A 71,523-nucleotide genomic window follows, 5' to 3' on the forward strand; every position below is an offset into this window, starting at 1 on the left:
GGCGCTTGCATAAACGTGCTACAGTAGTAAAAATACTGATTCCTGAGATTTTTTTTTTTTCAGATTTCAGTAAATTCATGGTTAATTAAGAAGTTATATCCAGGTTTGGAAGATCTGATGGTATTTGAAAATGTTATTAATTATTGTCTAAGGGGATTCACCAGAAGTCCATTAGTCACCTTTCCAGGTCATGAAGATGTATTTTGATTAGTAATACGTGGAAAGGAAGAGGAGCTTTTCCAGTGCCCTTCTGTCCTACTGTTCCTTTCATATTTTTCTCCCGCTCCCAGCTTCACTTCTTTTTCCATGCTGCCTCTTATAGTTTGAATAACTTCACATCTGCCACATGCCAAATCTCCTTTAGATCCTTCCTTAAAACCACTTCCTTCTCATAGCCTACTTAAGCTGATATTTTCACCAAGACATCTCCATTCATTCCCCATCTGAACTATTGTGCCATAAATCATATTTGTCTTGCTCAGTTTGTCAGCACTAAACATAAAACATGTCCTGGACATTCTAGCAGTCATTCCCAGTCTGCTGCCACATGAATGATAGCGGGGTCTTCTATCAATTCCTGTACATTTCCCAGCAGGACAGAGGAGAAAAAATAATTCAAAGAACTTCCCCACAGCCCTCAAGGCTTGTCTGTATTACACAGCTGGGAACAAACATTTTTTGCTCCTGTGAACTACAACTCACAGCATTATTAGTTAACCAAAGGTTAAATGGAAGTAGCAAGTGTTTGTTTCTATTGCGTCCGACAGTTCCTTGCACATGCACAAGCATCTCAGCAGATGCTTAAAACATTTCTTCCTTCTTGGTTCTGGAAGCCAATTTCAAATGCCATGGCAACTGGAACTGAACAGAAAAAAATAGTAATAGAGTAATAGAATAAAATAATAGAAATAACAATAGGAAAAAAATTTCTAGTCTTATTATCACTACTAATAATAGCAAAAATACTAGAAATAGAAATAGAATTAATAATAGAAAAAAATATTAGTCCTTAAAAGTCAATAGCAAATAAGAACCACTTAAAATTTGATGAGAAAGATCTGTTAATGGTTTTCAAAATTAATTTTGTCCGGTCATATTTAGTCAACCAGCTCTCTATTTCAATGGTGAAGATTAATGTTTTTTCCATGAAACTAATGCCAAAACTTTGACTCACTGGAAATAAAACATTTGTTTAAAGAGCTACTCATTATCATTTGTTTTACAGTAAAAAAACTAAATTTCTTGCATTGAGATCTAAACCATTTTGTCACATAACAGTATGCTGGGGAAGACCTGGAAGGTGACCTGTGCACAAACCACTGGTGCCAAGTTCCCAACTACTGTAACACTTGCACAATTAAATGGAAAGTGAAGATTCTTTTGCTCAGACTGTTGAATTAGGTTGACTTCCCTGTGTAAAACAGAAATCATAATGCATAGCTTACAGGAGCCTGGGGATTAATGTCATTTTCCTAATCCACAGGATGCAGGATGCTCCCTTAATATCAGCAAATAAAATCCTGGCGCAGGGCAAAGAGTTTGAACAGGTTGTAACTACAAAGTAATGACTGGAAAATACCTTTACACCTTCAGTATGTATTGCTGCTCTGTGAAAGACACCAACAGCAGATCCTGAGATCACCTTCTGGCCTGCAAAGGTTTTATTCCCACAAAAAAAGCAGCAAAACTTGGGAAATGGTGAATGGAAACGGACGGTGTCCAGCACCTTGTGGGATAAATTCATGTTTGTTTCAATCAAAATAGAAATCTTACTTGAGCACTGAAAATCTATAGCTAATATCTAAATGAGACAAGAAAAAGGAAATATAGCAGTGATTACTTTTTTAATGTATAGTTATATTAACTGTCAGAGTTGGATTATGGTAAAATCATACCAGGAATTCCTGCAAATTGTGCAAAAATCCTTCAAATTCTCCCAAATTTCCCAGAAAGTACAGTGGGCAGCAGTTCTTATTCTGACATAAGTTTAGATGGATGTATTTCCTTTTATACTGTATTCTAAGTTTTATTCTTTTGTTGTTGTCGTTTAGTTGGGGTTTTTTTCTTCAGGGAACATATATTTGTCAATTTTGCTCTCAGACCAAATTATGTTTTCAGACATTTATCCTCTACAAAATATTTAGACTCATTCTTAACCTACCAAGATCTGAAACTAGTATTTTTGGCTTTAGGAATGCTCTAAAATGACAAAGCTGAGAAAGCATGGCAGATAATGCCTTTGCAAGTGGGGACAGATGTACTGCAAAGTCAGAGAAGCTGAGGGATCTGCAGAATTCCTTCATCCAAATGGGTTCAATACTCCTTGCTTTCTCTAAAATGTCAAAGCTTTGACATGTGCCACATTTCTTGGAATTACCATCACCGTGAATTTTGGGATTTTGCAGGCTGTTTAAGCTTTTGCTTGTGAATATGTGTACTAAATATTTGGAAACACTGAATTATCTGAAGAAACTAGTGGTGAAACCATTGTTAAAGTAAAGGCAGTTCAGAGCACATATAAGCAGTATGAACTGCATTGATGCTGATGCTGCCAAAGTTCCTAATGCTGGTCATGATTTTGCTTCCACAACATGAAATGAAGGTTGGGATTTTTCAGAGGACAGATGAGTAGTTTCTTTCATAGAAAAATAACTTTCTTTTAGAAAACAATATATCTTTGGTGTGTCTCCACTTGGCTGCTGAAAAATGGAAGCATTCAAGGCTTCTAGCTACCACTAATAAGTTGTGCATGTCCCAAACCACCGTGGATTCTTATGCTAACAGCTTCTTGTTCCACATCCAGAAGGGCTCAGTTTGGAAATGAGAACCTGATCTTTCTCTGCTGACAGCTTTCCGAGTTCATTTGGATCTTCATGTTTGAAGAAGAGACTTTTCCCCCTTTTCACATTATCACAGACAGGAATTGTTCAGGTACATTTGTGAGAGCTCATCACCTTCATTTCAGCCTCTCTGCTTCTAATTCAGGAATGCACTTCAGCAAATCCATCACTCTGAACCGTGGGTAGACTGCAGACTTATTCAGCAATTTTGTGAATGGGAATGTTTTCTTACAAACCATACAGCTGGAACTTACTAAATACTCACTGCCACGCAGCACAAGAAAGAATTACATCCCAGAATTACAAGGGTTAGCTGTTCTAGGAAGAGAACATGCACAAAAAACAAAAAAACAAAATTCTGGAGGAAAGATATTGTTTAGAAATAGAGTTGCTAGATACAACTGAAGGAAAGGGCTCCTTGAAGGAGAAATTTTACATCACCATTTTAAATTTTACATTGCCATTTTAAATCTTACATCGCCATTATAAAGTCAAGATGGAACTTGAGCAGTTGAGTGAGTGAAAAACAGTAGTTATCACTCATTCAGTTACCTGAAAGCAGACTTTACAGAACTGGGAACTAAGAAGGAAGCTTAAAGAGGCTGCTTCAAGGAGACAGAAAGTTTCTGCTGAATTACACTTGATGTTCTGATAGCCTGAGCAGCAGCAGGGAGTGGCACTGCTGTTAGGAAGCCAACCCTGCCGGACACAGGGCAGGGTTAAACCCTAAATCTCTGCTGTGTGTGGGGGAGAGATTCAGTGCCTGCCTCAGAGGGAGCATGGTTACAATCGAGGACAATATTATTTACACTTCAGAAGCCTGTATATTTTTACAAATATAACTATCATCACCATCATCTGATGCCAGCTCTGTGGTACATGAAGCGATTCACCCTGATTGCAGCAAAGTTTTTGAGGATCCATGCTGCCATCCCTCCAAAGAGCACCAGTACTCAGATCTCAGAGTTTTGTGTCCACAGGAGATTGCCCTGACCACGTTGTTCATTTCTTGATTCAAGCAAACCTCTTTGTTGCAGTCACTAACATTGCCACAGGATTTCCAGTCTGCTGGTGAAGCTCAGAGCTGTTTCCCCAGCAGCCTGCTCTGGCTCGCTGCGTGACACAGAAAATATTTCTGGTAACTGATTAGCAATAGATTGTTTTCATAGCGGTGTGTTTTTGTACACATGCCCTCCTCCAATATCCCTTCCCTATTCCCAGGACAGAGATACCAACTCAGTAGTCACAGACTGCTCTATTACATCAGAGAGCCTCATTAAATCACTGCAGACACAATTATCTTTTGTATCCATCAAAGCATGAAAGGTTACCTGAGTTACTAAAAAATTCCAGGCGTGTCTTCCTAATAAACAACAGTATAGTGATTAATTGCTGAAAGAATCTGGTGCTTTAAGAGTAGCTTTTATTTGGAAAGTTGAACATACTCATTCACCAGACAACTGAACTCTCCACTTCTCACTTTCTCAGGTCACCTGCAAGCACCAGAGATTTATGTGAGCAAGAAATATTGTTACTTTTTAACATGGTGATGTTTTTTTAAGCAACATATTTCAGATAGAGATTTAGCCCCATGATGCATACAAAGAAAGAGACTTTGCCTTGAGAGGATTTGGTATGAACTGGGTCACAAAGGCAATTAAAAGTCGTAAACCAGATGTATTATGTCTGTTCTATCCTTTTCCTTTGTGTCAACGGGTGAAATCGTAGCATGGTACGCCCTGGTTCATTTTGTCATTCTAAAGCTAGAAATGATGTAAATTAAAAAGCAGCTCTTTCTTTCTTTTTTTTTTTTTTCCTTTTGTATTGTGAAAGACAGTAATTTTATTCCACTTAAACTCAAAGCTGAAAATGCATGTGTATTTTTAAAGAATCTGATTTTATGAAGTGCATTCCACAGTCTGTATTCACTTTGTGATTAATTTGTTTTCTTCTGTATCTCCCAGTACAGGGGATATAGAAGAAAACAAATTAATCTCCATAAACATCCCCAACATAGGATGAAACATATGTAAATAAACCACACCATTACAACTGTGTTTTCATTCACCTGTGGAATCCTTCAGAGGAATTACTGGCTCATTTAAAGGACACATTTTAACTTCCAAGAGACTGAGCTGCACTTCCAGCGTGCTTTCTGCTTCCATGGAGGGTCAGTTAAACTCAGGGAAATAAGCAAATGATGTATGTTGCTGCTCAGCACGGAGTTACTCAAGTTAATTACCCTTCTGTTGGTTTTGGCTAAAAACTAATGCTACAATGTTTACTTTAATAATTTGAAGTAAGCGCTGAGCCTCTTTAAAATCACACTCTGCCGAGTGCAAAAACTGTAAACACTGCAGAACCTGGAGTCCGCTTGAAAACAGATTCATTGCTGATTTGCCAAGCCTCCTGCAGCTGGGGGAGGACTGCTGCTCCCAGCCAGGTATCTTTGTACATCACTGCTGGGAAAACTGCTCCAAAACCCTGGGGGCACTGTGCAGCTCTGCTGTGGCATCACTCCCAAAGAAATGCTATCGTTTGCCACCTAACACAGTAGGGATCAGTACCTAGCAAGCTCATAAACCTTACATGTCCCCTTCTCTGCTCTAGCCACAAAGAGCCACCGTGCCTGGCTGCCCAGGAGATCTCCAGAAGCTCAGCATGCTGTGGCAAATGCCTTCATTCCTTCAGTTGCCTTCATTCCTCCAGTTTTCCCATACTTTCTGTGACCCTGAGACGGGGATAACTGAAAGAGGTGGAGACTTCCATGGCTGAACCTCAAAAAGTTCACCTTCACCAGCCATCTGGTTCTTCCTTCAGCTCGCTCTGCTTGGGTCACAGTCGTGCTCTGATCTTCACCTGAGGGACTCCCAGACTCAGGCTGGACCCTGTTATCTGCATTTGGTGGTGGAAGGGGAGGAAATGCCATATGCTGTCCCTAAATAGCTGACTTTCCACAGCCAGACAGAAATGTGCCTGCAATTTGCTTTGTACTGCCAATACTTTTTGTAAGAGGAAATTGTTGGGGCACTGGAAGTTATTTATTTTCCACTATATTTTATTAGGTTATTTCCTGTTTTTCTTCCTGTTCCTTTGCTCTGTCTAATTTGGCAGATTGATTTTCTTCTTGCACTTTTCTTCCTTTTAGCTTGTTCTCTGAGTCCTACTGAGTCCGTCCAAATTTTCTGGTCTTCGGTTGAATCTTAGAAAGCAGAGCTGGCCAAGGATTTCAACATTCAAAATGTGGATAAAGACTTCCAGCTAGTTTAAACCTTCAGGCTTGCCATTAGACTGATGTGCAAATCTACAAAACAGTGACTTCCTCTGATAAGTTTTTTTATGTTTGTTTGGTTGGGGTTTTTTTGCATAATATTTTTTCCTTTTAATTTATTTCCCCCAAACTTATGTTAGCCTCTGTTTTATCTTGTTCCTATTCCCACTAAAGTAAGTTAGACTGAATTCTCCTAATTTCTATTTAAGGTATTATCATGTTCCCAAAGACTTGGGCACCTTGGTAGCTTTTTGACATTTAAACTGGGGCTGGTAGAGGACAAAAGAACTGGAAAATACAAAACATTGCCCACCTGATGGATATTGGGTCAAAAAGGACATTTTTGGGCTCAGGTAAGCAAGTTTACCTGGCCTAAGACTTTTGTTGCTGAACACATTCACCTTCCTTCTCTGTAAATACTCAAGTTTGGCCTCCAGCTCCATCTCTGTTCCATACTGCCTATTTTATTGCCATGTTAAGAAGTGAAAATTGCTCATTGCATGATGAAAATTAAGTATATTTCTGTGAAGGTGAGTTTTCCAATCTACCAGCTCACAAATTTCTAGTGTAATGCTCCAGGAAACGAGCCCTCTAAACTTATGTGTCCCTCTAGACTGAGATAAGTTGAACAATATTAGATGCATCTATACCTTGGGAATAGAGATCACTAAGTTCAACTCACAGAGAAATAGCCCCAAGGGACCCTGGGCTTATTCAGGCTAGCCAAAGGCCACAGCCAGCACTGCAAAAATTCCAAAAATTGACATATTCAAGCTATTAATTTGAATTGCCACATAGTCTTTAGGCATACTGTTACAGAGCCTTGAAGTGGAATTGCTCATTGGTTAATTTTACTCATCAGCTGCATCAACACATGGTCAAGGAAGGCAGGAATGTTATGCTATTCCTGCAGATAATTTTATTATTTCTTCCCTCAGGAAAAAAAAAAACAATTGGATTTGCATTTATTTTTAACAAGAGCACTACTTTTGTCATAAACTTTTGAAAATAAACAGAGCTATTACAGCACTATTGATTCACATGTCAATGGCACACAAAACAATCGAGGGGCTTACCAAAATGTTATCATTACAAAACCCAAATGAGGGAAACTCATTTATTTTAATTACATTTTTAAGTAGGAACTGTGCACAAGCCATCGAAAGCAGAGAGGGAAACTCCTAACTTTGCTTTCCTAATCCGTTTCTGAAATGTTATCTGAGTTTCAGCATTTGTTAACTAAGCACAAATTTGATAGTGAGGGTAAGCAATACACTCAAAAGAGATTACAGAGACAAGAGTATGCTGATACTAAAGGCAGTGAAAAAATATTTTTTATGCCAAGAAGGAAAAAACTTGGGGTATGACCTGGAAATTTGAACACTTGAAGAACAAGGGTTCAGCGTTTTTTGTTTCTCGTTTTTGGCACAATCCTTTCCCTCCAATTTACTGCTCGTGTGTTTGGACACAGATTCAACTGGCTCCTGCATCCAAGGATAATGACCTGGGACTGCAGTGATTTAGCAAACCTCAACTCTGTGCAGCCACTCAGTCAGTGATGGGCTAATCCCTTAATGGCCATTTGTGTCTTTCCAGTGCATCCTAAGGAGTTCTGCAACACTCTGATTCTGCTGCACAGAATTATGTGCACTTCTTCCACCCTCCTTATCTTATCAAGTAGCTAATTCCCACAAATGATCACGTAGCTTCAAGTTTAAGATGAAATTGCAATTGAATCATAAATTTGTCACTCTCCTGACAGCTGCTAAGTCAGTAAAATCTTGATCAAGTGGGGATTAGTCACTGGATTGAACAATTAAGACCTGTGAGTGCATCTGGCCCTCTGTCAGAGACATGTTTATTGATAAAAAAAATAGTTTATGTAGAGGTTTAAAATGTTATTAATTCTTAAGTGCGGTATAATCCTTTATCTAGTATATTATGACACACAGCTAACTATCCCACTAACATCTTGTTCTGCTCAATTGATTATTTAAACAGAATTAATCTTTAGAAATAATAATGACGGTGAGCCTTAAATTAACAAACAAAGCAGAGTGCAATGAGAGATGTCATTTACACAAACTGTTTGCTTCCATGACTTTTTTTTAAATTGAAATAGACTTTCAGATCATTCCCTAGTTGTTATCAAAATGTTGAGATACACTAAGATATTTCCAAAAGAAGAAAATTCTGTTTGCTGCAGAGAACTGCCGTAGAGCCTTATTTTGGGGAAAAAAAATCGAGGCACAATGGGATGCTGGAGTGCTATTTTGACTGTTCATTACATAATGGAAACAAATAAAGGAGATAAGCACTTCCCTCAAGTTAGTGACCCCTGGCCAAAGTTTTCTGTAGTAGATACTTCTCCCATTGTACCACACATCCCTGTTTTACCAGGACCTACTTTTGTCAGTTTATGCTAGGAAAGAGTATGTCTCTGAAACACGAAATGCGGCTGTTCCGTGGCTGTAAATTTTGCACCTCTTGAAGTTAAGAAACATTAAGGCAGTTTCTTAACTACAGGTATGTGTGGACTGAGGTTCTGGTGGCTTCTACAGCTCAGTTGTGGCGTTTTCATTGTGAGCTCAGCTCGCAGAACAGAGCACAGACTAAAAGCCTCATTTCAGGCATCCTGCAGAGAGCAGCAGCTTTTGTTCATCTTTGTGCTGACTGAGAGCTCAACTAGTAAATCAAAAGTAAAGTGATTTAAGCTATGATTCACTAATGATGCCCTGAGTGTCTGCAGTCTTGTTACCTGACAGATTCAGTGCCTGCTAGGTCTGTAGTAGGTGGCCACTGACCAAACTCTCCCAGCACCAGCAGGATCAGTTTTTCTGATTTATCTGGTGTAATGAAAAAAAGAAGAGAAAAAAAAAAGCCCCAGCATTCCTGTATCTGCAGATAAAAATGTGATTTGCTTGCCTGGTGGAAATCTCCATGCTGTACTTGTTTGTTAGGAAAATGATTCACTGGAATTGCACCAGAGAAAGGAGAAAATTGAACTTGCATTTTCTGCAGCCCAAATGCTCTCATTCCTTATTTCTGAATACAAGACTTCTTTGTTAAGCAGATCTGTACCCTTCAATCCCTTTGCTTTTTTTCTGAAGATACTGAAACAAAACATTTAGTTTCGGGTTTGAGAGAAACACATTGTTCAACTTGACATAACTGTTTCCAGTATTTTATTTCTAAAAAATAAAAAAGGCCCCAAAAGATTAAATGTAAATTTGGCCCAATTAATTTGAAATTTGGGATAGATACCAAGGATTGGATGCCCATCTGAAAAATTAATTCATGACCCTAATTAACTTAGAAATGTGCAATGTTTCAGAGTTCACAGCCGTATCAATACCACAACAATGCATTTATTCCACACCAGAAGCCAAGAGGGATTCATGTTATGGAGGAAATTAGTACCTCTTTATGGAAACAGAGTGGTGATACGTTTTCCTTGCATGTTCACACTGAGCAGCACCAAATGCAGGATCACATGCAAAACACAATCATCATAACCTTGAGCTACGTGAAGCAGTCACAGAGCCGGGAATAAAAGTTAAATAACAAAATACATGATTTTGTCAGTGCACAGTTACATTCTGTGACCTTAAAACACTCTTAATCCTCCACTTGTTACTTCATGGCTGGGGCAGACCCTAAGCAAGGTATGGAAATGAAACTAGATGTGGTTGGAAAAGCTCTCAAGGAGCAGCTCAGTCAGGCAGATTTACACCTGCAGGGTAAATATTGGCTGGATTTATCACTTGGTGGGAAACTTCATGTCTAGATCAACTCAAGGGTCCCAGCCATCTCACAGACAGCATTTTCACTCTAAAATCCCGCTCTCATGGGTCACGGCCGTTTCATTTTGCCCTTGTCTGTGGCTAATTAATGCAAATTAAATTTTATGCCAGTCAGCTCAAGTGATCTGTGCAGTAGGCAGAAGAGTCTCCAATAGAAGGCAAAATTGTTTTCACCAGTTATTTATATTTTCAGAGAAGGTCAGAATTCCAAATGCACCAATAGAAAACAGATATAAAAATTCAATCACAATAATTTTTTATTTAAATGTATAATTGAAAAATACTGTTGGGTTACTTAAGTTTCTGGGTTTTTTTTTAGTTTTGTATATGTTTTAATAAAAACATTTAAAGTCTAAACAAACAACCCTGCATCTAAAGATGATGCCAAAAAGAGCCAGGAACGCACTAAGTTATTTCCAGCAAATGGCCAAGTTAAACAATACAAACTGACAAAATATCCTCTGACTAAGAACAATGTTATATTTTTCATGATTATTCACTACATTTCTTCTAAAGTGACTTCATGGTTTGGGACAGTATGGGTCTGAAGATTAGCTCACCCCTATCTTCTAAAATTTAATAGTCCTTCCAGGCAGAGAGGGGAGGTTAAAAAAAAAAAATCACACTAAACCAACAAGAGCAACAAAAAACCTGCCCTAGGTTTCTCTTGTCACCTGAAATTTTGTTCTACTTATTTATCATTTACAAATGTTACCATGTTAAAGGCAGAAATACATACCAGAGGTACTGGAATGCAGCTGAACTATGAAATACAGAATATAATCCCAGTACATAGACCTTCCTCTAGTCTTGCTTTCCATGTTTCCTCTAACTGTCTACTCATGTGGAATAGCTAGGACACTAAATTTGGAATAAGCACTGAGTTTTGAATCTAAGCCAGCAATTTTTTCCTCAGGTAAAAGTCTTATGTGCATTAATTCATGAACATGGGGCATTTCTAAGTAGGAGTCCAAGGTTGCAATTTCAGCAGAGGCTCATACTATTAGAAGTGCATTACATTATATTACATTTAGTAACAAAGGAGATTAGTGTTTTAACTAGCTATCTCAAAATTCATGGTTAATTCAGGGTCTTTAGCATGTTTTTGTTCCCTAGAGGACCCAGTTTCAATAAATACTCCAATGCCATTAGTAATTACATTGCACAAGAGTCCACTAAGTAAAATGTTTCAAGATGTAAACCCTTAAAAAGAGCAGTATATGCTTTACTGAGGCTATCCCCCAAAAATTTATTTCAATCACACAATTTTTTATATGATTTTGGATATCTAGTCCATACAAAACTTTCTGTAATCTAATTAGATAGAAAAAATAGCACACCAAAGGAAGGAAGATGAAGTCTAGAGGCTCTCCACTATGAAAAATTCACTTTTTTTATTTCTTTGATATTATTTCACGCAGCGTTTTAGTTCTGCCTGAAATGTACAAGAGAATATTCGTTCCCTAGGCAAAATTCACCTGTGTATCTGTGAGGTTTGAGACGTTATGGCTCTAGAGCAATCATCACTGAACAGCTGAATAACATTGCCAAGGTATCAGCTGCTCCATGTTTGTCATTGTGGATCTGGAATCTTCTCCTTTTAGCTGACTGCCTTTAATTTAGACCCAGCTCCTGATAAAATATTTGGCTGGAGGAGCAGTGGTTGATGTGAAGGGAGCCTGGGACTGTGTTTCAGCTTCTAGTGGCTGTGCTCTCCATATGTGCAGCCACGAAGCACAAAAGCCAAAGGAAAATCTCCACAACTGGGAGGGCAGGGAAAGAAATCTGTTACCCCCAGCCACAGGGTGCAAGTCTGGGACTTTCCAACGTGGATCTGAAGTCCAGTGAAATACAGCAAATGCCTGAAATGAAAAATACCTGGCTATTGCCTGTTCTCTGTGTTGTGGAGCTAAAAGAAGGCTCTGCCACTTGGGGCAGGAATATTTCCCCATCAATGCACTCATTCATGTTTTGCCTTTAATAGTTAATGATTTGTTAAGGAGACAGTGGGAATTTTTCTTCAGTGTTTGATTCAGCTCTAGGAAAAACAGGAAAGTTCTGAAAGACTTGAGTATTATACCTGTGTGTGGTAGATGAGAACCAAAGGGTTAAAAAGCAGCCATCAAGCAGCAGAGAGTGGCAAACACTGGACACAAACAGGTGATAAAAGGTGATAAGAAAGATGAAAAAATTAAGAAAATAAAGAACACTGTTATAAAGATTTATAGATCAGCTAAAGCAGAGCAAAATAAACGATAACAAACACAGATAAAAAAATAAATGGGGCATCAGCCATATAAACACACAGGGAACTTCAATGCTTCTGTATAGTACTATGACACTGCTTTGTTTACAGCAGCATTGACCTTTTGCTCCCGAAGAAGTTTATTAACCATCTTGGTCTTTCTTTGTGTTGCTTTACTCATCAAGAGAAAGTTGTGCTGGGTTGATTCTGATGAATGACTTTTTCAGAAAGTCAAGTTATCCTTGACTAGATGCAGATGGCCTAGTAAAAAATGAATGCTGCCAGCAGACATTGTCTTTATCAGTAGTAAAAGTTCAGCAGGGACTAGACTTCCTCATCTCTGGCCAGAGAAACCCAGCCTTCTGTTTCAGCACCATATCACATATTGTCCTAATGAATTCTTGTAACACACTGCAGCCCAGATAAATATGCTTATATTAATGTTTTTTGGCAGTCTGGGGCATGGTACAGAATTGACACAAGTGTTTGGATTCTGCCTGCAGCAGACACCAGGAATTTATGCAGCTCAGAAATATTGGACTGTTGTTAGGCTGTTTGTGCCATGACCTTCAGCGCTGCACTCTGCAGCTCGCCCTTCCCGGAGCGGCGGCACAGGAGGGGAGCCTGGAGCAGGGCAGGGCTGGGGAGGGAGCTGCTCACTCAGGGCTTCATCCACCCCACAGCCACACCAGTGCCTGAGACCTTTCCTTTCCTCCACTCTCGTTTTTCCTTCTAAGAACAGCAGCAGCCATCCCCACAGCTCTGAGGTACAAGCAGTGAGAGGCTCGGAGCACGCACCCTTCAGAGCTTGAAGCACCAGCCCAGGCAGCCTCAAGGACAGCAGAGGATTTGGCCTCTGAAAAACACCCTAGGCAACCAGATTTGAACTTTTTTAGTTGTCAGTCTGTGACTGGAACAGCAGCACAGCAGCACACGTGGGCTCTGAGCTGCATTTGGAGTCCCACCACACGAGAGCCTCCAGCTCTGCCTGCTGCTTTGTCAGGGCTGTAACTTTCTGCTGCCAGTTTGGAAACTCCTCCAGCTGCAGCAGGGGCTTGGAGGCCCCAAATTCCCGGGAAGGCAGCTGTCCCAAGGGCCAGCAATCCCACTGGGCCAGGACATCTTGTAGCTGGGAGCAAAAGTCACCATCCCTGGGTGTGTTTAACAGAGCCTGGATGTGGCACTGGGGGCCAGGGTTCAGCTGAGCTGTTGGGGCTGGGTTGGACTCCATGATCTTGAAGGTCTCTTCCAACCCAGAGATTCTGTGAATTCTGTGAAAAGCATCCTCCTGCTCTGAGCAGGGCTCTGCTGGTGGCCACAGAGCTGATAAAAACCCTTTATTTGCCTTTACAGTGCACCTTTGCTGTGCAGCCACACCATAACTTAACCTCAAGGCTTCAGTGATAGAGTTAAAAATGTCAGAGACCTTCCTGGGAGGAAACATTAGGCAGATGTGATTCTTGAACCAAGAGAGCACGTGAAGGAGGACACGCCACCATTTCCCAAGAAATTCTGGGGCAGGGTTTTTCCGGGCAGTGAGATTCTTTTTTTTTTATTATTATTATTTTTTTATTTTGGGTTTTTTTTATTTTGTGGTTATGTTTTTCATCGTTTCATTTAAATGAATGGGAGTACTGGGGCATGACTCAGATGAGAGTGAGACATAAAAACATCCTGAGAACAAATACAGTTGTATTTCTCCCCTGCACCTCCATACTAAGGTGTCTCAGTGCCCTGTGTTTTCTTACAATTCCTTTGCATTAAATAGGCATTTTTTGATGCTGGGGAAGAACAGTTAGTTTTATTTATCTAGCCATTCAAGTCAGGATGGTCAGCCAGGTCTTTCTGTTGCTGCTCAGCCTATTTTTGCAGATTAGGATCTCAGTTCTGACAGAGTTCATCAGAACATAACAAGTATATTCATCATTGAAAAAAACAGTGATGCAATTAAATTATATTTATACCTATGGGATAGTTATTTAATTATCAGGAACAGGAAAGTCCTGCCTGCAACAAGATTTTCTCATTCATGATTTTCCATGCCTTTAAACATTTGCCTTTTAAAGCCTTATCTGTGGCCTGCAGCCTCTTTGGGGCAGACTCTTCCTGCTGCTCCATTCCTACAGCATCCAGCAAAGCTCTGTCCATGTTACCTGTGTCTTCTGGGAGAATACCATCTTTAGACCACCCTCACTGCTCAAAGCCCTTTGGGCTATCAGAGCTAACTTATTTTAGCCCCAGAAGCTGGCATTTGTGTTTGGGCTGCAGTCTTTATAGAAAACTGCACTTTGTTCATTTGATTCTCTGCCTTACTTCCACTGGCTGTGCTGCTCTTGGTTTTCCCCCACCCTCATTTAACCACCTTGCTGTGCTGGTGGAACCAAAACCTGCTTGTCAGTGCAGAGGTGGCCAAGCCAAGCACCTCAAACCAGGCTTCATCATGCTGCTCTGCGAAGCCACAGAAGTTCTGCCAGCTTTTTTTTGTGGGATCGACCCAAGCTCTGCTGACAACATTGAATTATGCAAAGCCCTGTACAAGCAGAGAACATAACCTCTGTATATTTTGGGTTTGCCTCATTTGAATCATATTCCAGTCAACCCTTTTTTTTCTTATTTTGTAAGTATACTTTCATGAAAAATTAAAAGGAAAAAAGAGGGGAGTTTTCTTCCCGGGATATATATATATATATATATATATATCCCGGGAAGAAAACTCCCCTCGAGCCCTGGTAAGTCTCACTTGAACACCAAGAGCTGCTCCACATCTCTGCTGAGCAGCTGGGGCTCCAAGCACTCTCTGAGGCTGTTGGCCCACCACTGTCCTCTGGGTTTATCTCAACTCTACCCCCAGTTTTGTCACTGTATCCTTCAATCCCCTCTCTCCCCATAAAAGTGTCTAGCTGTCTCTTAAACTCACTTTACCATTTGCTTCTTTGACCTCGCTTGGCAACTTATCCTTGTGTTTATTATTTGAGGTGGAATAGTTCTGGCTACATTCCTGGTTTTACTCTTAATTGTCTAATTTTTAGAATGGTGTCAGTGGGGTTGGGGTTTGGGTTTGGGCTTTTTTTTAACTCATCACTCTTGTGAAGACCAGGTCTTCTGTTTCATTAGGCTCCCTTGTGTCATCAGGACTTCCAATAACTCAAAGGATCCTAATGAACCTTTTATTGGATCTTCCCAAATATTGCAGCTGGACTTTCTTGTCCATTAGTGCCACTCTGAACTGCATGCACTGCCTTTAATTACTTTTTTGTTAATTGGAGGGCAGGGAGGGGAATGAGGGTCATCCCCAAGAAAGGAAAAGCTCAGTGATTTTCCCTACAGCAGGAAGTTACAAGCAGAGCTCAAGCAGGACTGAGCAGCAGAACCTTCCCAGGTCCCCTGGCAGCTGGTGTCACCTGTGCCAGCTGGTGGCCTTTGGGTGGCACCTCATGCCAGGAGGACCTGGGCACCTAAGGACCTGCTCCAGAGTTTTTTTCTTGGGCAAAAGTGCAGGGAGCAGCTCACTTACCATGCTGGATTTGCTGTCAGGTCCTATGGGTGACAAAACCAGGCTGCACACAGCAGGCTTTTCTCAGAAAACTCCCTTTTCTGGGGAGCAGAGAGGAGGAAAAAGCACTGGGTGAAGGCACCTACCTGCACCTCCAGGAACTGTTCCCAGCTGCTGCAAGGTGGGTTGTTGGAGCAGTGAAATGAATCCTACTGACATCCTGAAGATAGGCCTGGTTGGAGTGGCTTCTGAAATGGGCAACTTGCTTAACCCACCACAGAAAGAGAAGGAAAGAGGAGGAAAGAGGAGGAAAGAGAAGGAAAGAGAAGGAAAGAGAAGGAAAGAGAAGGAAGGAGAAGGAAAGAGGAGAAAGGAGGAGGAAAGAGAAGGAAGGAGAAGGAAGGAGAAGGAAAGAGAAGGAAAGAGAAGGAAGGAGAAGGAAAGAGAAGGAAGGAGAAGGAAAGAGAAGACCCTTCCCTTACAGGAACCAAAGGAAAGAGAAGGAAAGAGAAGGAAGGAGAAGGAAGGAGAAGGAAGGAGAAGGAAAGAGAAGGAAAGAGAAGGAAGGAGAAGGAAAGAGAAGGAAGGAGAAGGAAAGAGAAGAGCTACTTCTTTACAGGTCCCCCCTTCCCTTACAGGAACCATCATCACCTGTCTGAAGGATGGGTTCGCTCCAGGTAGGTTCCCTAACTGAAGCAACCTCCTGCTTGGCCAGCACAGTCCATAGCCATGAAGACATGCACCAGAAGCACATCCTGTGGCTACAACCCAGGCAGGTTCACTCTAGTGCTTTCCTAAAACAGACACTTTGCTAGATTCACCTTCCTCAAAAATATTCAGCCAAGTCAGCTCTTGAATTCAAGTTGACACCATCAGAGAGGGAGGAGATGACATTCCCTTTCCTACTCAACATATTGTATCTCAGGAAGTGCCAAGAAAAAGGAGAAGTGTTATCTATATAATGAACATTCTCCATTTGGGGAGGCTACAGAAGCCATGGGACAGGAAGAGGGTGCCAATCCCACTGAGACATTAACCATCAGCCAAAACACCATCAGTCACCATTTTCAGTTTAACAACACAGGGCAGAGGCATAAAAGATTCGCTCAATTAATTGTGGGATTGAAATTTTTCCAGAGAGCTGAGGATACTTGTAAGATACAATAGAGTGCAGCCCCCTCATCTCTCATGTGGAGGTCAAGCTCACAGAAACTCAGCCTGCTGATCAATCTTTGTGTGTCCCAAAAAGAGGAATTGCAGGCTGCAAGAGCCAGCATCAGGGGGCAGCTTCAGAGAAATTCATGCAGTAAAGCACTTCCATAAAGGTGGCTTACATTGCTGACAGAATCCCAAAACCAGGGAAATGAAAGGCAGAGACATGAAATGCCTCTCTTAACAAACAGCCTAAAATAACTGGGAATAAAAATTTTAAAAATCTTGTAAACATTTACCATTGTGCTCTCCGTGCTTGGCAGGTTGGGGGGGCGTAATGACCATCAAAGAGCAGAGCAGCAGTAAGTCTTTCACTGAGAAAGTGGTGACAGCACAAGCAAAAGGACATGCTCTGTCACTCATCAACCCACGCTTCATTTTTTGTAGCCATCTACTATTATTATTCGGCATGTGATTCCCCAAGCAGCAAACCAGGGCTGTAGCTATTTACAGGTCACTGGAAGTCTGGCCTGTGCTCCAGTGGAGTTTTGGTTGTATTTCACAGAAGATAGTTTTATTTATGTTTGACTGATGCAGGCAAAACTGGAGGCTGATTTTTCTTTTTTTGGCTTTTAGTATAAACACTCAAGACAGCTCTCTATTTTGGGTGCAGACTGAAAAACAGATTGTTTTGTAGCTGCCGAGAACTGCTGGGTAAATCAGAGGACATTGTTATTGCAGCCGAGCTTTTCTTTCAAGCGAGCAGGAGGAGTTGCTTTATTTTTTAATTCTGTGCAGTTTTATGTACACCGTTCGCTCCAAATATTTGATGTTTGCCACACTTGTTATGAGTTTCTCCAGAGAGATGCTGTCTTTTGGCAGCAAAAGATAAAGTTGACTGATACAAATGAGTCACAGTACCCCAACAGTAATTAACAGTGATGCAATACCCAGGCGAAAAAGAGGACTTGAAGAATTAACTGTTGAGTTTTCTTGACGATGCAGCTGCACTTTAAGAGAGAAAGCTCAACCCATCATAGAACTCCATTGTGTACATTAGAGAAAAAAGCTTGGCAAGATACATTAAAGATTTTTGCTAAAGAGATACAAATATTTTGCAAGGGCAAAGGGCGCTGAGGCAGGCTGTACTTACTTCCAAAGAAAAGTAGGCAGTATGACAAAGAAACAGTAATATTTCTTTATCTTGGTTTTCACACTTCATCATCTATGAAAGACTGTCTTTTTCAACCTGCTGAACTGATTTAAGCCATCCCAGCTCTAAATTAACTTTTACTTAAAAGTCAGTCTATGACATCCTAATCTAAGAAGTTATCTGTGCTTGTGGTTTCAGCCCAGTTCTACAGAAGGCCAGTTCTGCTATTTATAAATGGGATTTTGCTTGTTCTATAAAGTTCTTACACAAATCTCACGGCTCAAAAGAGAAGGAATGGTTGGGTAAGAAGACGAAGGATTGAAGCAACTGCTTTATAGCACAATATGAAACTTGACACTGTTTTCTGCTGCCAGTATGATTCCCAAGTGAGATGGATAAATTGTGGTCAAGACCTGGACAGGTTAACTAGTGGTCATCAGTGCTGGTGGTACCTTTATATACAAAAAAAAAAAAAAAAAAAAAAAAAAAAAAAAAAAAAAAAAAAAAAAAAGGATACTATTGGACAGGGCATTTGAAATTTAATACCAGACATGAAACAAGACATCTGTTGGACTCTCATTTGTTTCTCTTTGAATGGGCTTTAATTGAAAGCTCAGTGAAAAATGCAGGTTACATTCTTAGTGTTATCAATAGTTTGGAACAGCAACAACATCAGAACAGTGATGCTTCTAATATTTATACATTTTCTAGTTGGAGATGTCTAATAGCAATACATTATCAGATATATATATATATACACACAATTTCAAGCAATTAAAAGTAAATAATAAACCCCTCCTCCCAAAACCCTGAAATAATATATTTCCTTACACTAATAATGTCTTTTTCACATATACTTGACAAAGAGTCTTTTTTAAGTTACTTATCTTAAGAGTAATCTGTTAATGGAGATCCTGGACCAGCCCCATTAGAAGTTCAGTTTTAAGTTTATACAGCTTGCAAGCCACATAACCAGTGTGGCTTCACATTGTAAACAAATCCCAAATGTCTACAATGATGGAAATTAGTTTTGTGTAAAGGAGATCTATGCATCTCATGATAGAATAAATTTAAACCAATACATTAAAAAGAGAGAGAGAGAAGGAGAGAGCTAATTGACAAACAAAACAGTTTTGAGGGTTCAGTTATGCAATTCTTTAAAAACCAAGTTAACTTAATGGTAAGATTCTTTTTTTTTTTTTTTTTTTTTTTTTTTTTTTGTACAGAGAGGCTCTGGGTCATCTGGCTTTAGCTGCTCTAGAAAAACAACCTTTAAAAAAAGGTTTGACTTGTGAAATTTCAAAAGCAGAGCTTCCAACTCTAAAAGGCTGCCCTTTGGCAGTACAAAGGTTACCAGAAGTATCTCAGGTGACTGTTCCTTCATCTTGTGAGGAAAGCTGCACTAGCATTCAGGAGCCTCAGCATATGCAGGGATGATGTAAGTGCAGAGCTGACCTTCAACAGGGAGGAATCATCCTACCCACTGCAGGAATTAAAAAGGTACAGCAATTTGTACCTGGAAAAGTTCAAGTGAAAATAACACAAAAAAGCTGGAGACAGACATGAAAGCTGAGCACAGTTTACAGTAATCTTGAAACTGTGGTGGTCTTGCCTACTTTTGTACAAAACCACAAGTAAAAACCTCTTGAACTTATTGCCTGGGAACTTGTGCAGCTCCAAAGGGAAGGGCAGGCTGAGCAGAATCCTACGTTTGAGTTAACTTGTGTCAGATAGGATGCGAAGGCAGCTGCAGCTCTCTGACAGAGGTGATCGAGGATGGCTGAGAAACTTTGCAGTAGCTTATAGTGTCCCATCTGGTTTTTTCACTTGTTTGAACTGTCTAAAGGGCCAACTGCAGTTTAGTCATGTTCCTCTGGTGCATGTTGTGATGACGAACTAATTCATCAGACCTGGCAAATTTTTTTTGACAGCTGGGCCACCGGCAACTGAAAGGCTTTTCACCTGTTAACAAAACACCCTGTTATTAGCTGAGCACACAGCTCATCTGAGACACTGCTATTTGTTTTCTTTCTGGGGGGGCTGCGAGGAGCCCCTGTCAGGAGGAAAGGCACCCTGGGCTGTCCTGAGAGGGCGTGGGAGCTCCCCCAGCTCCTGCTCCCATCAGCGCTCGGAGCCTCCCTACCTCTGCCTCAGCTGATGTTTACCAACAGCCTTTCCAGGTGATGCAGAACACTTTGCAGTGGTTCATTCCTGAGGACAGGCCCTTGCTGAGCACCGTGCTGCCACGATTGTGCTGCTCTTAGCTCTCAAATGACCAAGTCTCAAAGTCACCCTGGCATCCGCACAAGCTTCAGTCACACCTCGGGCGGCGGTGCAGACACTCTGTTAGTCACCGTGGAAACTGTCAGGGACTTTCTAGAGCTTGACCTCCAGTCAAGGGGAGTTTTTTCCAGCTAATTCAACGAGTTTTGGCTGAAGTTCTTTGAAACTGGTGAGTGTAAGTGAATATGGTAGAAGCAAGAGGGTTCAGCGTGGAGTCTGCTGAGCCACACTCAAAGTTTTCCACAGCTATCTAAATAAAGTGGATTCACATCTATGGGAGATGTCAAATGCTCAAAATAGCATTTTTCTAACATTTTCATGAGCATAATATTCACTACAAATAACTCCAAGCAAAGCACGTTCAAATTTAACAAGAAATGCCACCGCTTTTTAACCGTTTTAACCTGGTCTCTTGATTTCCTGCAGTGTGTAAGTGGAATTTCAGGCTGTGTTTGTGGTGCCACAGGAATGCTGATGGAATGCTTTCATTAGCTCAGAGCAGTGCCCGGTGACTCATGCTCCTTCTTTTCTTTCTTTTTTTTTTTTTTTCCTCAAAATAAATGCAATATTTTAAAGTATGTTCAGCTCTGGGGCTGGGCTCTTCAGTGCTGTCCACACACCTCATCCTCTCTAACACACTCCAGACACGCTGGGGTGGTACAACCTCACCCAGGCATCTTCTCTTCTTATTTACCTCACACTCCGGGCATTTCACGAACCTGTTCCAAATTCAGACAAAAGGAGATTTGCATAAATGTGTATTTCTGTTTGCAAACTCCCATGTCAGGTATTTAAGTTGAAAGGGAATTCCTAAAATCTACTTTATCTACTTAGCATAGATGCTGGCAAAAGCATCAACTATCTCCCATGAGTGCATAAAACAGTGGGGGGAAATGGTGCAGATATCAGGGATCACATTTCCATTGCCAAATGTGTCTATGGATGGATAAAACTTCCTTTGATTTTTTTTTTTTTTTTTTGTCACAGTGAAATTGCTTGTGAAGGAAAACATCCCTGAATCCTAACAAACAGTTTGGTAGTTGACTAAAATTAGGATAGAATTGCATGGATTTGCTTTGATTCCTGAAGATTTAACGCGCAGCACGTTAACTTGATCTAGGTGCTTTGCCACTTAATCCAAGGGCTATGAAAAAGAAAGAGGAGTGAAGCTGCAGGGCAAGGTGGGGATGAAAAATCCCCACCCACCACTCGTGCTCACCCCCCTCAGGAGCTGACACATCCAAAATCGTGGTCAGGGGTGGCTCCATAACACAGCCCAGCTGCTGTGCCAGCAGCAGGCAGCAAACCCACGGCAAGGATTGTGGGGCTCAGCTCCCAGGGAGCCACTGGGACAGGGAGAGGAGCTTCACTAGCACAAAAGAGAGCAAGTCCTTCACTGTAGCTAATCTGGGCTATAAAAGATGGCTGGAGTCATGCAAGTCCTGAATTACAGATCGGTTAGCAGTGGAATGTGATGGGAATGTAGTTCATCCCAGCTTGCCAGCGTGTTACCACCACTTGCCATTTTGTCTCTCCCAGAACATTACCTCTTGCTGGTTAAGAAAACATCTTTCTTCATGGAAATGCACAGACCCCCAGGCCCTGCAGCTCAGCAGGACCATGGGGACAACCCAGGAGCACAGCCTTTGCCATTTGCAGATTGCAAGTGTAGACATGGCCATTGGGTGAAGCATTTATTTGGCCAGAGCCACAGAAAATGCCACTGTTCTCAGGTGAATCATTTCCTTTATTAAAATTTCTCTTTTATTTTTGGAAGTCTGAAATGTGTGTTTTTATGGTCCAGAAGAGAAAAAAGAATTCTTAGCAGGGAGAAAAAGATTTTCAGGCTCCTTGTCCATCTGTACAGAGACTGAATTTAAAAGGTTAACACCAGTATGGAAAACGCTGTGACATCCAACAACATGCCAAAGTGCTTGGTAAACAATTACTCGGTAAAAACACTGCATACACAGCAGAAGGAACAGCAGATGTCAGTACACAGGACTAATTCTAAAACCTAAAACTAAAATACAGAGCTTGCTGCAGTTGCTCCTTAATGGTGTTTACATTTATGTGAGAGCAGAGCAGGCTAAAATGGCCTCCTTTTTCCCCCCTGTATTTAGATTAAAAACTACAGTTTCTACCAAAAAAAAAAAAAATAAAAGGTCCTTGAATATTTGAGTAAGCTTTTACTTTAGTGTCTGTCAGTGTGAGTTTGCAAAAGGCACTGCTTTTATCTGCTGGAGAGATTACAGCACAAGCAGCAGCAGCAGGAGCTTTGCTGTGCTATCCTGCATCAGGCTCAGCTGACACTTGGGAGAAGCATGAGTAGGCACGAATACTTTAGATTACAGACCTTTGGCCAAAGCTAGAATTAAATTTTCTATCTTGTAGGGCTCTTTCAGTAAAGGCAGTAGATCAACTTGACATTTGTGGGCTGAGACCACGATGCTCGTTTCATAATAGCTGACAAAATTTATTTTGCCAAGCTGAAATTTTTTTAAACATGAAGGAAGAAAGCATAGTTTCTAAAATCACCTAAATCGCTTTGTGAAAAGTGACTATCACACTTGGGGAAAGCAGCCACAATGAAAAACCAGCACACTGAAATTCTTTCTGCTGTTTTGAATATTTAAATCCTGGTTGAGACACTTTCTATCCATGTAATTCACAACAACATTGATTTAAAATTAAAAAAAAAAAATAAAGAAATATAAATGTGAAGAAAAGTTTACGCACTTGTTTTACCTGTATGAGTCCTGGTATGAGTCTTCAGATGATCAGATCTGGAGAACTTTCTCTGACAGGTTTTACACTGAAAGGGCTTCACACCTAAGAGACAAAAAAAAAAAATAAAAATCTATTCTTATGTCGCAGCATTTTTGGAAGGTTGAAAATAGCAGATATTTCTGAAGTTTCAAAAGCCTGGATTTTTTTGGGGTTTTTTGTTACTGTAACTGCTCCTCCCAGCCCTGTGCCTACACATTACAGAAAGTTAGTCATTAATGAGGCCACCACCCTTTGTAACCTCCTCTGCCAGTGCCTGGGTCTGAACAGCTCCACCATAAACAAACACCCACTGAAATCATCTGCAAATTATATTAAATTAAAATATAGCATTAAAATTGCACATTATTAAATAAAAAATGTAGCATTAGCGTTGTAAATCCTGACCCTGAGGTTTGGCCCTGAGGGTATCCTGCAGGAGCAAATGGGACATAAGAAAAATCAAGGTGCAGAAATCTATTTTCATGGGCTCCCAATAGGTTTAACTTACTTCACACTACTAATTTACACATGATGCAGAGGTCTTGAGCAAATTTTACACATTGGCAATTTTTTCTTGCAGAACTGTTTAGTTTTAAGCACAATATATTCTTAATATTGGACATAGAGTATAGAGCAAACAGTTTTATTACGAAAGTTCTTTCAAAAGATGGTGTCAGGATGTAAAAGTCATGAGAAGACAACCCCAGAAAAATAGAAATTTGAGGAGTATAACTTCAGAATCACAATTCCTGTATACTGATCAACTCCAATTACAGGCAGGTCTTGTCCACAAACCTGTGTGTCGTCTTTGGTGCCTTTTGAGTTGGTCTGAACGAGAAAATCTTCGTTCACAGTCTTTAAAATCACACTGATAAGGTTTCTCACCTGGAGAGGAAAAACAATTTGTTAGAAAATGTGAGAAAATGAGGGAGCACCTCAGGCTGGACCAGAAGATGAAATGTGCTGCTCTGAAAGATTTCCCTGCAGTCTGAAGCAGTCTAGTGGCACACCAGAACTGATTTCTCACAAAGCCACACAGCTCTGCTGGAAAGGCTGGCAAAACTCTGCTGCATTGACACTGATACTGAATCTGCTCACTCTAAGAAAATTAGCAGGTTAAAGAAGCAAAATATTTCTGGTTGAGTGAATTTTTGGGTTTTTTTCTGCTGGAAAAGAGCAGGAATGTCTTGGTTTATATTTCTCTAAAAATCCCATTAAACCCTTTCAGTAGCACCTGTTTCTGTAGCATTTAATTCATACAGGGGAACAGCTCACAGTTTGAACTAAATTGGGTTTAAAGCAAAAACTAAACAAGTTCCATCTACATAGGTGACAGTTTTAACCACATTAATTAGAACAAAACTGAGCAAAAAATTCAACCTCAGAAAAAGACATATTCTTCTCCAAAACATGAATTAGATTTCTTCCATAAAGTGCCATTAAATAGAATTTCTCATGTAGCTGCACAGCTCCCACAGGCAAAGCCATGAATTATTGCAAAGCCTCATGTAAATATAAACTCTTCTCCTCCTCCCATGCAGTTCAGCAGAGATCCTCAGGCTGGGATTTCTCTTGGATGAAAAGTAAGATCCTGAGTTTTTTACAAAAAGAAATCCCCACAAGCCAGTGTCTCAAATGAACACGGATTTCAGTGCAAAGGACTGCACATAAACATGCAAAAAGAAATGCAGCAACTGAGGAATCTGAGGAAAGAGGGAAATACTGCCAGCAGAGCACAGGGGTGGTGAAATTTGGGCAAGTTCAGCCAAAACAATCCTTATGCTGTTACAGGAGGAGATCCATGATCTTCCAGATCTGACTTACTCCTAACCTAAGGTCCCTTTGCACAGCCCTGGAATCCTGCTGAAGCCTCAGGCATTTACTACATTTAATAAACGTCTTAATAAATCTCAACTCCATTAAATGACATTTATGCCCACAGACTGGTTCCAGTGGCACAGCACAGAGCCTCGGCAGGAGCAGGAGTGGAACTGCAGAGCTGGGAGCATGCTGGGCTTTGTCTGGGAGTTCTGCAAGAGTAGAAGAGTAAAAAGGAGTACAAGCCTGTTGCTGACAAGAACAGATGACAAAAGGAGGCTGATTCTGCAGCCTGCAAGTGGGAATGAGAATCTGAAGGCTGGTCCTTCACCAATTTAAACCCCTCCTCTCAAATAAGAGGCAGCAGCTCTGCCTGCTGTGGGAAGCTGAGATGCAAACCAAAGATCCTGTGGGACCTTTTCCTACAGGAAAACACCAGCTGGAGTGGGCAGAGGGGTTGGTTTCTCTCTGTTTCATTTTACCCTCCATTGCAGGTGCCTCCATGTCTGATTCTGTGGTGAGGAAATTTATTCTGCTTGCACTGGTATTCTGAGACACCAAAGCAAGCCAGTTTAGTTTAAAGCAGATGCCTTTTGACCCAGGCGACAGAGAACAAGCAGCATATTAAGGAGAGAGTTCCAAAATTCATCCTGGTGCAGTTAAAATAAAAATTTCACAAAAGCAACTAAATCTGCAAGAACAAGCTGACTTCCTGTGACAGTCACCCCAAGGACTTCACTGATTCTCAAACCTGGGTGTGGACAATTTCTATGTCTGCTGGGCTTAATTTATTAGCATAGGAGATTAAAGTTGCCACAGGTGTTTGAAATAGTTCCATACACTTTGACCACAAGGACTCCCTGGGGGGTGCCTGTTTTTCAGAAACCACTTACTTCCAAGGAATTCAGCCCTTTGGCAGATTTAAGAGGGGGAATGTCAGCAGAGCAGAATGCAGTGACAGGATGATTGTCTGCTAATTGCAATATAAACTTAGAAGATGGCTAAGGAGGCATTGGAATAAAACAGCATAGAGGGTCTGATGGTATGTACGTGAAAGTATTTCTTTAAATACTTTGTAAAATAATCTTGGTTAAATTAAAGTCAGATTTAACCCATGCAGATATTAAAGGAAGCAACCTAAAATGTTTACATAGGGATACAATGACACAGGGAAGAAAACAAAAAGCAAATAAACAAAAAGAGGCACAACATTAGACAGAAAACCTAATTTCCCTTTCCTTCTACATCTTCTGTGTCAGCTGCCAAAGCTGACTGTCACATAAATTTCCTCAGAACAGGACGACAGAAACATCCCAGATGAGAAAAGGTCTGTTCCATGAAATTCCCACAGTGAGAGCGCCTCATTTCCCCAGCCCTACCAAAGCCTCTCCACTAAAAGGCTGAAGTCTCCTTGTCTATGAAAATATCCAGTAATGCTGTCACCTCCTTGTGTGAACACACACAGGGCCAAAATAAAACAGGAGATGCAGGTGGAGCTTCACCAGCCCTCCTGCCTGAGACATGATCACGTACACTACTGAAAGAGGCATGCAAAAGAAAGGGCACCATGAAATAATAAAGATGAGAGAGGGCAGAGGGAATGGCATGCCTTGAATATTTAGGAAATAATTTTTAAAAGAAAAGGTCAAGAATTGTAAAAGAAGCATGAATCTGCCTTTGCACATATTGCAATAAATGTTTCTAAGAAAACAGATTTTTGTCAAAAGCAGTTATCTTAAACTAAGGGAAGTGTGCATGTTTTCTCTGGAGCAAATTCATTTGCTCAAGTGGATGGGAAAACAGAAAATGCTACTGCTGAAGCAGTTGCAAAAATATTCACAGTAATTGCTTTAATTAAGGAGTTCTGCAAGAGTACAAGCCTGTTGCTGACAAGAACAGATGACAAAAGGAGGCTGATTCTGAAACCAGAGCCTGCAAGTGGGAAGGAGAATCTGAAGGCTGCTCTCTACATCCTTCACCAATTTAAACCCCTCTTCTTAAATAAGTGTACCCATTTAATCAAACAAGTCCCATTATCACAACTTTGCCTTGCTAATCCTATATTTTTATTTAATATAATTTGCTTTAGCAAATTCACACAAAATACAAGTTTATTTATTTACTAGGGAACTTTTACAGTTAACATTTTCTGTAATCTTCACACCATAGCTCAGCTGTGACATGCCATTACTATTCTGAAATTAATTTTGTATTTTAGATCCCTAAGCATTTTATTATTTTATGCTGTAGAAGTATCAGCCTGCAAGGATACAGCTTGACACCCTAACATACAGGACAACCTTCCTGATCTACAGATTCTCACAGTCCATTGCAGACCATACCTGCAGCTGAGCCTATCTGGGCTAAAGAACATCCCTGGCAAACAGGATTTTTATCCTAAAAAAATAAAGGATTTATCCAGTTAGGATAAATCCAGTTTTCCCAATGAGTGACACTGAACCCAAAGGCTCTCTGGCAAGAATGCTGATGCTTCCACCAGAAGTGAAATTTATGGAGGTCTAGACATCAATTTGTTTCTGCAAGGAAGTGCCTGAAGCCTGCCACGGAATGACAACTCACATTATTTGCTGCAAAGTTGAAAAGTTAGATGTATTTCTGCATTTCCTTTCAGAGGCCTATCTGCTGCAGCAAAATACACCAAGATAAGAAAAAAGCTTTTTTGGCTGTACATGTTTCAATGAAGGCATTGTTAGAACAGATAAGCAGCCTCGGAGGGTACAAAGTGTTAACATATTTTCAGCTGAGGCTATTTGAAACATTGGTAAAAACTGATTACAGAATCCAGCTTTGTGTTTCAGGGCCTTGCTTGGTTTTGCAATACAGCAACTGGGAAAGAAGGATGGAAGATCTGATGAGCCAGTCCTTTGTATGTATCTATTACAGAAATAAAAAGTATAATCTAGAGCCAACAATATCCTGCAGAGATACAATCTGTTGGTTTAATATCATATATATGAAACAGCTTGTTTTCAGATCATGTGTTCATCATTTAAAAAATGACCAAAACCTTTGACCTACCACTAATACAGCATAAGGTGGAAACCCCAAACCCATAAGTGAGTCCAGAAGTACCTTACAGGAAGATTAATAAGTTTTTGTTTGTTTGATTCATTAGGAGAGGTGTGACAAACACAACCACATTATTTTTTGAGAAAACTGGTTCCAAATTTTCCTTTTGACATGCAGGAGAAACAAGTCAGGGTTAGACACACTCAACAAGTTGCAAAGGAAATGGATCTGCATCACAACAGTGGGTTTGGCTGCCCAGGACTCCTGAAGAGCATGGCAGTGCAAAACCTCCATGGCCACCAAGTCCAGACCATCCCCACATCCAGCAGCCAGGAAAATATGGCAACATGGAAGTTATCCCCTCCAGATGCTCCCACACTTCACCAAACCCTCCCAAAATCAGGACTGGCAGACCACAGGAGGAGACAGGAAATGAAGAGCATCATACTCAAAGCCCCTACAGCAGCTGGGAATTTGGTGAGTAGAATTCCCAGAGCATAATAATAGGAAATGTCCAGTAGCCATTCAACAGGCTGAGGACAGAACTCCTTTCTGATCCTAAACGTGAACTCCTCAGCCCCAGCAATTTTCATTCCAGCAGTGCAGCATCCCTTGCTTCCCCTCTTCAGCTGCAACCAGCCTGGAAACCTTACAGAGCAATGCTGGCAGCAGCAACACAAGCTCTGGGAAACAAGCTGGCCTCTTATGCACAGAAACTTGCAAAGGTTTGAGAAAGAAATAATTTTTGCTGTCAGCATGTCAAAATGTGTGTGCAGAAGGGTCTGTGCCCACCTGTACAGAAAAGGTGTGGCAGGGGAGAAAAGTGATTTTCCTCTACCCAGCCCCACTACAGCATGAGGCAGAGGAGAGGCCCCAAGGACAACGGGACCCCTCTCTGGGGATTCAGACAGACACAGGCCTATCCCCTCTGTGTTTTGGGGTCTTCTGACTTTACAAGCCTAAATTATATATGATATAATATTAAAAATCATCTCCAGCTAAGGGAAAAACATAATATATGTAAGCTGAAGTCCTTGTGATTGATCCAGAAATAACACTGGGTAAGCCAGGCAATTAAATGGCATAAAATACAGGTCCAGAGCAAACAAATAATGACTGATAAAACACAGAGTAAATTAATTTAGGAATGAAGGAAATAGTGATTATGAGAAAAAAAAAATGCAGAGCTGTTTAGGTATAATGGAGAAAAATACTAAATTTAGTGGCCTTCAAAAGATTTCCAAACGTTCTTGGTTCCAATTTATTTACAGAAAATAGAATAGCATTTCTGTAGACCTTCCCTTCTAAAGATGAGCTTGCACTTACAGTCTAAAGTATCTTAAATTTTTAATTTCAGCAGCTCTGAAGACAGCTGTCTCAATATTTTCTGACTTGCCCATTCATTAATTAAAAGTGCTTTGTGTGCATTTCTCACAGTTTACACAATTAACTGAGTGAATGGTCTCCAAAAGGAGAAGATTGCAACTATCTTTCATGAGATGTTAGATAATCTTCTAGGTCACCCAGCATGGGCTGCCTTCCTGCCCTCATTCATCCCTTTTGTCTTCCATCACATCAGTGGTTGACTGAACATCCATATTTACAGATTACATGCACAGACTTCTAGGTAAGCACAGAAAGAACTTTCTAAATAAAAATATGACAGCCAATTAAAAAAAATTAAAAACCCATAAGGAAGGAACATATCTAAAAATATATGATAATTTTACACATCCAACACCATCAATCTCCCAGTAGGGGAAATAACTCTGTCTACTCTTTGGCAAGGTGCAGCAGAGTACTTGATTTCCACATTTTGAGGTCTTATTTTCTGAACTCAGAGAGAATCCAGACATTATCCTACAACTGACTGGCTTCAGGCTCAATCCTTCATGGCAAGATCCCATGGCAGAGAACCTATTTGCCAATCCCTGCCTACACCCCCAACCAGAAAAGGTTTACACAGGAGAGCCAGAGGATGCTGAATGTCTAGGTTCCTCTTGCAGAGGAAACTCCTTCATAGTTAACATGAGATGAGATTTGGGGTGAGATTCAATGGTCCCAAAAGAGGGGGGAAATAAGAAAATAAATAAATAAATAAAAGAAGAAAATAACTCATAGCCCTGCAACAGTAAGAGAGGGAGGGAGGTGATCTGCTTGCTGTGTGTTTGTCTTAGCCAGATCCAGAGAGCCTTCAGCTCCAAGAGAGGGATTGCCAGGTGACAAAAAGGGGTTGCCAGGTGACAAAGAGGGGTTGCCCAGGTGACAAAGAAAGGAGTTGCCCAGGTGACAAAGAGGGGTTGCCCAGGTGACAAGAGATGTTGCCCAGCTGACAGTGCTCACTCATCTGACGGATTCTCGCGCTCCCTGACCTGGCGGCGCATTTCTTGCCCCTTGTGCCACCTCAAACCCGCCCTGGCCTCCCTGCTGTGCCGTGATTTATACCCACCAGTGTGCTTTCTGCTGTGCATCTGCAAGTGGGACAGCTTGAAGTATCTCTTGTTGCAGCCAGGGTAGGCGCACATGAAGGGACGCTTCTCGTTCGTCTCGCTCGCCGAGCGCACGATGGTGGGAGCCACGCCGGGCACGCGCCGGACGTCCTGCGGGACACAGACCTGCTGAGGCCACCTGCGTGTCCTCAGCTCTGACTTCACACACCCAGGTCACTCAGCACCTCCCCAGGACAAAGAGGTGCTTGGATAGATCATGCTGGAAACGGGCAATTTTGCTTCGTTCTACGTCAGCGACCTTAGTGTGCCTTGACTGGCTCTTTGCAGAGTGTTAAAATTATCTGAAGGTGAAGCACAGTGAGCTCTGCCCAGTGAATTCTCTCACCAGAGTTGGTATGAGAGATTGGATGGCACACTCTGACCTCATGTATAACCACACAATCCTGGCACAACTTCTATTGCCACAGAAAATAGTTTTAAGTTTATACCAGGGTGAAAGAGCATGAGCCAGAGGAGTATTGTCCTTTTAATTTTAGATACTCATTTAAAGCTAAAGGACAAGGAAATGGATGTCTTGGATTAACACAAACTGATTAACAACAAAACAAAAACAACTGTCTAGGTGGAGCTGGTGAATAGTTCAGCCTTAATGCATTTTGGCCACTGTCACAATGTTCCATCAAAGATGATCTCCTCCTTCTGGGATAATTAACTTCCTTAAACAATGTCAACCATTTACTTTTATTCACCCAAAAAAAGCTAGCTCAGGAGCCTGTTTCTGAGAGCTTGCCACTGAATAATGACTTGCTAAACTAAACAGAAGAGGAAAATGAGAAAAGATGCTATCTAAAAACACAGATGTAGGTTGACAACACAGAGCAACACAGAAGAGACAGATACTCTGTAATGACTTTGCCACCAGTTTTAACAAGGCATATCTTTTACAGGGGTATTTAATAATGATATGACTGTCTCAGAAAGGGAGGAAATGAACTCCCATGAATGGTAAGTTCCTCCCAAATATTCACTAATTGCTTAGTTATTAGGAAACAATCACATATTTCGTTTTAAGGAAATACATTTGAATTAGTAAAGTTTCAGAAACACGCAAAAGCAAAATGTAATCTGACACTTTCATATATGTAGTTATTAGATATAGTGCTATAGATATAGATTAGATATGTGGTTATATTAGATATAACCACAGAGGTTCTACATGGCCAGGGTGACTGGGGCTGGAAGCTGGATCACTCATTTTGGACCATCCTGAGAAACTGGTAAGGTAAGTAAGCACAGAATGGAATACTGCCTTGCAGACGTATTTCAGAAGAAGAGATGAGCAATTTTAAATGACTGTGTCAGAAAGAAATCTTATGTTAGAGAGCAATGGCTTCAGTGAGGTCAGGACACTTACATAAAGCATCTCCTGACAACGTGGGGAAGCCACAAATCAAGGATGGGTTTACAAACACCAGTGAAGTAACGAGTGAACACTATAAACAGGCAGCAGTTTTGCTTCCCTGTGAAGAATGCCCCACCATACTCACTTGTATGCCTCTGAAGACCCCGTGGGTGTGTATTCTGTACTGGGCCCCACAGCTGTACAACATGGGAGTGCTGTGGTTCTCATTTTCATATCCCGCTGTGTGTCTGTAAGTAAAGAGGGGAATAACCAAAAAATTACAGATTTTTCAGTACTCAGCTCCACGTGAGAAGTTTCTTTCCTTAAGTCAGTGGTAACATATGCAGAGTTTGCTTTTACAGCCGTGATATCCAAGCTCAAGTGAAATTCACCATAGGAAACCTGCTCTGCCTTCATTCACATGGATCTGCTCCCCCTGGCACAGTGCACTGACTCCATACATACATCTAATAGCATCCATTAAGGTGTCCAGGGGAAAAAGAAAAAAACAACAAAAAAAAAGAAATTATCATGATTTGAACTCTAATGTATTTCCACAAAGATTCTAGGTAAGAGGGAAAAATTCACATAGCAGCACAACGGTGTCATGTGCACATGTTCACATTATTTATCAGTCAAACGTGGGCCTGGCTATTGCTAATATCTTTTGGAATGAGCAAAATGCCTCAAGTTTCACATTAAGTGCAGTGGATTTTTGTCAGCACCTCATGACTCAGATATTACCCGATACTACCAAGCAAGTGATGACATTTATAAGAATAGCAGTCATGTACTCATAAACAGAGATTACAAATCAGTGTCTAAACTATTTATCCCATGTATCAGCTTGCAGGATACACTACAGATTAACCCTTTATAAAAATAAAATTGGAAAAAATTAAAAAAAAAACCCAGCCTATCCCTACTAGGTATAAATTTTCATAGTAAGTTTAAGAATTTGCAAATTTTGGTGTGTTTTGGGGTGGCCACAGCCATTTGTTTTGTCTGATTATGTTCTTCAAAATTCTACGTTCTACTGTCCTGAATGCTGGAACACTGCTGTGTCTCCTGTTTGCAGCCTTCCTAATGTCAGAACCACATAAATACATTTTAGGTTTAATTTTTGAACAAGTATGTTACATTATCACTTGTAGAAGTACACATTGGCAATGGCAAGTGTACATGTTTTGCACAGCACCAGGAATTAGAAAGCCCAGAACAAAACCCCAGGGCACACGGCTAGGGACAAAGATGGATATGTAGGATGTTATCCCAGCCTTTGCCAAATGCTTGCAATAGCAATTTGAAAGGGTCCCTGAGGTCCAGACTCTCATTTCACTGGTCCTTCCTTTCCCTTCACTCAAAGTTCACGTGCAGAGTAGAATTACAAGGAAGTTTTAGACCTCTTAAGTGATTTGCAGAGCAGGCAGCGGAGCTGGAATGCAGGACGTGTCCAGGGGGTTTGTGAGCCTGGCTGCAGAGGAGGGGAGCAGTGCCTGGGAGCAGCTCTGCCTGCCCAGGGTGGGCTGCACTCCTCACCACTGGCACGACTGGCAGGCTGCTCCCTGGCAGAGCTGGTCTCTGAGCCCAGCTCTTCCACTGCTCTGCTCTGCTAATTTCAAATCCTGGCTCCACCTGCCTGTTCAAATCAAAGGCCACGTCTTTTGGGAAGGCATGCTCTGCTTATTGCAAATTTAATTCAGTTTTAAGGTGATCATAATGAAATAAGTTATGGGGGGTGACAAGAAAGGATCTCTATTCTGTAGTAACACAGTATTATTACAGTAATACAGTAATAGTAGCAGTAAAATAGTATAGTAGTAACAGTATAGTAACAGTATAGTAGTAATACAGTATTATTACATGTAGTACATGTAGTAATAGATAAAGAAGATACCATTAGCTGATTTAAATGGATTAAACTTTGCCATAGATATGCACCATGTCCAAATAAATGGGGTCTCCTCTCTGCCCAGAGCCCACAAGTGACCTTTTGCAGCCTAATTCAAGTAACAAATTACCATTTGCTATCACCATTTGATCAGCACAGATTCCCCACCAACATCAAATTTTCCTCTCTAAAGGTAGCAAATCTGTACACATCAAAAATTTTTTTTTCATTAAAAAAAAAAAAATAAAAAGAAAAAAGAGCTGGGGAGAGGGGTGTTGGGTGGTTGTTGGGTAGTGATACCCAAGTTGATCACAAATTCCACAGAGCATTTTGAAGCTGGAATGGAATGGAATGGAATGGAATGGAATGGAATGGAATGGAATGGAATGGAATGGAATGGAATGGAATGGAATGGGTATTATTACATGTAGTACATGTAGTAATAGATAAAGAAGATACCATTAGCTGATTTAAATGGATTAAACTTTGCCATAGATATGCACCATGTCCAAATAAATGGGGTCTCCTCTCTGCCCAGAGCCCACAAGTGGCCTTTTGCAGCCTAATTCAAGTAACAAATTACCATTTGCTATCACCATTTGATCAGCACAGATTCCCCACCAACATCAAATTTTCCTCTCTAAAGGTAGCAAATCTGTACACATCAAAAATTTTTTTTTCATTAAAAAAAAAAAAAATAAAAAGAAAAAAAAGCTGGGGAGAGGGGTGTTGGGTAGTTGTTGGGTGGTGATACCCAAGTTGATCACAAATTCCACAGAGCATTTTGAAGCTGGAATGGAATGGAATGGAATGGAATGGAATGGAATGGGATGGAATGGGATGGAATGGGAACCACCATTGATAAGGAGGAAGTTCTGCAGCAGAAGCTGTTGCTGACCTGCAGCACAGCAGTAAATCAAGGGTAAATGTGAACTTCAGCACTGGTCACCCTGAGTGTAACCTCCCCTTCACGCCTGTCCTAACAACCTTAAACACCAAATAAACAACAGACACAAAGGCTGATAAGAATTCCCAGGACAGAAACTTTGTAAGAAGAAGCAGGAATATGTAATAAAATCTTATACCATAAAACACAGCCCCACTTTCCCTCCAAATTCTCATGGTTTTCATTTTTCTGTGATAACCTCTTTTGTAAGGACCAGCCAGTTCTGAAATAATTCCTCCCAGGAATAAGAGGCAAAACAAAGACCCTGTCTGTGCCCTAGAGAATGGCTCCATGAATGAGAGCCATCCTCCAGGTGATCTCCATCTCAGTTTTTATTGCACAGTTGGGAAGCCTTCCTCAAAAACCAGCCTTTTACACATTTCCTCCCCTTATTTCTAGTTATACCTCACGAAAACTGCACATACAATAATCCATGAAGATTAAAACCTGCTTTCTGAGCCCCCTGACCCATAATACACTAAGTCCTTAACCAGCTCCCTAGGAGAGATGCTTCAATAACCAGGAGCCCTATTTCCCATTTTACATTGGGCACATTTCCATCAGCATTGGCTGGCACTCAGCATGGCCATATGGCTGCTGACAGCAAAATGCATCATGAGAGATTTCTTGGTTAAAACACTGTTTATTCATTATGGAGCGCTGTGGAATAACCTGACCTTTGGGGGGGTAGAAATCAACAGGTGGATATTCCTTCCAGTCAGTGGGAAACTGGAGCACTGAAGGAGGAGCTTTCACAAACTGTCCCTGCACTGCTGCTCTCTTGAAGCTCAGCCTTCACTCTGCATCCTCATGGGGAAATAGAGTTCTTTCCCTTCCAGCCTCTGCAGTCCATGCTTTAGCCATGATTTATGTGTACATCACAGCGGGCACAGTTGGCTTGTTTCGTATGGCTGCGGTTTATATACTACAACAAAGGCAGGGACAGAAGAACAGATACAAATCTAGATCCATTATTAAACTCAAACACCTGCTTCATTGCATGCAAGAGATAATGCAATGCCACATACATGAGGAATACAAGTGGCTGGTGAATTTACACCTGCACTACATTAACTAAATGGAAATCTCCAGAGGGTAGCACAGTCCTTAACTTTCATCTTTTCTAGTCAGGCACTCTGTGTTAAAGTAAGCAAAGAGACAATGCCTTATAAGCTCAGCTGAATTAACCAAAGGAAAAAAAAAAAAAAACCCAGAAAAATCCCCAGTAAGGTCCAGAGTCACACCAAGGAGAGACACTGGACTGATCCCTCCACAGGTCCTAAAAGGACTCAAAACTAAGCAGGACCAGATGCAGCCGAACTGCCCTGCCAGGATCCAACACAAATCTTTCTTTGAGCAAGGACTGAAAGATTTGGCCTCACAGTCCAGCTCTGCCATTATTTGTAAATATACAACTCCCTTTAACTTCAATCAGAACTGCTCAAAGCCAGAAATGGACTGTAAATATTTAGAGTTTGGGTTAGTTGGTGAAAAAAGGACTCAGTGTATTTTGTTCTTTGGATCTAGACAGCCAGAGCTGGAAACACAGCCATAAAATGTAATTCTAGATAACTGGGAAACAAAGGCTGATACTTACAAAGGAAGAGCTCTGTGCCGTGGAGTATTTAGAAGCACTTGCATTTACCATTAGCCCAGCAAATCCTTAACACTCGCAGAGTAGCTCTTTTAAAATGATTAATCTCGGAGTTGTACAGATTGTACAGAGATTAATAAAAATGAAGGGTTTACAGATGAGAATGTGTGATGAAAAACAGAGCAGCTTTAGAGAGTTCTATCAATCTAAGTGGTTATAAAAAAAAACCTCATAAAAGATGGCATTCTAATCTGAATATTTCAAAAAAATAATCAAGCTGCAATTTCTCTCTCACACCATTTTTACTTTGTAAAACTAAAATTGCCTGTCTAATGTATAAAGCAGCTACAACTTAATCTGAAGAGTTAAGCTTTTTATTATTATTTCATAAACCAAAAAAGGGAAGCTTTAGGACACACTGAGGAGAGCTAGAAAATTTCAGATGAAACTTGAATACACATTGATTCATGAGATTCAGACTTGGAAGAATAAAAAAAGCCAGAAAGCAAGATTACATAAAACAGGCACCACATTAAGCTTCAATTTAATTGTGTTTCACTGCAGGAACAGGAATTTTAGGGTTTAGAAACAGAGCCAAAAATGAGGCAAAGTGAGGGTGTGGGCTAGTCCCGTTGATAACAGAACATAAAGGAAGAGAAGTAGAGTTAATTCCCTCTGCTAAAATATTTACCATCCTAGCACCCTGGGAAAAATATGTATGGAGACAGAAAAAGATCCTGATTAGTTATATAGAAGATCCTGTTTCTGCCTGGCTTTTGTCTCATATTATTATGGAGGGTGGAGTATGAAGCTGCATTTTTATCTGCCCTTTCCAAGGCAAAGGAATATTAAAAAATGCAGTTTCACAGATTTGAGCCCTTCTGCCATCCTCAATGGGAGAATCAGCTGCCTAATGAAAGGAAGGCTCTAAATTTTCAGGGGATCTTTGTGTTTCTGACTTCAACAGTCTTTCTTTGGTTTGGGATTTTTTACCATAGACCTGAGTGGAATCAGGATTTCACCAAACCCTTCCCTTCAGAACAAGACCTATGGGAAAGGGTAAATTCCATATTAGAGACTGGAGGTTATTGCCCCATTTCCAGCTCATCTTGATTGCAGAATTAAACCCAAGTCTCACACCTCCAAATTTTACTAATTAATACCACCAAAGCTAAACAGAAAAGCCTTTACAAACCACTCCTAAACAAGAAAGGTTTTCCCTGCCTTGCTTAAGATGTGGTTTTAATAGTGTTCTATAGAGATTATACCTAATATTCCTTACAGTGAGCCTGAGAAATCAGCAATCAATACCAATTTCCATGGAACATGCTGGGCGATTAACATCCAAGCAAAACCAAAAGAGGAAAACCAAAATGTTGTCTGGTTCTATGCCTGACTTCAGATTACTGTTAGAAATATGGATCAAAGCTTTTCACTCAAGCAGCTGAAGAGAAAATTACATTGAGTCTTGCTGTTGGGAATGTAGCTACAATTCTTGCCTTCCATGTTGTATCACTTCCTGCTTGGTATCAGTTATTTCTATGTCACTTTTACACTAACTCATCAAAATATAAAGGAGGGATTTATAGCCCTGAGATCTTCCTCTAGAACTGTTATGGAAGGAAGCAGTGCTTTTCATATTGGACAAATTAAAAAGCAACAAAAAATATGAAGGAGAAACCAATGGCAAAAGTGTCCACTAATGCGGAACATTAATTTTGAGATGTCTGGGATCCACTGACTTTCCTGCAGCAGAATAAATCTGATCCCAGCAGCTCCAAACAAAATACCACAAACGAGGAACAAATCATCAGCAAACAGCCTGAGGAGATAAAATCCAGTCCCACAGTGAGGTTCACAGCCTTAACAATGCAGCTTTCCTTTCAGATTCTAGAAGCTGCCAGTTTGTGAGACAGCTTGCAGACAAGCCAGCCCTCCCTCTGGTCCACCCAGAGTTCAGAAGGTGACAGAGGGATGCCTGGACAAACAAGAAACACAATTAACACACACAAGCTCACAAAGCACTCCTCTTCCCTCACGTGAGTTGTAAGAACTTGAGCTCAATCAGAGCACAATCAATTTGGAATTCAGGACCCAAGTGAAAATCTGAAATGCAGATTCAGGTCACTTGGACTGTATGGTAGCAGTAGTGGGTTGTCTTCTTCTCGAGGGGCAGCTCTTGGCAGAGGGAAGGTCATCTTGGGCTGTCAGGCATCTACTTTTCTAGTAGAAACCCCCAGAACTCATGGCTGCAGCCTTTTCTATCTGCTTCCCTTTTGGCACCACTCTCCCCTTCCCCTGCCAGTCCGTCACAGTGCTGTACTCTGGCAGAAGACAACATCTCAGCTCACTTCTGATATGTCTCTTCACCATCCAGCAATGGCTGGCCAGGATCTCTGTCCCACAGCTTTTACTGCCCACCTCTGCCCTGCTCTCAGGCTGTGCCTTCCATGAACTCGTGTTGCTTACCCCTACTGAAAGCACTCAGGCCAAACTCCACTGGTACATAGAAACTTCTTGCTCTCAGTCCCAACATGCAATATTAAAATATCCACAAATGAAAAAGCATTCAGGAAAAATAGTCTTCCATGGCCTTAAAGCCACAGGCTGAAGCAGGCTCTGAGCAGATAAAATCATTCAGGAGTTCAGACGCCAGCATAAGCTTTATATAACAGTAGAGTTCTCTAACTATTTGCAGAACTTACTGGCAACATTTTCTTCCTTCTTAGAATGTGCAAAATCTCACTGAAGCCAGAAAGAAGTGCTGGGGAGAACTGAAGGCAAGGAGCTAAACAGGACTGTCATCGTTGGACAGAATCTAGAAGCTCCATATTTCAACAGGAAGATTGACTCCAAAATTCTTAAATTACAACTACGAGATTGAGAAAAGCATCTGAAACACTAAACGCCTGGGAATCACTTATGAACAGTTCATATATTTTAAAGATGTAAATCTTGGGAAGAATACCTTATGTTCATGGCAACTGAGATTGGAGGTACTGTGTATTGTAACTCTCAGCCAGAAAAGACAGATAACTATTTTGGCTCATATTACCAGTGATGAGGCTATGTCTAGCACTGATTTTCCACAGATTCTACAATCTTGGCCTATACCAAAACTTTCAGCTTTGTTTTACCATAGATCATTCATCTTGATTCTTTCCCCCTTTTCATGCATCCTAGGTCACATACTTTACACTGCTAACAGTCTGACTCCTGGACAAGTAAGAAGCCATTTATTTTGTTCAGTACTCCTTTAATATTTCTATTGTGACTTTTTTTTTTTTCCACTGAGTTCCCAAAGAATAACCTCTTCCTTGCTTTAATAACTTGGACCTCAGTCAAGGTTGATGTGTTTCTCCATTTTGCAGGATATTTTCTTGAGAAGAGACAAAACAGTGTCTAATATTGCAATGACTGATCTTTAAGGGGTACAGTTTCAAGAGGAAATCAAAAAGACTTATGAAAGAAAAGTAGGAAATAGCCTTTAAAAAGAGGGGGTGGGCAGCAAAGACAGTGAACTGCACACAACTGTAGGATTTTGGGATCTTCTCTGACCAAAAAAAAACCTCTTTGATGGATTTCTTCAGGCTCAGCTCCCTTGTTCACTTCAATACAGATAGTGTACTACACTACTCCCTCTAACCTTCAAACACCATTGGTTTATGAGCTACAAGGAAACCCATAATATTTTTTTCCTTTATCGCAGTACAGCAGTGTACACAAAGTCCATCTTGAACAAGATTTTCACATCTATGGACAACTGCATGAAAGCACAGATCTGTGCAGGCTTTTATCAGCCTCTCCTGCTGTTCCCTTGAGACTGCACACGCTTGGACACTGAGAACATCCCAAGGCTGGCAATACCTGCCTTCAGTGGGAGAGTTCTCAGAGCCAGTAATCTCCCCAGAGCAGTGAATTATCTACTCTGAGCAGAGTGGCTTTCCCTTGGCTAAGATCAAAAAGTGGCTCTGCCGCTCACAGCAGCCACCGCGCTTGCACCGGGGTGAGGATGCGGCAGCGCTCCAGCCCCGGCAGACCCCGCTCCTGCCCCGGGTGCAGCGGGCATCCCCAGCCCCGGCAGACCCCGCTCCTGCCCCGGGTGCAGCGGGCATCCCCAGCCCCGGCAGACCCCGCTCCTGCCCCGGGTGCAGCGGGCATCCCCAGCCCCGGCAGACCCGGGGAGGCAGCGGGCACGGTGGGTGCGGAGGTGCAGGCGGCGGCCCCGGAGCGCTGCCCGCCCTGCCTCGGCCGCCACGCCGGCGGGGCCCCGCGGCGCCTCGGAGCCTTCCTGCCCGGGCGGCCGCAGGAAGCCCGCGGGGGAGGCGGGCCGGAGCCTCTTCCCGGCAGGTGGGAGGGCGACAATGGCCGGGAGGAAGGAAGCCGGGAGGCGGCCGGGCCGGGACACAGGACGTAGGGCCTGGCGAAGGCAGGGAAAGGGAAGAGGGATGGTAGGAAGGGGCGACAGCTCAAAGAGCAGAGCGAGAAGTGGCCGCGGCTGCCCCTGCGGGAGGGGCCCGGGCACCGGGAGTGGGCGCAGCCCAGCCCTGCCCTGCCCCGCCCGGTGCCACCGGGGCCCCGACACACCCAGCGCTGGCACGGCGGGCACGGCCAGCTGGGGCAAGGATCACCAGAAACAAGGCGAGCTACAGCCAGGTGATGAGCCACCCTCAGGACAAGACAGCATTTTTTTTTTTTGTGCAAGTGACCGGATTCAAAAATCCAAGATAAAGTTAGCTCAGTAATGCAGCTTCACTAGAGCAGCAGGTTAGAAGAGAACAAAGCTCCTTACCCTTTCAGTGTGGATCCCAAGTTCATCTGATTCCATGTCATGCATTCAAGCTGTGAGGTCATCTGGTATAAATTGTCACTGTTGTGAAAAGATGCAGGGTTAGGACTAAAATTGCAGCTATCAAATAAAAACCAAAAAATCAGAATGTCAACGATTTCTTTGTTATTTGTTTTAAATATATAACAGAAAGTGAATTTATTTTATATAATCCCTTTTTTCGATGCATTACGAATTTTTAAAAATAAAAGGAAATAAAAGGAAATCTGTGGGTCGAAAAGACACTGAATCTGCAAACCTGACGAGTTGTAAAGAGCTGGAAATAGAAACATAAAGCTTTTTCCTTCCCGAAAAATAATACCCGATATTGATACGTTGAAATGAATGAAACGAATATAAGCAGCGCGGCGGGGTAACGCAAAGGATTATTTGTTTTAAAAAGTCAAATCTGTTAACTGTTTTAACCAGGAGTGTGAGAGACCACGTGGGTAATGGAGTGAAACAGCTATCGTGACTCGTGATGGATGTTGCTACACAGAGGGGCTTGACAAGCAGGAGAAAAATGGAGTGGCTGGGCGATAAGCGGAGCTCACGGCTGGAGCAGGCTCTCTCCCCGCCGCTACACACCGCGGGCAACCCGGCTGCAGCCGCGGCTTCCCCCGCTCCGCTCGGGGCAGCGGGCAGCGCCGGGGGGCGGCAGGCGGCCACGGAGCCCCGGCAGCGCTCTCCCGGCAGGACAGGTCCCCGCGGGGCCGAGGAGGTGCCGCGGCCCGGGCAGGCTCCCCCGGGCCGGGCTCTCCCCGCAGCGCAGCTCCCGGCGAGCGGGGGGCGCGGGGCGAGCCCCCGGCCCCTCCGGCGGGCGGTGTGATGGATGCCGGGCACCGCAGCTCACAATGAACGCAAGTCTCCTCGCTGATTAATTACACCTAAATTCGCTGGATTTACCCGGTGAATTTATATCATTTTGTTATTAGGAGACGGCATTTTTTCCTTTTTTTTTTTTTTTTTCGTTTTTTGTGGATTTTTTTTTTTTTTCCACTTCGTGACAGGTAGAAGCGACCTTAAAAAGCCAGAATCCAGTGGGAAGCTTTTGCATATAAAAACATATTAAGTGACTTCAATCTCAAAGTATGCGTAATATCATTTGTCAGTATCACTGGACGCTATTATTCATTAGTGTGTCTGAAGTGCTATTATGCTACTACAATGTCCTGCATATCAGCTCAGGAATTGTTAAACTCTCCTGCAGTTTCCCCATTTGCAATAGCAGTCCGTGCTGGTCTGTGCCAACTACGTTTTGCAATTCCATGAATTCTTCCTGTAATGCTGCTGTAATTAATTCCTCCAGGACTCTGATTTTTATTAGAAGTGCCCGCCCGATGCATTTACAGCAGGAGATTTCCCTTTAACTTTCTTTCGCTTGACAGTTCATTTATAAGAGCCTCCCCCACAATATCCACTTTTTTTCCCCCCCTCCTTTGCTTTTTCATAAAGCAATACACTTATTCATCTTGTCACAGCTCGCAGCCACTGTATTCCGTGCCGCCCTTGGGTGACGGGGTCCGAGACGAGGCGCCCCGGGAGCCGCGCGGTGCCCGCGCCCCGCCGCCGCCGCTCTCCCGGTGCCCGCCCGGCCCAACGCGCTCCCCGCGCCCCGCTCCCGGCTCTGCAGCGCCGGCCGCGGCTCCCCGGAGGAGCCCGGGCTGGCTTCAGCCTCCGAAGGGAGCCCGGAGCGGCTGCGGGCAGGCTGGGCGTCGTGGGATGCGCCGGGAGAAGAGCTCCGCTATCTGCGCTAAACCCCGCTCTGTCTGCCCCGTTCGGTGTCTCCTGAGCGGGGAGAGACCCTCAGCCCTCGTCCCCCCTGGTCCTCCCACTGCGGCGGGCTGAGTGCGGGGGGAGCAGGTGCCCGGCTCGGCCCGGAGCCCACGCCAGCCCGGGCGGCGCCGGAGCCGCGCTCCGGACTCTCGGCACGGCCCGGGTGAGGCGCACCCGGGCACCGCGGTGTCCACGGAGCGGCACCCGCACCCCCGCCCACGGGCTGCGGGGGGGTCTGAGCCACCTCTGCTGCCGGCAGCGGCCAAGGGGAGGCATTTCTATGCTGAGCCACGGAGCTGCGAGGTTCTCATCCCGAATAAACTGGAATTGCCGGAGCTTTGGCTAAATCGGCCCTGGGCGGGAGGCAGGTGGGCACCGCCGGGCTTCGTGCCCCTAAGCCCGGAGAGAAGAACGGCCCGTCCGGTCGCTGCTTGCCCGGGGGCCGTCGGGCAGTGGCTCGGATTAAACATCTCAGATCTGACATGTGACAGCCCTAACGCCATTTACGCCTCGCCATAGTTTATTATTGACGGTACCGTGAGATGATCTCATGGAACCAAGAGAGCTCCGCTCAAAATCTCAGCTTTGGATGGGGTTTGAATGAGGAGGAGGAAAGCGAGGTCTCCAGGGATTTGCCTGCGCTGATTCCAATCTGAATCCTTGGCCCTTCGAGCGGCCACAAAGAAGACACTAAAAATAACTTATTTTCATTACAAAGATGCTTTTAAAGAGAAACGAGAGGAAGGGGGGGAAACATTTCTACAACGGGGATTAATGTAAGTTGGAGTGGAATAAAAGGAAGTCAACGCTGAGCAAAAAGGGAACTTAAAAGGAAACCAGTAGTAGATCATATAGAGTTTGTTTTGGCCTGCACTGCAGTATTACCGAGTTCTTGACCTCTGCACAGAAAGAGCTATAATCTGAACCGAGACTCCTCCACTTTTAAAGTCTTTGCAAGTGTGACTCACAGTAAATTTTCAACATCGAGCATGTTTACTACACTAAACAGCGCGAGGTAGAAAAGTTCACATCACCATTTTAATGGACCCACAAACCCACGCTTGCGATCTGCGCGGGTTTGTCACCCGTGTCCGGCTACCAGCCACAGCCCCTCGCGGGGCTCCTTGGCAGCGCAGCGGGCCGGGCCATAAACAGAGAGCAAGTAGTGGCCGGGGCGAGAGATTCTAGAGACCGTTTTGCTTCCAGCCTAAGAATTACGATCGTTCAACCATTTCTTTCTTCCCGACTTTGCCGCGGTACGGGAGAGAGGGCGAGGCGCTTGCGCCCCGAGTGTCTCCGCACCGCAGACGGGCTGGACCCTCCTGCCCACGCCCGCCTGCGACCCTGCCCTGCTTCCCGCGGGTCGGGCTGGGGCCGCGCTCCGCGGAGAGCGGGGAGCCGGAAGGGTCGCTCGCACCCAGCTGGAGGGATGGCGATGAGGGGGAAGCGACAGAATCAGGTGGAGGTGACTCCCTCTGCATCCTCCCCCTCTGCTCTCTCCCTTCACCTCCGCCCGCCGAAGCATCACCACTCGGGTCCTTCTGGACGCGGCGGATCCAAAATTGGGATGGCCGTCCGTGCGAGGCGCTGCAAGGAGGAGCGGACCCGCAGCCCTGGCTGGGGTGAGTGGTCGAGTGACCGCAAACCAGCGCTGCTCGGGTGTACCGGGAGACGCAGAGAGGAGGCGGTGCAGGGAAACACCGGCCGCCGCATCCCGCCGGGGGCAGAGGCAACACACCCTCCCGTTCCCCACCTCGTCTTCTCCGCTACATCCCCCCTCTCAGCTGCTGAAGGCGAACGGGAGCGCCTGTTGTCCCCAGGCAGTGTGGGGACCGACGAACCCCCCATTCCGGGGCTGAGCACCATCCCCCGGGCGCTCTCGGGCGTGGGCATGGGCGCCAGCCCCGGAGCTCGGATGCGGCGACCGAGCAATCGCTTGATAAAAGCAGAGCTGTCGAACTTGACCTGAACTGCGAAAAGCGAAAGAAATCTTCAAGAAGGAGGTGCGGAATAAATACGGTCTTGAAAAAAACTAAAAATATCACGATTCTGCCAAATCAAGATAAAAGGTTAAGGGCAGTGCGGTCGTTTTCAGGGCGTTGGCGAGGTGGGAAAGGAGTCCCGCCCGTTTCTGTACCGCAACGGCTCGTCCGCTTTCCTGGCCACATTTTCCAGGCGGTTTTGAACGTGTTCAATAAGGGACAAGGAGAGGCCGCGCCGAGCTCAGCCACCTGTGCGGGCCTCGCTGCGGGAGCAGGATTGTACAGCTGGGGCTGCCCTCGACGTGGAGCAAGCGCTGCTGCCTCGCTTACACCCCCACACATCAGTATTGGCTCCTGAGAGGTTTAAAGGCTTAAATCCTTATCTTACTGGAGTAAGCAGTAAACCTCCCAGCGAGCAGGGCAGGATCAAGGCTGAGGTCGGGAGGAAATGTGTCCCCGCGGCGCAGCGCTGCCCACCCGCGCCGGGCGCGGGTCCCCAAGCGCAGGGCGGGAGGTGGCCGCGTTGGGGAGGAGACCTCTGTGCTCTGCCCTGCCGCCGCGGAGGCACATGGAACAGAGAGCTCTCGACGCTATCAGCGTTCTCCTATCGGATTCACACCTGCAGGCGCTGCCGCTTCCAGGAGCGGGGCGAGGCGAGCCCCGGGGCCCGCGGGGACTGGGGAAGGCGGCGGCTGCCCGCGGCCGCTCGGAGCTGCCCTCCCCAAGCCTCCTCCAAACCATATTTATAGATTTCCCTGCGCGGCGAGCAATCTCTGTCACTTCAGCGCAGGAGTTCGCCCCGCCAATTATTCTGCAAGCTAATCTCTCTGGATAGGCTTCTTTCCTTCCTTCATTACCTCATTCCCTCCTTCCCTTGACGTCAACTCACGTTCATTAGAGAAGTGACTTCTGGAAGTGACAGAATTTTGTTGTCTCACGTCCAGTGTCGATTAATCTGAGATGATATAACTGGCCTACAAGAGGAGCCGCTCGCGGCTTCCTTCGCAGAGGCGCATTGTTTTGTGTGCGAGAGTTACTTAGCAACTCCAAGATACGGGACTGGCTCCAAGTTCACAAAAAGTTGAGGAATAAATTTTGGGGAACTTCTTTCACTCACTAAACACGTTGTAAAACTCCAAGGCCCAGCCCCCATGTCGAGCCGAAAAAATAAAAACCAACCGGGAAGCCGCGCTTGCCACGGGCCCGTCTGTTGGCAGAGAGATCCCGTTGCTTGCAGCACAGTTCCAGACGCACCTTTCTCGCAGCAAGGAAATCCGATAGGTTTATTGCCCCGATTTCAATAAATAACCTCCCTGCGGGCCAGCTCCCATCACTCCTGGGAGCCATCGGAATGGCCCTTGGCCTGCAAGACGGAGCCCTCGGACGGAGCTGAGTTTTAATTGCCTGCACCACGCTCTGCCCGTGGCTGCTGCTCACCAGCCAGCATTCCCACACCTTCCCAACCTCGGGCAAGAGCTCCAGGGCTGCGGGGACTCCTAGAGCCAGGGCCGGAGAGGAGGCGTGGGGCTCAGCCGGGCTGCCCCAAGCGCTTCCCCCGCTGCGGTTAAGGGCAAACCCCAAATTCATTGCACCGGCGGGCTACGGGACAGGCCCAAGGAGTGCGGGGAGCCCGGCTCCCGTTTCCCAGAGGCGGCCGGCACCTGCTGCGGGAGCGCGGCCCCGCCGGGATGCTCTGCCGGAGCCGAGCGGCGCCGCCGCCCCCGGCTCGGGCGGGCGAGCCGGCCGGGAAACCTCCGAGACACAGCGGGGCCCGCGACGGAAGGCGCGGCAGCTTTTTTTCGTTTTGTGGGGGTTTAGGGATGTAGTTTTGTTTGGGGGCTTTTGTTGGTTTCTCTTTTTTTTGTTGGCTTTTTGCTTGTTTATTTGTTTGAGGGTTTGGGGCTGTTTTGCCTTGGTACGGTTTGTTTTTACGTGTGAATCTTCATTTTTTGGGTTTGGTTTTTGGTGGGTTTCTTTGTTCGGTTAGTTGGGTTTGGGTTTGTTTTTTGTTTTTTGTTTTTTGTTGTTTTTTTTGTTGATGTTTTCTTTGGGGTTTTTGGGGTTCTTTTTGAGAAGGGAAAGAATAAATCTGTTTCCTTGCATAAAGGAAAAGCTGTTCGAACGGCATGCGGGGGAGAGAGCAACCCAGACACAACCCGCGCACACGGAGGGCAGGCAAAGCTCCCTGCCGGCCGAGGTACCTGTTGTAGGGCGTCCGGAGGAGCAGCGCCTGGCTGCCCGTGCAGCTGTCGGTCGGCGTGTGACAGCCGTACACCGGGGGAGGCACCGAGTACTGCTGGTCCCCTGCGGAGAGAGCAGCACAGAGTTAACCCTTGGGGCGAGCGGCCACCCCTCCGCTTGCCCTGCGCTGAACGGGGGGTCTCCAGGGCCCCGTCCTCCAGCATTAGGCAGCTCCAGGTTTTTTTTTCCAGGCCTGCGGGGGCTTGGGCGGGTCCCTGCGGGTCGCCAGCCACCCGACAGAGCCCTCCGGAGCGGCCCCCGAGCTCGGAGGCAGAAATTACCTAGGGAGGGCTGCTGGCTGATGGGGTCCTCATGTTTGAAGGAGTGGTTGGTGAACTGAGCGGCGGGGTGGGACGGCGTGTGGCCGTAGCTGGGGGTCCCGTCAAAGGCCACGGTGCTGTAACCTGGCGGAGAGAGCACAGCGGGGTTAGCGGGAGCCTCCGCCGGCGAGCCCACAGGGACCCACGGCGGGCTCCGAACGCCTGGGGCAGCTCGCCGATCCTCCCGGGGGGCAGCTGCCCACGCTGGGGACAAGGACAGGGCCAGGCTCCCTGAGCCCCTCCGTCCCCTCTGCCGCCGCCCCTGGGCACTCGCACGTCTCTCTCCGCGGGGAGAGCGGTGCCGAGCCCGCGCCCAGGCGCGGAAAGTCGGAAATCTCGTTCGTGTTTAAAGAGAACAGATCGGCTTCGGTAATAAAAAGGATGTTTTCATTAATTGTTGCTCATATTAAAAGTGGAAGATTCCCATCTGCTCAGTGTACACATCTGGCGCTTCCAATTTAGAAGTTACCCTTTAATCTTGCGCTCTTTTTATTTTGTTAAGAGCGGCTTTCTGAAGAGTCTGCAATAAAGAGGCGGAATATTACGTGCAAAAATAAAACTCCTCCTTTCAGCGAAAACTGCTCTCCAAAATAATAAACAGCCTATTTTGTTTCCTACACCGAGCAGATTCAGATGGAAAGAGACCACCTCTGCTGACCCCGGCCGGCACAGAATCGTAAATCAGGTGCTTGGACACCAACTTTCATTAATGACTTGGAGCTGGCTAAACAACTTCAGCTAAAAAAGTAATTACAAAGTAATATTATCTCAGAGGCTTCTCGGCTCATCAGCATTTACTCCGAGAACCAAGCTCCTCCGAGAGTCACTCTCAAAAAAAAAAAAAAAAAAAAAAAAAAAAAAAAAAAAAAAAAAAAAAAAAAAAAAACAAAAAAAAAAAAAAAACCCCACAAAAAAAAAAAACAACCCACCACCAAAAACAGAACAAAAAGTCCAACGCGGGCAGGGGAAAGAAACCGAAGGGACTATGAGCGCTTTCTCCCTCACACTCCTCTCCCTTAGCCCCCATATTCCAGCACGGGCATCCCTCATGGAGCCGTCTGGATGGGGCGTGTGACTGGAGAAGGATTTTGTCAGTCGAGAGGGAGCACTCGGGGCTGTTTTCGGGCGCCTGTCTCAGCTCCCTTTCGGTGCCGGATGCTCGGCGCTGGGCAGGTCTCTGCTTCACCAACGACACGTAACCACAGCGGGTTTCAGAGAGAATAAAATGGAGAGGCAGCAAAGGGATTCGAGTGTTGCTTCTCTGTTTTATTCTCTCTGCTGACAGGCTGGGTCCAGAGACATTACAGGACTTTATTAACCTGCGCGGCGGAGCGGGAGAAACTGAGGGAGCCAGAGGAGGAATGAAAATATCCCAGAAGACTTTAAAACCTCCGCCTTCGCGGCGATTTTAAGTCGGCCCTGAGACTGCGGGGCTGGCATGGGAGTGGGACTGGCCAAGTGTCCCTCACATCCCCCTGACCCCAGGCGCAGAGCTCCTCTCGCCGGGGCGCGGGCAGCGTTGACAGGCCGGTACCTAACGGGCTCCCATCCCACAGCTGTTTCTCGCTCCTTATCTCCTCCCTCAGCCCTCAGGGTAGAGGCTCAACCTTCAACTCCCTTTTCCCCGTTTCCCTCTGTCTCCTTTTTAGCTTTCAGAAAACACTGACACTTTCTACGTTACTTTTGGCCCGCCACAGAGTTTCGGTGACCTTCAAAACTCAGCTCGGAGCAGGACGAGGTTTTGGCCGCATTTTCCGGTGTTGCCTGACCCAAAGCTTCAGGAATGTGATAAGAAAGTTGAGTTCTGAACCGAGCTGCCGATAGTGAGGTCTCTTTAATTAGGGCGTTATCAGAACTAGGCCTGATTAAAATGTGCTGAAAATAATTGAAAGTTGTACATCTGGTGGAGAACGGGGCCCGCTGGAGGCATCCAGTTGTTGGAGGAGCCCAGCTGGATGAAAGAGGCAGGCAAACGAGAAGAGGGAAATTGGGCAGAGGTTTCAAAGCCTTAGCTTCCTACCCCCCACCCCATTCCATCCCAGACTTGGCAGAAATGTCATCACAGAGCCAAGGTAGCATCTTTCCCACGGTCGGAGAAACCTCTAAAAAAAAAGGAGTTTAACCTTGAGGAGAGCCAAAGCAAGAACATTATATCCATTAAAAAAAAAAAAAAAAAAAAAAAAAAAAACACGAAAACACTGCCGAATTTCTCCGAGCACGGGAGGGAGCCGGGACACGGCCCCTGCTCTCCGCCACGGGGCCGTCCCCGGGCCCCTACCGGCCCGGGATGCTCGGGGCTGTGCGGAGGGCTCCGAGCGCCGGCCCCGGCTCCCGGCCCGCACAGGTGCGGGTGTGCGCGGTGCCGCAGGCGGAGCACGGCCCGCGGGGCGCCGGGCACGAGGAGAGTCCAGCGTGGGCTCCGTGTTTTGGGGCGTTAAAAGCTGCGTTTCTCCCCGGGTGGGTAAACCCGGACGTCAGGATGGAGCGGGTTCGCAGTTATTTTGTCCCTCGCTAACTCCCTCGTCCTTCTCTCCGCTTTCTCGTCGTTATTTCCGCCCAACGATTATGAATCCCTTCCGATGTCCAAAATCTTTTCAGGTATCTTTCTAAAGTCCCTGACAGAGTCCCTGTCCCGGTGGGCTCCGGGCCACTCCCCTCGCGTCCCGCAGCTGGAGCTGGGACCCCGCGGGGCACGCAGCGGCTCCGGGGCCTCGGCAGGGCCGAGCCTCTCCCCAGCTCCAGGGATGCTGCCCATTTTCCCAGCCGGGATCTGCAGCACGGCCCAGGAGCCCCGCTCTGCAGTTTCCTACGTCGGAGCCCAGCGCCGGGCGAACCCTGGGGCAGGGCCCGGGGATCGAAGGCAGCAGCGCGGTGGCACCGGGACCGCGACCCGGCACTGCCCGGGGGAGCTCCGGGGGAGCTGAACAACCCCTGCCCCTCGCTGCAAACATCGCCCGGGCCTCGGGACACACCTCGGCGGCCAGCACCGAGCGCGTCCGCCGGCCTCGGCCTCAGCTCTGCCCTCGCCCTGCCGCCCGAACCGCCCGGGCCCTCCCGGGACCGTCTGTCCCAGCCCCTCTGGGGGTACGCGATTGCCCCCGCGGGGCACAGCAATCCCGAGCTGCGGGCTGGGTGCGGGGAACGCCATCCTAAAAGCAGAGACCCGGCACTCATCCCGCTCCGGCAGGGCCGCGCACGCTCCGCCGATCCCGGTGCCCCGAGCCGCGGCGCCCGGGCTGCCCGGCTCCCCTCGGTCCAATTCCCCCGGGCAGTCGGGGCGAACCCCGGCACACCGCCACTCACTCCGGGGCCAGCTGAAGGAGGTGGAACGAGACCCCAAAGGTCTCATGCAAGCTCTTCGCACGCTGGCCCCTTTTCCTTTCTTCCTCGCGTTCGCACACGCAAATGTTTATACTGCAGGCACTGGAAGAAAAAGGATGAGTGCTGACCCCGGTGCCACAGGCGGATGACCCATTGCCCGGCCGTTCAACCCTCGGCAGCCGCTCAGGGCGGTGCAAACACCGGGGACCGCGGGGAGTTACGGCGCAGCCGGTCCCGGCCACGGAGATGCGGACGAGAAAGGACGAGTCACCCCCGCTTGTGCATTCCAGCCCGGGAATACTCAGCCCTCCCGAGGCTAATTCGACAAGGGTCTGGAAAACACTAGTGTGCGGACAACGCTTTTCGGATTCAGGAGGAAGTTTGGAGGCTTACCCCCGCCAACACCCCATCACCCCCGAGATATGCAGAGGGAATTGTCTCGGGCCACGGGCCCCAGCTCCATTCCAGGATTTGTGCCGTCTCCGGCCCGAACAAACCTTTGCGAAGGCGAGAGGCTGCTCCAACCCGGGGAGGGGGCCGGGGGCTCCAGCCCGCCTGGCAGAGCCGCCCGCTGCATCCGCTGCCCCGCAGGAGGGGTGGGGGCCGAGCAACTCGTGGCTCCTAAAGCTCCCGGGAGCGACGTGGCTGCCGCACAGGGAGGGAAGGGAGGCACGGCAGGGCTGCCTCGCCTAACCCGGCTCGGCTGCCGCGGAGAAAGACCGGGCTTGGTGTTTACATCAGGCGCGGCCCTGCGGGGCTGAGCGGGCGCCTCCGGGGGCCGCCCCCCGAGCCCGGGGCGCCCGGCAGCGCGGCCCTTACCCTGGTTGCGGATGGCTTGCTGGCTCTCCAAGCAGTTGGGCAGGTAGGGCCCGTTGGGGAACATCCGAGCCTGGCCCGAGGGCGGCTGGCTGGGCGGCGGGGCGCCGAAGGGCCCGTAGCGGCAAGCCCCGGCCGTGCCCGTGAACTGGCCGGAGAAGTGGACGGTGAAGGCGCTCAGGTACTGCTCCTCGTGCGGGTCCGATCCGTTCCAACTCGGCTCCTGCTTGATGAAGGAGTGCGGCCCCAGCGAGCCGTAGGAGGCCCCCGGGGGAAAGTCCAGGACGGGCGCCCACTGCGCCGCGCTGCTCACCGGCATGGCGCAGTTGCTGTTGCCCGGCAGGGAGGGCACGGAGGGCAGCAGCGCGTTGAGGTCTCGGACGTCGGAGCCCATCTGCTCGCAGACCTTCTGCCTGCCTCCGGGCAGCCAGTCTCCCCCCGGGCCGCACTTGTTCCAAGGCACCTGGCCCCTGCCCGCCAAGCCGGAGGCCGGCTCCGGCTGCAGGCACCAGGCCGGCGAGCTCAGCCCTTTGGGGGAAGTTTGCTCCGCGACGCAGCTCCCCGGGTCCAGCCCTGCGGGAGCCGGCAGCAGCGACAGGGAAAGGTTGTTCTCCAGGATCGCCTCCGGGCTTGCACCCGCTCGCAGCGCAGGGCGGGGTGCGGGGTGCCTGTATCTGTGTGTCCGCGCGTGTGTCTGTCTGTCTGTACGAACGTCCGCCTGTCCGAGCTAGGGGGGCACGGCCGCCGCGCACGCCTCACCTCGGATGCCTGCTCACCCTCAACTTTGCAAAGCTCAAATAGAGGCGCTTGCAGGGGAGGAGGAGTCAGCCACGCCGATCCTCCATTCACACAACCTCCGCCGAGGGGCTGCCCACAGCCCGCTCCGCTGAACCCAGCCGGACCAGACGCGCGGGGGGAGGGGAGACACAGGAGAGCCGGGGATGGAGGGGGAGAGGTGACTGTGGGAGAATATAGCTCCCCTACACATCACTCCCACCCTTCTTCTGGTGCAAGCGCCACTAAATCTCACCCTAACGTTCCTCCGCTTTAGGAGAGACTTGCGGCACTGTTAGAGGGATCCAGGTGGCCAGTAAGTACGTGCTGGCTGACTTCCCCCGCCAGCTCCCTGCATGTCCGTGGGGATTCCCGAGGGCGGCGAGGTCGCAGGCCCCGGGGACCGCGCGGGGAAGCCTCCGCCCTTGCAGGAACCGGGGGAAGTGACACGACCCGGGCCGGGCGGACCCCGTTCCTCAGAGGGAAAAGTGTCTTTCCAGGTGCCTCTCCCGCTACGGGAGGAACCTGCGGGGTGCGAGCCGCCTGCCCGGGCCCCCCGCACCCCGGGCGCTCCCTGTCCCCGGGCTGGCCGGGCCGGGGTACCGAGGGCTCCGCCGGCCAGGGAAAGGGTGGGTGCCCTTTGCAGGGGCCCCGGGGCCGGCGTGTGGCCGGCCCTAGCCCTGTCCCTCGAACCTGCCTGTGGGCGAGGGGAAGGAAGCAGCTGGGCGGGCGGGGGAGGACAGCGGCGCTGTGAGTAACCTGCTTTTGAGAGATTCACCTGGCACTGCTCCCGGGAAGGCCCGGAGCCTCTCTTTCCTCTCCAGCCTCCTGGACAGCGGCTCCTCAGCGTCCATCCCGGGGGCGGCGGCCGGAGGGCCCCCGAGGGCACCCGACACGTTATCCCCGGACGGTCCTTCCTGGCAGGACACACGGCAGGGTTCGGTCGGCCCCGGCAGCGAGGGGTGCCGTGACTGTGGCGGTGCGGGAGCCCCCCAGGACCGAGCGCCCAGGCAGGGAGGCGGCGGTGCCTGCCGCGGGCAGGACGCGCTCCGTCCAAGGGCGAGGAGGGGAATCGTGCCGCCCTCCTGCAGAACCACCGCTGAACAATCACCCGGGGCTGCGGGCCGCTGCCGCCTCTGGCTTCTCGCGGAGAACGCGGGGTGGTGGCACCGGCCCCGCCGCCCTGTCCCTTGCGCCTTGTCACCGGCCGCTGTCACCCCCGCGGCGTCCAGCCCGCACCCTCGCCCTCCTGTGCAGCGACAGCAGCGACAGAGGCGCCGTGAAGGCTCACCTGCCGCAGGACACGCCGAGCCCCTTGTCTTCCCGGGGACGGTGTACACCTCGGGATTTCCTATCCCTCGCGGCATCAAAGGTCACCGCAAGCACCGTCAACGTTGAAGAGATGTTTTAAGATTCAAAGGGTAAATGCTACAACAAAAGAAATTAAAATAGGTCGTTATTGGAGCGGCCAAGTATAATTTCATTTTCTCTTAAAACTAATTAGTCGTAACGGTCTGTTTTTGTTATTAGCAAAATTATTTTTTCACAAACTATTTCAGATAATTCCCTTTAAAAATCTCTCTTTTGGCGCATGCATCCATTTATTACAAAAATCCACGTGTAACGTAAGCGCGAAAGATTTGTTCATTATTTTTGCTGATATTAAATATCCTCTTAAGTTTACAGGACGTGCCACCTCAGAGCCCACGGCAAACTAAGGCACCCTGGACGGCACTTGTGAATGCAGCCCGTGCGGGGAAATCGCGCTGACCTTGCTGCCCGCGGGCTCCCGCTCTGGCCGCACCGGGGCTCCCGCACACCGCGGTCACCCCCTCCCCGGGACCCGCGGGGAGCTGCGGGACCGGGACAGAGGCTGCTGCTGGCTTTGCTCGTTTATGTGACGGACAGACACACGAGGTTTGGTTGAACTTGGTACCTTAAAGGTCTTTCACAACCTAAACGATTTTATGATTGATTTTGTGATTTCCGGCTCTGCGATGGACACCGTACATATAGGAATGGAAACCTTTGGCCAGGCTAAGCGGCGTATTTAATTTCCCATGAAAACTAGAGCTCTCTAAGAGCAAACAGAAAATGCGTTTCCCTTAGAGGGCTGTTTTTTAGAGCTAACACGGGAATTTTCTCTTTTCTTGAAATAACCTAGCTTGATGAATCATCTTGAAAGGGGGAAAAAAATGTTTTCTTGATCGCTTAGCTCTGCATTACACCACCTGGGAGGAAGAACTGCCAAAGTCCTTCCAAACCTTCTCCCCTCGCACTTTCCAGCAGTGAAACAAGACGACCCCTTGGCCATTAGCGCATCCTTCCTCCCCGCGGCTGCTGGCGAGGCTGGGTGGACTCCGGAGCTGCCAGCTCAGCTCAGCTCAGCTCGGCTCAGCTCAGCCCAGCCCTGTGCTGCCCCGAGCGCCGGCACCTGCGCCCTCCCGGGCCGCCTGAGCCGTGCGGGGCACGGAGCGCGCCCGCCGCCAACGCGCCCGGGGGCGTCCCGGGGCAGGACAGCCCGGATCCCTCTGTCGCGGGATGGGCTGAGGACTTTTGGGAAACGGCCAGCGCCACTTTCCCCAGCTGTTCCCATCTAGCCAGCGCCAGGGAGAGACAGAAATGTCCCGCCACGCTGCAATCCTCCAGCACAGGCCGGGAGCGCTGGCAGCCGCTCCCCCCGGGGTCGCACGGCACGCCGAGAGGAGCTGCTCCCTCTCTGCAGGAGGCATTTGCCCGCCTCTTCCCCAGAGATCCCGACCCCGATTCCAGACAAACTCCGGCTTAAATCACTCCAGGTCTCGCACAGCGGGCGCCCGCGTCCGGGTTTGGGTGCCCAGTTGAAAGCGATGGCCGAGGAGATGGCAGCTCAGGGCCAGCATCTCCTTTGTCCATTTCCAGAGCCAGGCGGTCCGGAACGTTTTGCCCTGTCCCCTCCAAACACCACCTGATCCAAAACTCTGGCAGGCTTCATTGCCCGCTGTTCTACAGCTACGGTAATTCCTGATAACGCTCAGTCGTCGATTGTGCTCGAAGGCATACTCTGCAAGGCTAAACAATAGCTGGAGGAGGATTATTCTAGTGAGTTCCACTCGATCCCGAGAAAAACGGGCTCGGGAACCTGCTTTAACCTGAGCACCGCTGCCGCACCTCCCCAGCCAGCGTTTTCCCTCTGCCGTGCTAACCAATTAAAGGATCGGTAATTCTTACTAAACTCCTAAACGACCCCCCGCGGTTCGGAGATGGGCGAGACTGGCTGAAACAGAGCTCAATCCCCAGCCCTTCCCCTCCTGCTCACACCGCTCACAGCACGCAGGAGGATCTGTCTCCTTTCACTCAGGCAGCTGATCAGAGTTTGATCATTTAAGCGCCAAGAGCAGCAGAAACAAAGCTGCGAGTCATCCGCAGGAGCGCAGAGGGCACAGGGGCAGGAACTCATCACGGCGGGCCCGATCTCTCATTTCTCGCCGCCGAGAGCTGCGAGCACCACGGCAGCCGGCAAGGCGGGACCAGCCTTCCCCGTGCGGGCTGACGTGGGCACTGGAACGCTTTCGGGCTGCCCAGAGGACATTTTGTTTATCCCCTGAGGGTAAAAGAGGGGTTTTTTTTGAGAAGCAAAGATGCGCAACCTCTCCCCGAAGCTGCGGTCCCCCCGCGGCGGGGACCCCTCCGGTGGGTGCGGGGATGGCGAGCATCCCCCGCGGGGTGCTGGACATCTCCCGCGGCCCCGGCTGTTCCCCCGCTCCGCCGGGGCAGCCTCCCCAGCGCCGAGCAGCGGCGGGGCTCGGGCCATTATTGTACCGTAAATCTTGGAAACGCTGGAACTAATTACGGAGAGGATATGTCTCAATTTGTTCCGCATTAGTGCCGCGCCGGGACGCAGGCACCGAGCACGGGAAATTGATGGGCCCGGCCCGGCCCGGCCCCGCCGGGACAGCGGCCCTGACCCCGCGTTCAACCCGGGCCGGGCCCCGCTCCGCCTCTCCCGCACCTGCGGGGCCCGGGCCGGGCCGGGCGGTGCCCGCTGCCGCGCCGAGCCTGCGGCCAGCAGCGAGGCACCGCGCGGGCTCCGGGAAATTTATTAGCGTGCGGCTAGGACGAGGTCGGTATAAATCACCGAGCTGTATGGGGCCATAAAGCATCCCTGAGCGTCCCGCCCTCGCCGGGGTTCTGGTGAATAGGAGTTCATGGAAAGCTGGGTATCGGTAATATCTTTCAGATCTGGAATATGTGACGTTTTTAAAGTCTTAGATATACAATGGGATATAGTTATGGAGCAGCTAAAACTATTACACAGAATTTTTATAGGTATTTTGTACTTACATACAATAGAAATTTTGGGGGGAAATGCTCTTAGGTAATATGCTCTAACCTCAATAGGTTCTTGGCATTACCGCTAATGGCTCTGAAAGTAATAGAATTATTATTTCCGCAGGAGAAAATAAAAATATTTTAAAATGCAGTGTATTATAAATGGGTGTCTGGTAACTGAGACTTAAGGAATTAATTACTCCCAGGTTGTAGCATGCAGATCCCACTGTAAAGGCACACTGAACTCGAAATGTAATAATAAATAAACACATCAGTAACAATACCTGGCATGAACACCAATCCAAAGAATTCTTTGAGCCACCTGGGACACCATCTTTGAATATGGACATGGAAATGCAAACCAAACACTTACACATTCAAAAGAATTAGGCTCCAGGTGCACTGGACAAACACTGCAGTGTCCTCGGTACCTCACAGGTAAGGAAAGGCACCCTCAGCCTCAGGGCTCACTAATTGTAGGGTACTACAGGACAGGGACAGAAGATGAATTGTCCTCCACCAGTTTCTTCACAGACTGGCCGTGAACACGTTAACCTAAACGCTAACCATCCATGCCTTTTAGCTATCAACTTAATTCTTTAACAAACACACTTTAACAACGCAAAGCAGAGCCCAAATCTCCCTTTGTTCTGGCAAAGCCCCTTTGCAGCCCTGTGAGAAGATACCTCCTTCATCAGTTGTCCTCAGTGGGAAACAAGAGGGCTCCAGCAGCTGGTCCCTCTTAGCTGAGGGTCTAAACCCCTTTTCACTGGGTTTTGTTCACTGTACACACCTCAGAGGAATTCACCCATGCCAGCCCCTGACTGAAAGCGCTGTAGGGCAAGTGTTCCCACTGAAACCAGTGCCAAGGATGGCACTGCTCAGCCCAGCAGGACTTGTACCACGCAGTGGGGAAGGCCGAGCACGTCCCCTGCCTGAGGATGCTTGGTGAGCGTGGAAGACGAGCAGTGGGGACAATGTGCCTAATGCCTAAAGCACAAGAGAACCAAAAGCCCCTGGGTTCTGTCCAATACCTTCTGTACACCCCAGAGGAGGTGCCAGCAGTTTTGCCAGAACAATGGGGGAGTCCAGCAGCATTTGTGGAGTGCTTGGAGACCTTGGGTAAGCAAAGAAAGGCAGATAGTTGCATTTTGCAGCACGGCTCTGTGTGATGTGTCAGTGATGTGACCTGTGAGGGGGTGGCAGGGCCCAAAAGCTGTTGCAACACGGCGAGTCCCTCCTCCCAGCCCCAGGAGCACAGCACAGCCAACACCCACGGCTCCTTTGCAGCCTGGGCAGACATTCCACTGCCCCCAGCCTCCCAGCACAGCCCTTTGGCTTCCTTAGAAACAGAGCAAACGCAGTCCTTTGTAAGCACAGCTCCAGGAAGGTGTGTGTGTGTGTCTCTCCTCTCCCTGGACTGCACGTACTGATACGCGAGGATTGCAGCAACACACGAGGTAGAGAAGCTCATTTTACTCATCTGGATGGCTGGAAGCAACAGGCAGCAAAAATGTACCCCCAAGTGAAACAAGAGGTTTTTTTCCCACTTCTTAATTCCAAGGCTTCCCACTCAGTGTGGCTTTTGGTCAAACCTGGAGGTTTACAGGCAAACTCTCCCTTGTGTGGGTGGGGGATATCTGGTGTGGACATGAGTGTGAAAAGTCCATGGCTTCAGGGCATCCACCCAAGAGAGATCTGCTGCAAGCAGGGACAGAAGCCTCAGTATCAGACACAATTCAGACGGGCTGTAGCTGTCCCTGCTTGCAGCTTTGTGACTGTCACTGTCCAGCTGCAGCCTCTGCTGCCCCCACGCCACTGTCCCACAAAGCTCATGCTGAGATGCGCTATGCAGGGACAGCTACAGACAAAGCTGCAGGGAGAGGTGGGGGAAGAAAGGAGAGGAGGGAGGGAACCCACGTCTTGAACTTGCCTTAGAAGTCAAATTTCTTCTTCATGAGAAGGACATTCCTTTCCCTTCAGATTTTATGTCTGTTTGAGCGCACTAAATTCATCTGAGTGCTGCTATGACACAGGAATGAAAAGCACTGAGGGTTTGCTGTAGCTGTTGAGTCAGGGGTGCAGACTGATCAAATCTACCTCTTGTTTTTCTTCCTATTACATGAAAGCAGAGTTCACTAAAGTTCACATCGGAACTGAGACCTACTTCGTGATGTCTTGACAAACCTTTCCTGATATATTTATCACATATTAGTCAGAGAGAAAGAAGCACAAAGGAACTCTGTCAACTTGTTATTTATGTTTTTTAAATGAAATAGTGAAAGGAATGAGCAAGTAAGTGTGATTCCTTTCTCTAGATTGCAGTATCACAGATTAATAGCTCTATGAACAGATTTGCAAGTAGCACCATCATGTTAGTCAAGATATTAAAAAGTTTATGAGCAGTTGCTTAGGAAAAGCAAGATAAAGCCTATGGAAATCTGATACTGGTCAATGGTGCATTTATTCAAAACATAATACTCACTTCAAGTCCCCATAAATCCCTGGCAAATGAAACTTCCATTGTGATCAGTGTTCCAGATCTAAATGATTTATTTTTGTTCCTTTTGTAGACATTAGATAGATCTCAGAATGTACAAGCTATGTACCTACTGATATGGAGTTAATCATGCACCCATGAGATAACAAATATTAAATTCAAATAAGAAGATATTTCAAAGAAGGAATATCTGCACAATAAATTTGGGGGTTTTTTTTATTTGCGGATTAACTTGCATGAAAAATCTCACATTTCTCTGTGATTTGTTTCAAAATTCAGGGCTTCTACAGTTCAAAACTCTGAAAGCTCCTGGGAGCAAAGTAGACATTGGATCGTGTGCAGTTTCAAAATTGAGTTCTTGGCAATATTTAGAATCATAGAATGCTTCAGGTTGGAAATGGCCACAAAGGTCACCTCATTCCAAACCTCCTGGCATGGGCAGGGACACTTTCCAGTCCATGAGGTTGCTCCAAGGCCTTGAACTCTTCCTGGGATGGGGCAGCCACAGCTTCTCTGGGCAACACGTGCCAGGGCTTCACCACTCTCACAGAGAAGAACTTCTTTCTAATAACCAATCTAACCCTGCCCTCTGTCAGTGTGAAGCTGTTCCCCTGTGTCCTGCTCCTTCATGCCCTTGTGAAAAGTCCCTCTGCCGCTCCCTCCTAACCCCTTCAGGCACTGGAAAGCTGCTGGAAGGTTCCCCAGAGCCTTCTCCTCTCCAGGCTGAACAGCCCAGTTCTCAGCCTGCCTGCACAGCAGACGTGCCCCAGCCCCTGAGCCCCTCTTGGCCTGCCCTGGGCTCAGGCAGCAGCTCTGTGCCCTTTCACTGCTGGGGAGCGCAGGGCTGGATGCAGAGCTCCAGCTGGGATCCCCAGGGCAGAGCAGAGGGGCAGGATCCCCTCCCTGCCCTGCTGCCCGCGGGGCTCTGCCTGCAGCCCAGGGCACCTTTGGCTTTCTGGGCTGCCAGTGCTCACTGCCAGCTCCTGCTGAGCTTCCAGCACCCCCATCCCTTCTCCTCAGGGTTCTTCTCCACCATTCTCAGCCCAGCCTGTGTTTGTGCTGGGGATTGCCCAGCCCAGGTGCGGGACCTTGCTCTTGGCCCTGCTGAGCTCCATGAGGTTCTCCTGAGCCTCTCCAGGCTGGCAGTGTCCCCCTGGATGGCATCCCTGCCCTCCAGAGGCTGCACACAGAGCGTGGTGGTGGCAAACCTGCTGAGGGTGCCCCCCATCCCACTGTCCATGTCACTGATCCCAGTTTATCTCAGTTTCACCCTTTGCAGTTTCCATGTGCTTTTGAGGAAATGGATCCTATTGCTCTGAGAAGCTGCCTGAAAAGAAGGAATCTACTGAAAGGCCAAGCAGAAGAGACCCACCAGGAAAGCAGCCTGTAAACCCATTTTTGTGACTTCATGATCTGAGCTCCCCAGTTTCTAGAAGCCATGTGGTCTTCACTGCCTCTGGATTTTCGAATGCTTCTTTCCTAAATGCTCAAACCCAAATGGACTCTCAGCTTTAAACCAACTCTCAGAACCTCTGGGCAGAAGTCAAAATAAGTTCAGCAAATTGGTTGGATATCAGCTAAAAGCACACTTAATTTTTCATCTGATAAACTTTTCTCTGAGGAACTCCTGGAGTCAGCTTTAGCCAGACACCAGATCTATAATGAAATAATTCTATGATTGGGTAACACGAACACCCCATAATAGCTACATCTGCTTTATCATGGAGTGAAAGCTCTTGAATCAGTTGGATGAGTTCTCTGGCCAAATATGGATTTCAGAGTATTTAACACTTGCAATGTGCTCCACTCCAACACTGTGTATCAGTGATATCAATGCAGATCTTGTAAAGGGTTGGGCTCAGAGCTCTGAGGACATACACAAAGGCATTTGCAATTGTCACCTAATGCATCTTCAGAGGTCCTGTCACTTTGGACAGCTCAGTCCAACCCTGCAGTCTCCTGCCCTTAGCATCAAAGAACCAGAATCAAGCCTGCAACCTCAGAGGAGGCAGATTTTCTTCAAGATCGGTAATATTATTCATCAAGCCTAACTAAAAGAGAAGCCAGAGGCTAGACAGAACTCAAGAGATGCTCTGGGCTGCCCAGCAAATCCCAGGAACCTCAAACACAGTTAAAAGAGGGGAGCACTATCCACTCCTGGATGCCACGTTACGAGGTGACTAAGAGCTGTGCATTGTGAGGCTCTGAACAGCCTTGTATAACTTTTCCCAAATCACAGAAGTCCCCTGGGAAACCTCAGTAATCAAACAAGATCTCGTGGTCAGGAAGCTTTTCTTCATCCAGCCGATTTTACTTCCCCTTCATCATTCCATCTATTACTCATTACATCCTCCTGCCAAACTCCACATAATTCTTCTGTCTCTCTCTCATGCTTCCATGTTTCATTTACATGTAGACCACTATATTCTTTCATCCAAGCTTTTCCTACCCTTATTCAGGCTGCACATATTTAGTCCTTCCCATTTTTCCAGCACCTCTGCTGAATAGAAGCACTCCAAATTGAATAGATATTCTACAAACAATTATATTTGGCAGTCTCTAAATGTAGAGACACACAACCCAATGATTAAATCACCTTGAACAACTGAGTGAGAGTTCAAAGCCATAAAATTGTCAAATCGGGACAGGGAACTTTGGATGACACTGAAAGATCAACTTCACAGGAAGCCCTCAAATCATGATATATTAAAAATAACCCCAAGTTTGCTTTACAGTCCTTGTCTCAAGGAATATGTTGTTAGGTACATATCTGCAGTGACTTCTATGTACAAAATATTTTAGAAGTGTTCTATCACTGTGACATCAGGCAGATACTGGGAAGTGCATACTGCCCTTACAGTCTTACAATATATTCTTGAGCTACAACATAATTATTGTTCCAAGATGTATACTGCAGTTCATGTAAAGGCAACTTTTTACACAATTAAATCACTTACTGTTGAGCAACTTGTGCTTCAGATGTTAGAACATCACTGTGTTACAGAGTTACAATAATTTGCTCCTATCATCATGTCCTGCTCAAAGATGCAGCTTCCACAGCCTTTCCCTGCTAGAAGCTGCCAGAATGTGGGGTTTAGCCATAAACAAGGCAGGATCATTCCACAAATCAAAGCATTTTGCATATCATACTTCATCTACATAAGTTAGAATTTTATTGGTTTGAAAGACTTCAAGTTTAGTCATCTGACGATGATGAATATAGTAATTTATCTCTTTGAAACCTGGGAGCACTATACATTTGGAATTAGGTTTACATCCAGTTAGCAAGTATGATTACCTAGATAGATACCCATTTATGAGCTTTATGATGAGACATGGATAACGGGGTGTGTTTGTGTAAGGTCCATTTGGGATTACTAAAAGCTTCACCAAGCCTGGGAGAAAGGCAATGGCTGCAGAAATAAGACAGCTACTATGTGATCTGTGGGAGTTCCCAACATCTGGGCATCCTTCAAAATGAAAAGGGCAACTGGCAGATTTAAAGGATCATGAATATCCAACAGGAGGAGACATCCCAGTGAAGCACCTGCATCTGCCTGCTAAGCCTGGACCTCTGTGGAGAACAAATGGCACAAAATGTGCACTTCCCAAGCCAAGCCCAAATATTTTTACTGAAATAATATTTTTACAGGATGGTTTCTGTCTTTCCACATAGTTACTCTTTCCCTTTCCTCAGCTTCTGTGCTGGTTCTCCTCCCTGTAAATGCATTCCAGTCATAAACAGAAGGATGCACACCATTCCAGTCTTTGAACTGAAAGGAGCTACACAGCACAGAACATTTACCAATCCTTTTTCTTCCAAAGCCACAAGGTGGTCTGATTCCCTGGCATCTATTTACCAGGAAAAAAAGGGGGTGAAGAGAGTCTCAGCACGCCTGCCCTCCCCATGGGCTGCTGCAGCACATGGCTCTGCCTCACCTCCTGCAGGACTCCGGGCTGTTCTCTGGCTTCTCCCCCTGTGAACTGGGGTCACGTTCTCTCCTAACTACAGCCAGAAAAAAAAAAAATAGATGGCACAAGGTATGCAAGGTATCAGGCCCATGACTGCTGACAAATCTCTAAGTACTTCTGTGGATCACGTTGGAAGCATATTCCTGGAGATACTGTTCGTGTTTATAAAGTCTTCTGGGGTGAACATTGCTCAATGGAAAAGCAGCGCAGAAATTTAACAAAAGCTACGCTGCAAAAGGCAAAAAAGTAATTCTCCCACAGGAACTGAAAGGCATTTCATACATGTCCAATGAGACATTAAAAATAATTATGTGGAAGAGTAATAGCTCCCTTGGTTGTTTTAATATATTTTTGTCTACAAACAAGAAACGTTCTCTAAACTGCTGCCTTGGCTTGGCTTGAAAGGTCTCTCAAACAAAAGCCCTTCAAGTGACCCTTAGATTATTAAAGCTCAGTAACAATGAATGTGGATCTCAGTTCAAACAAAGACTGTAAAAATAAAAAGACAGCAGTTTTGGTCTTGGAAATGAGTGCGCCTCACTAAACTGGAAACACATAGAATGTATTTTTGATCAATAGTCATCCCTCCGCTGAACAAACCCGAAATGTTTTGTTTAAAGATTTCAACACTGGGTTTCTCTTAAACAGTAACTACAAATAGTTTCACTTCTAGTGCAAATGGAAAGGTTGGATTCCATGCCTGAATTTAAACTTCCCAGAATTCATTCAGATCAACAAGGGATTTTTTTTGTTCTACTCTTAATGATTTTTTTCCTCCCAAACTTGCTGAAATGTCATTAGGATCATCAGAAACATTTGTGGTGAACAAAAATGCCAGCAGTGCCAAATTACAAAGCTTGAACACTCTGATCTGTGTCTCCCATGAGAAAGATACAAGGGTTGAGATGTTCAATGAGAGACATTAATGTCAAATGCTAAAGCAGGAAAAGCAAACACAGGAGTGGGGAGAGATATACGGGCCCCACAGAATATCTTGTTTTGAAAGTCATATGTCATTTAAATAGCCTTTATGACTGAAGAAGTTAATTAAAAATATATTTTTGTGTGGTTTGCTGGCAGAACATGCACAGCTGCCAGTTGATAGAGTCAGTTTTGCCCTCCTCAGCTGGAGGCACAAGGTTTATGTACCCTTCACTCTGTGAGCACCAATGGCTGTGCACAGCACTCCCTCCAAGCATAGGCCAAACAGGATCCTGTCAAAGCGAGCGGGGCAAAACGTCAAAATCACCTCAGTTTCATCTCCTTTGCAGCTACCAAACTTGCTCTTGCAGCCAGCAGGACTGGAGAAGTAGGGATTGTTCCTACTATAGCTATAGTAGGGATTGATCCCAGCTATAGCTGGGAGAAGGGGACGATCTCCCTGAAGGACAGTGGTCCCCTGTGCAGCCCACCAGGAGCTTCCCCGCCCCTGACCAGCCTCTCTGGCCTTCCATGTGTGCCCTGGTCTTCATCATCTCAACACAGACCTTCACTCTGCTCTCACTCTCTGTCCTCCAGAAGCAGCAGCCAAGCTCTCTCCTATCTCTGTGGCTCACCCACTGTCATTGGGAGTTCCATTTGCTATCATCAACACAGGGGCAGCACCCAGCAGACACCAGTGTTAGCTGGGGACACCAGGACATACCAAAACTCTCTGATGTTTTCATCCTGGAAGTTCAGCACCGCTGGGAGAAACTGCAGAGCTGAGCAGGTGGATAAAAATGCAACACGTTTTCCCTAAACCAACTCCCCCTATACATTAACAAGGGCACCTGATGGATGTGTAGAAAGGGTTCCACGGCCAAACTTTGTCTCTTCTTTGTCAAATTTCAGAGCAGAAAACACAAATGGGTTTGATATTTGTAACAGAGAAAATCCAGACAGAACTGCGTGTCTGCTTTAACAGCTTGTAAGCCCTAAGATCACTTCTGTGCAGAGGGATGCTTAATGACTGGAACTGGATTAGAAACCCTTGCTGACCACAGCTTTCTGTGCAGCCCATTTCTATGGAGAGCACTAAATTAGCTACCTTTGTGCTATGCCTGGTGCCTGCCCAGGGGGTTAGGGACATGTTTGTTCTGCATAACCATGGCAACAAAGTTGGCAATTAGCACCAAGTTTGGCTATTCCCTGAGCAGGATTTACCCCGTGAACTTCATTTACCAGGCACCGAGCAGCCAGCAGTGTCACAATGATGCATTTAATACAGTCAAGACTGGATTTGAATACAGTAATAATGAAAGACACTGTAACCTACTAATCTACATTTGTATTTCCTTTTTAACTGCCTCAATAATCATCTCTTTGCTCTTGCATGGCAAAGCTAATGCACTAAAGCTCACCTGCTGAATGGAGCAATCACATCATTCTCTCAAAGTATAACCTCTTTTAATAGATTTACACAATGCATTAAATTCAATACAAGACGAAGTAAATATACACACAGGAGAAAAATGTTTCTGAATGAGATCTGGAGATTAATAGATGAAAACATGAAATTAAAAAATAGATTAATAGATAAAAAATGAAAAAAAGGCAACATACAGTTTACTGCATAGATTAACAGTTGATAGTGTCATGACTGATGGTTTTCAAAGCAGTGACTTATTTAATGAGAATTCACAGCCCTTAAATGGAAGAATCTTCACTCTGTTCTGTGTTTGTGGTGTTTAGAACAGTATGGCACCAGTCTGCCACCAGGGTTCCAAGGGTGCTTCAGTGGTACAAATAAAAAACAGCAGCAGATGAAAAGTGATTATTAGAAAATATTAACAGCTTAGCTTAACTTCTGGTACTATGAAATTAGGGTCTGGATTTCAACACAATTCTGAGTTACTGATCAATTTTGCCAGCTGCATCCTTTTTATAGTTTGTACATCTCTTTTCACTCTGAAGTTAGATGGATTCTGATAGCACTGATGGTCCTCTGAAGTTATTTTTTATTAATTATTTATTAATAGTGATATTTTATTATTTATATTTTTACATATTTTATAAAATTATTATTTACTATATTTTTATTACGTTCTTTCTATATTACAGTACAGAGCTCCTGGGGCAGAAAAGAAACCCTGATTGTTTTGTGTCTCTGTACTTAATGCCCTGCAGTGCAGTACAAAGTGCTGATCATAACTGTAGCATGAGTTAAGGAAAAGAAGATAAACATTTGATATGAAATGGATCCTGTGAATGAGATATGAATTTGAGAGCCTTTTTTAAATGAGGATGAGCCATATGTTAATATTGATGGCTGCTATGCTCATGAGGAGGAGAACTAAATACCTTTATCATTAAATATGATATGGTAATATGAGAAAGAAGACTTTATCCCAGCAGTCATCTGTGTCTGTCCAAACAGAGCGACTGGACACAATGCCTGTCCAAGGAAATGGCAAACTAGGCCTTGTCACTTCTAAAGTTTATTAATACTTAAGGTGTACTTAGCCATTTCCTTATAATTTTTGATCTTCTGTATTAGATAAAGCTGGATCACTTGAAACCATGCTATGGTGAGGAGAAAAATAACTTTGGATGGATAGCATAACCTTCCAAGAAGGCAGCAAGTGCTCAAAGACTTGGTGTATTTCTCTTGTAAAGACAGCAATGTTTGGGTGATGCATCAAGGGCAGAGGAAGAGAAGAGGGATATAAAATAAATAGCATCATGACACCAAAAGTTGTGTGAAGCCAACATAAACTAGGCAGGGCTAGCTGTGCCATGCTTTGCTCGTAAAATAGGTAAAGAAATAAATCCACTGCAATTTAAAAAAGGCATAAACCAAGAGAAGAGCACTCACATGCTTATAGTATCATTTAATATATGTATTTAGCTTAATCCAAGCAGTTAACAAGTCTTGGAAAACAAAGCAAAACCACTTTATCTTGGTTCAAGCAAAGCACTTGAAGGCAGGTTCCCCTAGGAAATGAGGTTTGTGTGATTGCACTGCCAGTCCATCTGTCTCTCCAATAACTTCTCAACCTCGGGCCTGTTGCAGCCAAATTCTGCACAGATATGACATTCCCGGCAAAGCTGAGTGAGCACAAAGTTCAAGGAGCTGGCAGCTCCATAGAAAGAGAGGGACCTGCACCAGTGCCCCCACTAGAGAAGCTCTGCCGAGTGAGCTCAGCAGTTCCTTGCTCCCCCTGGCCAGTTCCTCATCAGAGCCAACTGCAATCCCTGCTACCACTGCCCAGCTGTTATCTGGGGAGAAGGAAGGGAAGCAAAGGTAGCTGGAGGGGAGGGAACCACAGGGGACACAGAGGGAGCAGGGGTTGAGGGGTGGGCAAAGAGCTGGGAGGCAAGGATTCAAGTCCAGGCAGCCAGGATTCATTAGTCCCACTGCCACAGAGCAACTTGCTTCTCAGCATTACAGCTCAGCCAAGAAACCACTAAAAGGAGTTATTTGCACAGCTCTGTTGATACTGCATTTTCTAAATCTTTATTTGCTGGCATTTTGGATCCTGTCTCCACCCATGGAAGCTTGTGCAGGGAGAAGATTTGATCAACCCTCAGCAAGCTGAACCAAACATTTGCATGGATGAGGGAAGGAAAAGATGCATAATAACATCAATCTAGAGGTGCAAACATCAGGTTGCTTTAAATGTGCCAGAGGAGAACTTGTTTCCTTCCAAAGGGGGATATTTTCTGTTTCTTTTCATCTGCAGCATTGTCCCCTACATTTTACTCTGCTTGGGAATAGTAGAATGTGTGAGCAAGGACAGAGTTTACTAAATGCTAAATTAGTTGGGATTGATTTAACCATTTAGGCTTTTACTTGTGCTTAGGAAAATGTGCTGGACTTTGAAGAAGTTGTTTGATGCCATTTTTTCTGAGGGGGATGTAAACCGATTCTCCTCCTTTTTCTATAAAGGACCCCATAAAAAGTTGTCCTGTGACATATACAAAATGACACCACAAAAGAAATAGCCCAGTTGACAGAAAGCACCCCAGACAGATGTATTTGTGAGCTATAAATCAATTCCTGCTCTGTCAAAAAGTGACTAGATAATATAAAAGTAGCCAGGTCACTCTAGAATACAAAGTTTCACAAGGACAATCTCCCAATTTTTCCCATGTGATAAGACTTGTGACACCAGCTCCAGTATTATGGTACCCTTCATTGCTGAATGTCATTAAGCATAAGTGATATCCAAAATCAGCTTCAGTTTTGCCTCCAGGTAGGGTAGAGACCCAGCCATTAACCCAGGGTGCTTGACAAGGACAGAAACAGAATTATCAAAATTATGAGTTCTAGTGTCTATCAGATCAGTAGCTGGAACTTAAAAGTCCAGCTGTTATTTCTTTAAAAAAAGAATCCCTGAAGGAGTGGTAAAAACTCTTGGAAAGCCTTTTCTGCATACAATTTTTTTTTAAGTGCAGAAATTTAACTTCCCCATGGTTTGCTCCCAATACCAGCTGAGGTTCCCAAAGAGCAGGTTCAATACCCATGGGAGGGAGAAGTTTGGACCCTTGTTCAATGCCTTGCCAGCTACAGGGTGGTCCTAGAAACACCTGGGCCTCAATCTTCCTGATAAATTGTTCCATCCCAGTGCTGTGTCTGCCTAAACCATCTGAAGGAATCTCCTACAGCTTGTCCTGAAAACCTGGCCCTGAGTTACCATGTGACTTCCAGAGGACCTCTGGGGGTTCCTTCCTAACTGCAACTGAGATGTGGGAATAGGAGAGAATGAAAAATACTGGTATGTGCCCAGTTCTCTCTCAGAATAAGAGAGTTCTCTCCCACTTATTCTCAGAACAAGTGGCCAAAGCACATTGCATTGCAGAGAGGAAGAGAGTCTTGATCATGGAGTTCAGATGTAACATGCAGCACCTTCCTAGAGAGAAAAAGCAGCAGAATTTGCCCATGAGCAGTGTTATCACTTGGGCTCTGTGTTCTGCAGAGCTAAGGGAAAGTTAAGGTGCAGGAGCCAGAAAGGACCATGCAAACTCTCTCATGGAGCTGGCCTGGACCTCTAACAGTGAAGAGAAGCAGAGTTGTTCCAGGAGTGTGGAGGGGTGCAAAGAGCTCTGGGGGAAGTTAAAGACAGCTGTGGGAGATGGCTGTACTCACTCTCCTGCCATCATCTCCTGTCCAGAGTGTGCCAGCCTTTTCTCTATTCTCTAGGTGCCACCTAATGGGTGGTGGAAGGAAAAAAAGATAAAACCATAAGGTGGTCACGGTAGGGAGGAGTGCCCTTTCACACCAGAGAAAGCACAGCTGCTTTGCTGGTGGCCAAAGCTGGATGGAATTCTTCCCCACTGCTGGCTTTCCAGCTGAACTGACACATTCACAGAGCTACAAGTGAGAGCTGCAGGCCCAAATCATTCTCTGCTGTCTCCATTCACCTGGCACTTGTGTTCTTAGATTTCCTTTAGTCCAGACAAGGACTCTGACAGGGCTGAACAACTCCACAGCCAGCAAATAAATTCAAAGTATATCAGGGTCTCATATAATGCAGCACTGACTCCCCATCTGTTCAAAATAGATAACAGGAGGAGACACCAGCTATGAAAGTGCCCCATATGAGCTAAAGAATCCCTCTTTTAGAAGCAAGCAGGACTCCACTCCAGGGCTGTGCTTCAGCAGCAGACCTACCTCTACACAGCAGCACCTAGGGCTGCCTGAAAGAAAAAAGGGGATTACAGGGCATTTGAAACATTACTTTTTTTCTGCTAAACGGGACTTGCATGAATCCTAGCTCAGAATAGCTCACAACTGAAGTGCATTTAATATTTAACTTCCCTTCATCAGATGACAAGGAAAGGTGAAATTTTGCTGTGCTTCAGGAAGGGAATGCAGTCGTGGCTCTCTGCACAGCAGCTGTAACCAAAAGTTCCCAAGATCCAAGTTGGTTCTGACACAAATCTTTCCATGAATCTGTCACTGGCCTTCAGCACCATGGTTCTCCTATGGATTCAGATCAGGATGTGAATGACAGTGATCTCAGCAAAGCAGAGATCATCCTGCAGCTCTCTGGTTCTTCTGTGGTAGCATCAGGTAACATCCTTAGAAACAAAGCTTTAATTGAACTTGAGTGACTAATATGTTCAAACCAGAAATTTTCCTGTGGGTTTTAAAAATTTAATTATATTCCATCCCCAAATTTTCCTCATGCTACTCATTGAAAATACACAGCTGCACTGGTGAAGCTGTCAGTGAAAGGAAGCAAGAGGTTTTGGCAGCTGCACAGAGGGGAAGAGGTGAGGCCCTGGACTCATGAGAAGGCGTTGGAGACAGTTTAGGCTTGGAGATCTCTGGAGTCTGATGACATTTTTGGCGATCTGAAGAAAACTCATTTCATCCCCACCCTTCTGTGAATAAGGCAGAGGTGAGTAGGTTACCAGGCAGCAGGTCTTGGTCCCAGCTCTTGCTGCAGCAGCTTGTATGGCCACAGTGAAAGCGTGCTTGGTTCCCTCCTTCATCTGCAGGAAGGAGGACGTGCACTTTCCAACACGAACATCCACATCTGAGGCACTCTGGGACGAGGATTCTTAGCTCTAGGAAACAGATGAGTTGGAGCCCAAAAGTGCTTAAGGTACAGGATGGTGTTCCCAGCATGGAATTTCAGCTCTGGAGCATTGCATGCCCATGCTGATATTCCCAGCATGGATTTTGAGTTCAGGAGCATTGCTCACACAATTCTGAGCTAGAGGATCTTCTCAGCAAAAATGTCCAGCCATGCAAGTCACTCTGAAAGAGCTGCACTGAGCAAAAGAACAGCCTTCCTGGTATTTGTCTTTCTCTGAGACAGAGATATATTTTCACTCTGTCTGAAGCATCTTCTCCTACATTTATACAGCCCTCACCAGTGGAGAGGGAGCCTGCAGCGTGGCTCCAAGGCATTGGCATGGAATTAACAGGAATAATAATAATTTAGACAACTTATTTTCAACCTATATTTCAATAATTCAAAATGTAACAGAGAAGAGTGAAGCTCCAAAGATTCTAATAAACACTTGGGACTGTGAGATACCATAGAGGAAAAATAAATCGCCACCTTCAGAACAAGTCTGCCTGAATAAAACAGGACTTTCCCATGCAAGAGATGCTATTTCATTGGATAAAAAGTGCTATAAAAATATTGATTAGTATTGATTCTTACTGCTGTTGTTTGAGCTGCCTACAGTAAATCTGGCAGAAATATTTCCTTCCCAGCTATACAGTACAGCAAAACATTTTAACACAGCAAAGACAGCTTTCAAAGCCCAACTTTAAAGGGATTCAATACCAAAGTCACAGGGTATTACGCCTTCACTGACATTAGTATCAGCCTGGCTGAGAATTGCAGTTGATCTTACAATATTATCCCGGAACTAGGCTTAATTTTAAATATGTGAACAATGTATATTCATAGATTTTTCCTCATTCAGAGCTGCTTCCCCACCCCTTTGGTGCAGTAAAGCCTTTCTAATGCTGTTTCTGAAGCACTCTGCCTTACACACCTCACAGACACTGACGAGCTGGTCATATCTGAGGTGCTGTAAATCAGGACCTGCTTCTTCAGATGACACAAAAGTAGTCCAAGTGCACCCTCTGATGCTG

At 46.0% G+C, this 71,523-nt stretch overlaps 1 protein-coding gene across 3 annotated transcripts; it reads right to left on the reverse strand.

Moving 5' to 3' along the window:
- Positions 1 to 18,540: 18,540 nt before the first annotated feature.
- On the reverse strand, positions 18,541 to 52,164 carry WT1 (WT1 transcription factor). 3 transcript variants are annotated; one of them, XM_041461756.1, is made up of 9 exons: positions 51,428 to 52,164; positions 47,249 to 47,371; positions 46,928 to 47,030; positions 40,933 to 41,010; positions 31,855 to 31,957; positions 30,307 to 30,457; positions 23,805 to 23,894; positions 22,989 to 23,072; positions 18,541 to 19,919 (listed from the first exon to the last, which is right to left on the reverse strand). In XM_041461756.1, exons 1-9 carry the CDS (start codon positions 51,816 to 51,818, stop codon positions 19,798 to 19,800), a joined length of 1,245 nt encoding a protein of 414 aa, XP_041317690.1. In that variant the 5' UTR covers positions 51,819 to 52,164; the 3' UTR covers positions 18,541 to 19,797. The 3 variants fall into 3 exon arrangements, with proteins under 3 accessions (XP_041317690.1, XP_041317691.1, XP_041317689.1); XM_041461757.1 differs by having other exon boundaries at positions 18,541 to 19,440; positions 22,980 to 23,072; XM_041461755.1 differs by having other exon boundaries at positions 22,980 to 23,072.
- Positions 52,165 to 71,523: the final 19,359 nt, after the last annotated feature.

This window comes from Pyrgilauda ruficollis, unplaced genomic scaffold, assembly GCF_017590135.1.
Source record: "Pyrgilauda ruficollis isolate IOZ18807 unplaced genomic scaffold, ASM1759013v1 scaffold153, whole genome shotgun sequence".
Lineage (NCBI taxonomy): Eukaryota > Metazoa > Chordata > Aves > Passeriformes > Passeridae > Pyrgilauda > Pyrgilauda ruficollis.

Coding starts and splice junctions, on each gene's coding strand:
- WT1 (XM_041461755.1), bottom strand. CDS start 51,818: ATGGGCTCCGACGTCCGAGACCTCAACGCGCTGCTGCCCTCCGTGCCC. Junction 47,372..51,427: donor GCAAGCCATCCGCAACCAGG/GTAAGGGCCGCG, acceptor TCTCTCCGCCAG/GTTACAGCACCGTGGCCTTT. Junction 23,895..30,306: donor GCACAGCAGAAAGCACACTG/GTGGGTATAAAT, acceptor TTTCCTCTCCAG/GTGAGAAACCTTATCAGTGT.